Below are 72,089 nucleotides of genomic sequence, written 5' to 3'. Positions count from 1 at the left end.
ACTCTAAGTGATTACTATATTTACTTATCGATTTATTTAGTCTCTTTAAGAAAAATAATAAAGACAGGGAGTGAAGAACATGAAGATGGAGGCCAAGTGTGCATTTATTCCTCATGCCCCCTGCCTCTCAGGAGCCAGGTGAGAAAATTTGCCAGCACCTCTATTGAAGGGGTGCTTCATTCATTTCTAAAAAAGAAAACTTTCTAGATGTTACCTTTAAGGGAAAAGGAATACTGTAGAAATTTAAGGTCATCTTTCAAATTGAATGATTTTGTAGTCCCAGTAGAAAACAAGTCTTCCAGAGAGTCCGCTTTACACAAGTGAATGGGAAGGACACACTTTCAATTGCATTTCAGAATGGTATTGTTTTTGACCTTTAAGTGATTTTCTTAAGCATTTAACACTTATGAAAAGACATCAAATTGGGAGTTGATTGACAACATAAAAGGGATTAACTATACTCTAGCCCCGTGGAGTCTGACTCATAGGAAGCCAATCGACCAAAAAAAAAAAAAAAAATCAGAGTGGAGGTCAATTATGCAAGAATGTACTCAGAATGATAAAAACTAGAGCAAACCCTTGTCAAGTTCACTGCTACCCTCCTGGAAATCAGGATAAATGACAGCCAACCTTTTTACTTAGGTAATCCTAAAACTTCATAAAAATTGTGCAAGTTTCTTACATGATTATTATAAGAATTTACACCTCAAATTTTATCAGTAATATTGTCTGTATTTACCTTATAAAATATAAATGTCTCTCTGCTCTGTTTGGAACAAAGTATGCTTGATGCTTGCACTTTTTCCTAAACCCTGAAACTGTAGAAAATAACTTATTTAAATGTAACACATGTCACAATGTATTAAATCAAGAAATTTTTATTTAAGCTGGTTAACCTTCAGATGCCCATTACGAGCACAAATAGATAGGAAGTTATGGTTTCTGTATTTCTGTATTTTAGTATTTTATATAACACTAAAATCTTGAATTGGTGAGGCACAAATTACAGTTGTATATATGCATTAAAGGGAAGCAGACATACACCAAGGAAATCATTGAAAGGAAAATTTGGCTGTTTTTTAGACTCAGCTTGATTTACTAGACGGTGCATATTTGCTCCAATGTGCCACAGTTGTGCCTAATCTACTCTATGTTTAGGGTTGCAAATATTCAACAAGAGTCTGACTTTAAGGCTAATTAAAATTGTGGGAGCATATTCTATTTCACTTAAATAAACAGCATTTCCAGAAGCAAGCTTCTATTAAAATGGATCTGTGGCTCACGCCTATAATCCTAGCCCTCTGGGAGGCCAAGGCAGGTGGATCACTCGAGGTCAGGAGTTCGAGACCAGCCTGAGCGAGACTCTGTCTCTACTAAAAAAATAGAAATAAATTATCTGGACAACTAAAAATATACATAGAAAAAATTAGCCGGGCATGGTGGCGCATGCCTGTAGTCCCAGCTACTCAGGAGGCTGAGGCAGGAGGATCGCTTGAGCCCAGGAGTTTGAGGTTGCTGTGAGCTAGGCTGAAGCCACGGCACTCACTGTAGCCCAGGCAACAGAGCGAGACTGTCTCAAACAAACAAACAAAAAAAAATGGATCTGTACAATTCACTTCTACTTGCATTTTCATGCACTATGTTTTTCCTACCCTTCTGTTTTATATTAAACTTCTGTCATTTTGCATTTTGCTTTACCACTTCTCCCACAGTGACTATGAGCACCTACCTGATTCATAGACCTTGTCAAATACAATGTATAGGAGACGATTGTTTTGAACTGAGCTCCTGCTCTAGACCCCAATAGACCAGATCAAATCAGAACGGAGTCACTTGTGCTAGATGCCCTGTAATTAAAGTAAACATAGAAACCAAAAAACAAGAAATTTACAGCAACCAATCCAAAGGAGTCCAGTCAACATTAGCTGGCATGATAAGGAAGTCCCCACTGCTTTAATCAGTACAAAGAAAGTAACCAGAAGTAACATGATGTTAATCAATCCGCTCTTTGCACTATGCTATTTCCTTGTCCCTGCTCAAGCGACCTTACAAAAACCAAAAGTTTGGCCACACACAGCAGAATTCTTGCTATTTTTTACATTGATGCTGCCCCTTTCATGAGTCATTGATAAAAGCTAATTGGATCTGTAAAACTAAATTTGTTGAAATTTTGTTCTTTGACAACCTCAATATGTCTTTGTTTCTTTTTTAATTTTTATTTCAGAATATTATGGAGGTACAATCATTTTGGTTTCATGATTTGCTTTCATGAAGTTTGAGTCAAAGTCATAAGTGTGCCCATCTCCCATGTAGCATGCATTACACCCATAGGTGTGAATTTACCTATCCCCTCCTCCTCCTCTCTCCCATCTGTTTAGTTTCCATTGAGTTTTACTGCCATGTGTGCACATGGGTGTTGATCAATTAGCTCCAATTTAATAGTGAGTACATGTGCTGTTTGTTTTTCCATTCTTGCAGTACTTCACTAACAAGAATTATCTCCAGTTCCATCCAAGTTGTTATAAAAAGAAAAAAAAAGTCATTTTATCAAAAAGACACATGTACTTGAATGTTTATTACACCACAATTTGCAATTCCAAAGATGTGGAATCAACCCAAGTGCCCATCAATACATGAGTGGATTAATAAAATGTGGAATAGTATACTATGGAATACTACTCAGCCATTAAAAAGGGTCAACATGTCTTTGTTTTCAGACATTTCTTCTGTGAATTGGAACCATAAGAATGTTGTTCTCCCACCAATCTCATTGCTGCATTCCATGGGTTCAAGATTAGCAAATTGTTTTAGAGGAAATGTAATAAGTAAATTTCTGTTGGCAATGAATGCATCAGTAAAATATCATAATGCAAATGAAATAAAGCTGTCAGGGAGTTAGAATGATATTTATCTTCCTATATCTTTTCTGTTCACATTACTTTTAAGAATCTTGGAAGCTGTGTTTTAATTGAAGCATAAATTAATTTCTTTCCACTTAACAGTTAAGTTCTCTTATTTTCTCAATATAGTGTAAAGTAAAAGTCATTGAGGAGTTTTAATTTCTTGAAATGGCAGAATCCACAGGTCAGCAAAATGTCTCTCAAAAATTCAAGACTAAAAGTGGATAAAATTGTGTTAAACAACTATTTTGGGGCTTTGGAGATTCAACAAAGGTAAACAACAAATTGTGGAATGTTTATTCATAAAAATATATGTATTTTAATATATAGTATATATATGTGTGTGTGTGTATATATTTAGGTAAGAACAGCTGTGGTCTGTGGCCTTCATGACTGAAGCTCCTGAACTCCCCTTCACTCTCAATTCCTCTAGGTGGATTGGTGAGAACAGTAGTTTTTCTCACTTTAATGTTGACTGGGAATACCAACAACTTTGCAGACAGAGGATTTTGGGAGAAGGGTGAAAACTTGATGTCGTTGTCATTATAAGTAGTGAACTTGGTAGCAAATAAACAAAATGTCTCTGCTCAGAAAGCCTGTTATTTTGGTCTCAGGGTGAAAAATAAATGGGCAGATCATAAATATGACGGAACATCAGCAGGGCAGGATAAGCTTTCCACACATCTCTGTCAAACTGAAAAATTATGCACATATGCAGGGGAGACCAGAGAAAACCCAGAGAAAAATCAAAGCTGAAATAGACAAGAGAACTGGCTGAACATTGAATGTGTTCTCCAAACTACCCACAAAAGATCAGCAGAGGGCGGAAGCCTTAGTGGCCTGAGGTATTTGAGCATATCCTCTCTTCAAATCCTTGGCTAATCATTAAACCAAGCAGAAACTGTGGCAACCCTAGGAAACCAACCTTAAAAAATAGTTTTAAAAATGTTAAAAGAAGAAAACTAATGATAAAAAAAAATCTTAGCAGAATAAACAGCAGCTGTATACCACTGAGAGACAAATTTTATAGCTTAAATCTAGGCATATTACAAAACGTGAAACAACAACTATTGCAAAAATCTAAGGAAGGAAATAAGAATGTTGAGTTGCCATAAGCTATTAAAATATTACATTTTGACAAGATATGAAAGGTATGAAAAGAAATAAAAATGTGTTACACTGTTGCCTATCACAATGCTTCACCTGTCACTTGCAACTCATCATAATTAATGTCAGGCAATAGGCATAGTAATTATTATGATACTCCATGTCAGGACTTAGCACAACCTCATTGACCACCAGTAATTAAGTCCTTATTGCCATCAGATTGATGAGAACTCTTGCCCCAGTCTGGTCTTAGGGCCACTGCTAGCACAGGTGCTAAGTGGGGTCTCTCATTACCATTAATAGGCAACCTAAGGATGGGGGGCACAAGGTGAAACCCTAATGTGAGGCAATATCAGTTTTCTCTTGTGTAAAGTTCACCAGAGCCCTTACAAACCTGAAACGTGAGGCAACAGGGATTGGAAGTGGTGCAAAAGAGGTGCCTGATTCAATTACCATTTGAAAAATAATATTATCTCACCAGTGTGTGTAAGGAGGGATATTTCATATTATAATGCCAACTGAGTAAAAACATATATAAAATTCTATATACATTTGATATATGGTGAATGTATTAACTGTATTTTTCTTTTAACCACAATGACCTCATTGTAGCATCATTACCACCATTTTTTGACCTTATTCTTTCATTGATTTTGAAACATTCAGTGACTCAAAAGATAATATAATCTTTAGAGACATAGCAGAATCGATGAGTTTTGATAACTGAAATTTTTGAATTGGTATCATGAGTATTTTGAAACTGAATGCATCTAAAATTTGGAGGAAGCCAAATGTAAATTTGAAGTGTTGGAAGAATACCAGATCTTCATCTCAAACTTGATCAAGTTTTCTTGAGGCAGGAGAAAAGCTCTGGAATGATAGAATGAGGCAAAACCACGAGAATATGCAAAGAAGATATATAGCTAGAATTATTGGTGTGACTCCACATGGAAGACATCTATTGAAAGTGGAATGGGCAAATTTTTAAGTTTTGTGACCAAAAAGAAGGTAGCTGGCAATTCAATCTAGAACTCTAGGGGGCAGAACACCTGAGGATATTGTCTACATGTGGCATATTCCACCTGGAGTTAAAAGAGGGCATTGATTACTAGCAACATCTCCATATTACCATAATAAGGCAGAGTACAGTAGACAGAGCTTACTAAGGTACCATTTTTATGTACCAGGGGCCATCTCATGGAGAGTCCCTTCAATTGGGAGAAGCAATGTGTTGTTTTTCCCATTTAGTTTAAAATTGCATCGGTATGATTGTGAGATATTGCAAATTTAAAAGGGCCTTTGCCATGAAACAAGACCTGAGACAGAAGAATTTATATCTTATCAATTACCAAGGGAAGTTATGAACCACTCCTCTGTTCCAACCAATGCCCAGATAGTTTGGAGGGCCAAGGGAAGTTAGATGTTATCCTAATGAGAAAAAAAAAAGAACCCTACATTGACTTAGCTTACCCAAAAGATAACAAGTATAAATGTTAAATAACTACATTAAATTTTTTGTCATTAGGCAGAACAGAAGCCAGAGTTAGAAGTAAAAGTCTATTATAAAGAAATAAAGAAAGCTACAATTATTTCACACTTGAGTTCATGCGAATATAAAATTCATATTTGTTACATTTAGTAAGATGTCAACTGTAAAGAAACACATGCATATTAAGATATACGATAAACTACAATTAAAATCAAGAGGTTGCATTTATTTTCCAAAATTCCTAATGCAATATATTAGTTTTATTATCAGAAAAAAGGCTTTGTAAAGAACTTTGAGCACGATTTTATTATTTTTCTCTGAAATGTTAAAACACCTGAAGTATTCAAAATAGTTATAGACTTTACTAGTTATTTTGGTGCTCCATAAAATATCAAACATTTGAGGGAACAAATACGTTTAACTTTACACAATTTCAACACATAAAAGTCATGCAAAATTTACTAAGCAAGGCCATGGAAGTCCCCATTGGCATGATGGATTTTTATAATGATATAATCCTTAATGAATTATACTCAAAGTTAACAAAGTTTTAATAAGGAATTTCTTTTGCCTACATCGTTATTAATTCTCTCATCTGAATTGCCTTGGGCATGTCTGCCATAAAATTGTTCAACATAATATTTCTTTCTCTGTCAATCATATAGTACATGCAAATCTCCCAGCCATGAATAAGACAAACTTCATTTTCTTTAAAACACATACCCGGCTTTCAGAAGATATTTAGGTTGAAAATTATGATGTGCTGAAATAAAACTATGACTCATGTTTTATGGAATCATAGAGTTTTGACCACTGAATGCATTATCATATTGAACCACACAATTAGTTGTACATCCTTACTTATACATGTGTATGTGATTTACTTACACTATTATCCTTTCATGAAATGCTCATGTTTTTCTTTGCCCAGCTAACTTCTCAGATATCCATCCTATAAATATTTATTTGGCACTTATTATAGGTAAGATATTGTTCTAGTTCCTTTAGTTGCTGTGTGTCTTCATGACAACCATTAAAAAATAAACAACACCTGGAACATAGGTGGCAGTTGATAAATATTTTTAAATGCATGAACAGGAATGAAATTATAATAAGAGCTATGGGTATCAGTGAAGAGTGTCTTGGGGAAGTGACATCTAAATTGAGAACTGAGAGTTGAATAGAAATTCATAGGTGAAAAGGAGTGTGACGGACAGGAAGAAGTTTCAGAGAGAAAGCACGTTTGAAGAGCCAGGAAAATAAATTAACAACAATTATATGTTCAAGAAATTGAAAGAAAATCAATGAGGCCAGAGCAAAAAAACCAAGAGGACAGTGACACTAGATATATCCAAAGATGTAGAAATGCATCAGATCACACAAAATTTGTGGTCCATGAAATGTGTCTATTACCTCAACCTGAAAGCAATGAAAAATCATTCAAGATGTTTAAATAGGAAAATGTACTTGATCAAGTTTGATTTTTCAAACCAGTTTTCTTTAGCCATGGAAAAAGTGAGATCTATGAGCAAACTATTATATTATAGATAGGGCTAGAGATCTAGAGTCAAGTGTCAGCCGTGGTAGATGAGTGAGGTAGGCAGAATCAACGCCTGTTTGACAGAAACAAACAAGAGCTGTTTTTGACTGGATATTGGGAATGAGAAAAGGGATGATCAAATAGGTTTGGGGACAGAGAAGCTATTAATCCAGTTGTGAACATTCTCAGTTTGTGGGAAACAGCTATGGAATATGTAGAAGAGACAAGTGGAGCTACTGGCTGAAGCTCTGACAAAAGCTCAGAGCTACTGATACATTAATAAATTGGATGCCATAAACTTATTCACAGGGAGAAAGAAGTTTCCTGTAACAACAAAATCAAGGGTGGCCTAATAAGTGTAGTACATAACATGGAGGAAAGGGGAGAGAGAAATTCTACTAGTTTTTCAGAATCTCTTTTGCTAATGAAAGGATAAGCAGTCTTAGAGTCTTAGAGATCGTTGGAGATGTTTTAGTTTTATCCAGATGGAACTCTAGAGTCATTTGTACTAATGGAGTCATGTAGAAAGATAAAACTGAGCTAAAGTTGAAACTTTCAAAACATTTCAATTAATTACTGTTAATCCCTATATTGATTTCTTACTCTAAATTCTACATATCACAGTAAAGAGTTTTAAACACTGTATTTTTATCATTAGCTGTTACTATAGTAATTGTCACTCTTTAATCTAATTAGTCCTTATTAAGGTTATATTCTCCAAGACTCTGTGAGGTCGGGGGCTTTTTTCTTTGCATGCCTAGAATTCAGACAAATGCTTGGCACATGATAAGCATCTATTAAACTAATTAATTTTAGCTAGTGATGTCTGTATATTCTCAATGGAAATAGAATCAGGCAGCCATCACCATCCACGTGTCTTAAGATACTCATTTATTTGCCCTCTGAAGTTTTTCCTTTTGAGCTTATATTTAATTTATACCAGTGTTACCATTTCCTAAATCTTTAAGGAGAAACTTTTTTCCATGTAATCCTTGGGTTCTTTGATTCCCTAGGCCTACAGTTTTTCTCAGTTAATATAAATCATTCCAGGAGGAAAGATAATATACATCAGTAGCAAGGGACTGGTAAATTACATTTTTATGATCAAGGTGAGGTAGCATCAAGATGAAGGAGAACAAATAAAGAGGAGGGAAATCCCCAAGGCAGAAGGGATAGCTTCTCTCCTCAAGCCTGCGGGGAGGATAAAAACACTCAATCTAACAGGATAAGGGGAAGCTTTCATTCAATTGTACACAGACACAGGAAGTCCAATCACAGAAGTCACTACTGGCCAGCAGAATGTACCCAAAGAACTGGGTTGTCAGTATAAAGCACTAGAGAGTATTCTCTTGGAAATATCAAAAAGCCCCAAAGTCCAAAGGATCTCAGCGTAAGGAAACCAGATAACCCAAAGCGAATGGATTTGGGAAGCTGCCAGAGAAGGCTGTGGCAGGAGGAAAGGTTTAAAGTGTAAGTTCTGTAGCCCAAACACACCTGTGTTGAATCATGACTGTCACTCTTACCAGATTAATTTCTCTAAACCTCAGTGTCCACTTTTGTAAAATGGTGCTGACAACATAAAGTACTGTTATGGAGCATAAATAAGATAATGCTTAAAATCACCAAGACATAGTAAGCACGCAATAAATGTTAGCTACTATTAGCAATATTAATATTATCACTATCACTTATATTAATATGATGGCAAAAGAGAGCATTCTGTTGCTGACCTTTTATTTCAGCCACCAAGGTTAGAGTCATGGAAAAATAATTTCAAATTCCATTTGCTAATATGAAGAGAAGTTATGACAGTCTACTGAATTGTGTTCCCATGAAATTTTGTCTGGTAAAGGGTCCTTTGTTGATGCTTGTATGATCGTCACCAGGGGCTGCGAGGATGTCAGCATTGCCAAAGTAACAGAGATTGCAAGGCCACTACCTTCACCACCTCACTAATGCCCTTGTTAATACGCAAAATATCTGCACACAAGATCAAAGCAGCCTCATTTACATTAGTGGCAACTTGAAGCAACTTGAAGGTTTTTTTCCTGCTGTAAAGGCACTTGTAACTAATCACATTTCACTTTCAGCTTATTTTACTTGCTTTTATTTATTCATCAGCAAACACCATTTTATCCTGTTTGTTTATGGCTCCTTTTCCAAATTTTTGAAGTATTCTGAATTCTAATATGATGCTGTCATCCAAGGTGTTACTCATTTCACCTACCTTGATGGAATCAACACTTTGTAAGCATACGCTTTTTATGAAATCTTGTTACACCGAAAAAGAAAGTGAGAAAACTGAAAAAGGTTCCTGAATTTCAGGCAAATCTGTGATCATAAAGTGTACTAAAATTCTGCAACACTGTCTTAAAAAAATCAGTTTCTTATAGACTAGTAAAACATTAAGCACCCGTGTGGCATTGTGAGATATCTAGTTTTGTCCAAGCAAAGCAGGTATATAATCAAGTAAACACCAGGACTTAGCTGCAAATATTTAAATAATTGGTTTAAAGTATTTCTCAACATTTAAAAATTCAACATATATTTCAGATCAGCATATAATTATTTCCTCATAATCACGTACCTATTTTATAATATATATGTTTTAATTCAACATTTAAAGACTAAATAATTTTTTTTTTTTTTTTTTTTTGAGACAGAGTCTTGCTTTGTCATCCAGCTAGAGTACAGAGGTGTCATCATAGCTCACTGCAACCTCAAACTCCCAGGCTCAAGTGATGCCTCAGCCTCCCACCCAAGGAGCTGGAAATACAGGTGTGTGCCACCATGCCCAGCTAATTTTTTCTATTTTTAGTAGAGATGGAGGTCTCGCTATTGCTCAGGCTGGTCTTGAACTCTTGACCTCAAGCTATCCTTCCACCTCGGCTTCCCAGAGTGCTGGGCTTACAGGCGTTGAGTCACCACCACTTTAGGAACTATTTATTTTTTAATTTTTAATTTTTTTATTTGTATGAATTTAAGGGGTGCAAGTGCAGTATTGTTACATGAATATATAGCTTAGTGGTGAAGTCTGGGCTTTTAATACAACCATCACTCAAATTCTAGCCTCTAAGAATCCCCAAAGCTAAAATATTCATCTCCTTCATATCCTCTTCCTATCACTCTTTGGATTAGTTTCACCACACAGAAGCAGAAAAATAAATGGGAGAACACACTGACTTTGCATTCCAACATTCCTGACTTCAAATACTGGCTTTGGCACTTACTAGCTGAGTGACCTTTATCAAATTACTTAACCTCGCTTATCTTCAGTTTCCTCATCCACAATGTAGGAATACTTTTTCATGGGATTGTCAGAAAAATTAATTAGATAGTCTATCCACAGTGCCTGGCACATAATAGGTACTTAGTACATAGGAACTGTAATTATTATTAGAAAAAAGATTTCTGGTGAATTTGCATAGGCATGCCATTTGCCAACACTACGATTTTATGGTCTTAAAGAATTGATCACAACATTTACTCATTAAGACAAAAACCAAGTCAAATCTAGTCAGTCAATTTCCTACAACACTTTATTCAAAATGAAGAAAATAGAGAAATGTCTAAAATTGGAATACAATAGTTTTTCTGGTTTTTTTCACCATAAATAATCATTATTTTTGATTAGTTAGTACATACAGTAAGTGATTGTCATTATGGTGTTATTGCAGGTACAAAAATATTACTCCTTCCTGTCTAAGGAGCTTTTCTTCTTCTACCTACAATTTTCTTCCATGGTATCATGGGGATTAAGAATTACCTCAGATGAAGTTTACTATGTGAAATAAGTAAAACAATAATTAGCCAGGATCCACAACAATATTAGCATTAAAAGTAGGGGAGAATGATCAACTGCATGTTCCAAATGATGAATTAGCCATGTGGCTTAAAACAAGCCCTAACAATGTAGATTGTACCCTTCATCTCCATGTATATAAACTCTCCAGATGACCCTGTTAACTATAAAGATAATTATAAGAACATATATAAGCTTTCAATTATGCCAACAAACCAAAACCATATATCATATTGACAGAACAATGGATTAGGTACTTTGGGCTACATAAATCGTTAAAAAAAATGGAGTAAAACATGGAATTTCAAACATGAAAATAAAATTTACATAAAAGGCAACAAAGAAATAAAACTATTGACCTAATGACCAAGGAACTCAGCCTGAATAGCTTATGAATAAATGCAACTGGAATATACTATGTTCTAATATATAATAAGTTAGTAGATAACCAAGATCCTGTAACTTTGACTGATTTGAGATGGCAGTTTTTTAAGTCTGTTTGGATTACTGAATTCTTAGGATGAAGATAATTTAATAAATTATAGTTGCATTGTTAGGACAAGCTTGGAAAGACATAAGTAAGAATTAATATTAGAATTCTAATTCTAATATTGGAATATTAGATTGCTAACATTATAATAATTATTAGATATGAGATAAATAATATCTAATATTATTTGATATTATAATTTAAATTAGATTTAGATCCAGGGTGATGGCCCTTTTAAAAGTGATTTCAATATAAATGCAGAAATACATTTTAAATTAGAATAATAATTAGCCAGGTATTGTGGCACCCACGTGTAGTCCCAGCTATTCAGGGGGCTGAGACAGGAGAATTGCCTTAGCCCAGGAGTTCCAGGCTGCATTGAGCTGTGAGCACATCACTGCACTCCAGCAAAACCCTGTCTCAAAAATTTAAAAAAATAATAAAAATAAAAAAATTAGAATAATATTATATCTCTATTTAGATTATAATTTATTTTTAAGGTTTCTAAAATGTTGATTATTTAGTAATACTTAAATGTTAATAAATTATACTATTAACAATGTATAAAAATAATTGAACATTCCTATTCTTATCAAAAGACACCTGGAAATTGTTATAAATAATAATATGAAAAAGCTATTTGTGCAAAATCTCTATTCTTTGGATTATTTTAGAATTTTATAGAATTTATTTTAGAATTTCATAGAATAAAATTATCAATAGTAGAATTGTGGGTCAATATTGAGCTTCTTGTTTTATGGTGCAAAATAACTCAAACGTTTATGTATATTCTCTATGTATGGGTTTACCTGCCATTTATATTTAACTCATTCTTGATCTTACAAGAGCTTGCTTTATTAAACTTTTTAGTTATTTTTTGCTTTCTATATCTTTCATCTTTGTCTATCTCCTCGACCCTTTCTCTGTTAATACCTTGAATCTTCCCATCATAAAAGGAAGCTCTCTTTGAGACCTTCTGGGGTGCTATGGCTTGAATGTGTCCCCCAAAGTTCATGTGTTAGAAATTTAATCCTCAGTGTTGAAAATTTTTAAGGGGTAATATTTTTACTTGAAATGTTATCTTGCCTATGCTCCATGATTTTTTTTCGAAATATTAAGGGGATAAAAATGTTTTTATTACATGGATACTGTGTATAATGCGTAAGCTGGGGCTTTTAGTATACCCATCACCAGCATAGTGTCCATTGTACCCAATAGGTAAGTTTTACCCCTCACCCCCCTACCCCTCACCCCCTCTCACCCTCCCCGATTCTTGGATTCCAATGACCTTTACATCTCTTTGTGCCTGTGTGTCTGTCATTTAGTTCCCAATTATTAGAGAACACATGTGGTGTTTGTTTTTCCATTCCTGAGATATGGCACTTAGGATAATGGTTTCCAGTTCCATCCAAGTTGCTACAAAAGACATTATTTCATTTCTTTTGTGATTTCTTTTTCCTCCTAGTTTAAGAAGTAATGAGCGGGGCACATTTGTCAAAATTTTGAAAAGTTTTACTTTTTAAAATTAAATTTTGAGCTTCACCTACAGATATTTAATACCTATCACCCTGTTAATTGAAATACTAAATATCCAACTGTTTATAAATAGATGATTTGCAAATAATATATGCTGAAATGCTACAATGCCAATGTTCCTCAAATTGTGTGCTGTACAGAAAACTTATAATCCATGCTATAGCAAATGTCTTATACAGGTCTCTGTTACCAAATAAGTTTATGGAATGCTGTTTTTAAAAAGTATAAGCAAATTTCTTTTCCTTCAGGATTGAGCTGAGACTTTAATATGCAAACATCCAATTTACTATTCAGCTTTTCTTCCCCCAAAGTAATTTGAAAGTGCAACCCTTATTGCATGAAACTCATTGTAATTATCTAGTTAGTAATGACCCAGGAAACCAAGTTTTACAAACATTGATCTAGAATAAAGAAGAAATTGTGGATACATGGATTCATATCCCAACCTAGTCTGTTTTTCTGCCTTTCTGGTGGAAATTATACATAACGCCTTAAAGTTTCAAATTAGTTATCCCCAAAGGAAAGCTAACAAGGGATAGCTTAAAAGACTGTTATGAGTGTTAAATTTGTTAATACGCTGGGAAGTGAAGTGCAAAATATAAATCTCTCTCCCTCTTTCTCCAATACAATCTATGAAACTGAAAATATTTAAAAATAAACATTTTGTTAGTTAGATAGTTAGGACCTCTGGCTCTTCCAGGGACAAGGGTGCCCTGCTTTGGTGCTGTTGCAAGCCAATTGCTCCACCTGCGAAGAAGGCTAAGCACGGGCACTTCATTTTGGTGTTGCCCCACCCTTAATCCTATCCTCAACAACTGCTACACCGGGGGAAGGAGGGAATGCTTTATCAATCTGGAAGTTCCCCAGCTGAGGCATGATAGGATTTAGAAAGTGACCTGGAGTAACCTAAGGGTAATTATTATACCTATTATACCATTGGCTTGAATCTGCATTGTGGTTCACCCTCTAGGTGGGCTTTCAGAGAGGGTGCTCATATACATACGCAGATGGAATTTTGAGGACACCCATTGACCATTGATAACATCCCACACCTCCTGGGAGCCCTCCCCTGGATTGGGATAATAAAAGGAAACAATGAGAGACAGTAAGTGGGAAGGGTGGGTCAGTGTCTCTCTCTACTCCCAGAGACAGACCTGTTTTATTCTACAATAAGAGCCGCTCCTGTGAAACTGCTTCCTGCCTGGGGTTACTCCATCGTATTGGTCCTGCTGGTGACTTTTCCAAGCAAGGAGTTGGAGGACCAAGACACCTGCAATTGCGTGGCCAGCCATGATAAGGAACGCACCACCTCCTACACAAGCATCATCCAAGTCAGAGCATTTTCATGGAAAAAAGCAAGCTGGTTTACCTAAACAGCGAAATCTGAGTCACAACACTAAAAATGTCAGGCTGGCAGTCTGGACTGGGTTCTTGGTGTGCTCTTGGCCAAAGAATGACCAGACACACCGGAGTGTCAAGTCCAGGCTATTTTCCTGGTCCTCTGTCTCCTTGCTTGGAAAAATCACCAGCAGGGCCAATACGATGGAGCAACCCCAGACAGGAAGCAGTTTCACACAAGCAGCTCTTTATTGTAGAATAAAACAGATCTGTCTCCTGAAGTAGAAAGAGACAGACTGACTCACTCACTGTCTCAGATTGTTTCTTTTTATTGGCTCAGTCCAGGGGAGGGCACTCAGGAAGTATAGGATGTTAGCAAATGAACAACAGGTGTCCTCAAATTTCCATCTGGGTATATTTATATATATATATATATATGAGCTCCCTTTCTGAAAGCCCACCTAGGGGGTGAACCACAATGCAGATTCAAGCCAGTGGCATAATAATTACCCTTACGTTACTCTAGGTCACTTTCTAAATCCTATCACGCCTCAGCTGGGGAACTCCCAGATTGATAAATCATGCCCTCCTTCCCCAGGTGTACCAGTTGTTGAGAACAGGATTAAGGGTAGGACAACACCAAAATGGAGTGCCCACCCTTATCCTACTTCCCAGGTGGAGCAATTGCTCTAGACAGCACCAGTGCGGGGCACCCTTGACCCTAGAAGTCAGAGATCCTATCTACCTAACAATTTGAAGAATTTAATAAAGAAATAACTCAATTTTATATTTTCTTTTTCCTCTTTCTAAGATACTTCATATCTGCTCCTTAAAGAAAGAATAATATAATTTATATGTCAGGATGAATTTCTAACAATGTAATAATCATCCTTTTTCAAGGATGATGAACAACTACGTTTGAATTATTAAAACATCTCTTTTGTGTAAGACTTTTGGTAGACACCAAGAAAAGTAAGAAAAAAAATTAGGGGCCAGATGTCGTGGCTCACACCTGTAATCCTAGCACTCTGGGAATCCAAGGCAGGAGGATTACTTCAGCTAAGGAGTTCGAGGCCAGCCTGAGCAAGAGTGAGACCCAGTCTCTACTTAGAAAAATTTGCCTGGCATCATGATATGTACCTGTAGTCCCAGCTACTCAGGAGGCTGAGGTAGGAGGATGCCTTGAGCCCAGGAGTTTGAAGTTGCAGTGAGCTATGATGATGTCGCTGCACTCGACCTGGGGTTGACAGAGTGAGACTCTGTCTCAAAAACAGTCCTCACAAGTCTTAGGCCTAATGATCAAATACATATATCAAAATATCAATTCCCTGTAAAAGAATAATAAGTAGTATTATAGGATCACAGAGCACATGTGATTCATTTTTCCTGGCTATTTTAGTGAAGGATTATGTATCTGGGAGAGGAAAAAAGAAAGAAATGGAGAAATACATGGACTACCACCATTTTCATAGCTAGCTGTGCTCCCCCCAATCTCCAAGGTCATCATTTTCAACACTGCCTTCTGAACTGCAGAATTTCATATTGAAAATCTTCTTACTACCTGCATGGGAAATGTCGATCTAATTAAAACAAGGATGGAATTCCTACATAGATAGCTATGCCCACTTGCCTTGCCAGTTTGAAATATAATGGCCCAAAGAATCAAAGTAACACTCCACAGTATTCATAATCTTTCTGCAGTCTACACATTTAGATTTTCTCCACACACCAGCCCCTTTTCCCTTGTAGCTTTTTAAAAACAGCTGTATTAAAGTATAAATGACATACAATAAACTACACATATTTTAAGTACAGATGGTTCCTGACTTACAACGTTTCAACTTAATGGTTTTTCAGCTTTAAGATGGTGCAAAAGTCATATGCATTCAGTAGAAACCATGCTTTGAACTTTGAATTTTGATGTTTTCCCAGGATAGCAATATGTAATGCCATACTGTCCTGTGATGGTGGGCAGCAGCAGGGAGCCCAAATCTTTCAGCGCCATGATCAGAAAGGTGATCTACTCAACATGTTCATTCTTTCCTCTAGCTTCTACAAAATGTGAAATAGTTACAAATGAGTTAATGTCCTTGCTACTAATCCTATCATCTATGTCAGTTCTGGGTAGGTATCAATCAATTGATTTTTTTTTTCCTCCTCATAGATAATATTTTTCTTCTAATTTGTATACCTCCTATTTTATTAATTGGATGCTAGTAATTTTGATTTTACCTTATTTTTTCACTGGACTTTTTTTTATTCATATATATATATATACATATATATATATATTCTTGACGTTTGCTCTGGGATGTGATCAAATTACTTAGAAACAATTTGATCCTTTTGAGTCTTACTTTAAACTTCAATAGCCAGAAGAACAGGCTTTGGTCTACGATTAATTTTCCACACAACTTAAACAATATAATATTGATTATTCTACCCGTCACCCCAAGAATTATGAGGCTTCCACTCTGGCTAGAGAGAACAGGCACTTTATTCCCAGTTCTGTGTGAGTGCCAGAGATTGCAACCTCTAAACACCTCTAAAGAGTATTTGTTTCCCCCCAGCCTCAGACCATTTCCTCACATTCACATGGTGATAGTACTGTGATGAATCCCCAAAGGGAAAGTCTCAGTATTTCTCTAAGGATGCAGCTCTCTTCTGTGGTACTCTGCGCTGAGAACCCTGGTCTCTTTGGTCTCACCCGTCTCTCAGCTCCATCTCCTCTGTTCATGGAGCCAGAGCATATGTACCACCTGGGTTGCTCCTTCCTGCCACTCAGCAATCACAGATCTCACCAGATTTATTTGTGTCTCTCTGGCTTCAGTGTCCTTTGTTGTTTCATGTCTAGCGCCCAAAGAACTTCTTTTTCTTCATATATTTTGTCTGGTTTTTTATATTTCATCAGGCTAGAAAATAATTTCTGTCACTGTAAATCCATTTTGTCCAGAAGTGTGGGTCTCCCTGATACTTTAAGATCTAGTCAAAAGAAACTCCTAGTCCATTTTTAAAAAAATACACTATGCTCCTTGCAGTTCTCTTTGTTTTGTATATGTCCTTGTTCCTGGCTCTACCTGATCAATTCCAACTTAATTTCCAAACTACACTCACTGATTAGTTTTTTAAATGCTCTCATGCAGCTATTCTTTTCTTTTTGTTGTTCTTGCTCACACAGCACTTTAACTATTACTTTATTGTCCCAAAACAGATTAATAGTTATTTAGGATTTTTTTAAATTCAACTAAACGATGTCCTACTATCTTGCATATTCAGAATATAGCACAATCCCCTGGCTCATTATAAAAACCCAGTAAAATTTGTTGACTGAGTAATATCCTAAGCATTGTCGTCCAAAGCATTGTCTCTGTGATCAGAAGCACAAATAGGTAGCATAATAAGTGGCAACTGAATTGAGATAGATGCATATGTAATGGTGAATAACATTTTTTAAAAAGTCTTTTTAATTTTTAATTTGCAATGAAAGATTCACCTTGTAAATACTAGTCAAATATATTTACCTATTGTCTAGAAAAAAACGATAATTGTTCACTTCGGTTTTTTAAAAAAAAAACTTTGTCCTATTTTCATATATTTTTGGATTTCTAGTACAGAGAAAATTTGCATAATTTATATAACTATGAGTATAATATATTCTTGTGATTTCTCAAAGCTATCTTAGACTCAACTATAAAGGTACTACCATGCTGCGTCATATTAGACAACAGTAAGTGTTTGATTAACAAATAAAGATGAATTAGAGAAATATATTTATTGACAGATGAAAATTAAAGGGCATGATATATTCACCACCAAGACAAAATAAGGGGGGAGGAGACATCTGATGGAGCTCTCATAAAAAACAAAATTAGCAAATGCATCGTGACCCATTTTTCTACTTTGTCTGATCAATACTGCATCACTGAGCTAATCGTGTCAAGTTACTAAGATTGCTATTCATATTTATCTATAATTCTGAACTGTAAGCTATCTGTAGATTTTTGCTATTTATCAAGTATTTGTTCTGTGATTTACATCTACTTGCCAATAATTTCAGATTAAAAATACAGAGACATCTGGTTCTCTCCTGCCCTATCCCATTTGGATTTAGTGAGTCTGTTTAGGGATTCAAGAACCTGTTTTTGAAACTGCCCTGTTCAATAAAGGGCTGCAAGGTAAGAATTGTGGTAAGGTCCTAAAACTCTGCAAAGGCACAGGATTAGCTAAAGGTATTAATAATAATTAGCCATCATCCTCCCATGATCTTCTCTATAATTGCTATTCTAGCGTCACATAGTTGGAGGTCATAAAAATTCTTAACTTTCTCTGTAGATAACATCACCTTTTAGAAACCTAAAGGCAGTTTCTGAGCTATCTTCCCAGTCCCACATTCCAGTGGATTGGGTGCCACACACAGACCAGTGGCCCATTTCAAGAAACTGACTCAATTGGAATTGTGACCCTAACCAAGAACAAATTCAACACAAGATTTTGCCCCGATTGCCTAATCCTTTGCCCACCAAACTTTCTTTAAAAACCTTGTCTCCTGAATTCTTGGGTAAATGGATTTGAGGAACTCCTCCTGTCTCCCTGCTTAGCACTCTGTGGAATTAAACCCTTTCTCTACTGTAACACCTGCTGTCTCAGTGTATTGGCTTCCTCTTGGGTAGTGAGTGGGCAATGAACCTGGTTGGGTGGCAACATTTTCAAAAACCCTATGACAATTCTGATGTAGCCACACAGGAAATAAGTACGGGGAAACACTACCTAAGGTCAGTACTTTTATAAGTAAGTAGTATGTAAGGACATACAACAATATTATGGGAACTTAAGAAGAAGACAGAATGGGTTCTTGGTTTCCCTGTTAACTCTAAATTAAGCTACTTCTCATTTGTGCATTCCTTCTAACTCATGTCTACAGCAGTGTATACTTTGTTATATGTGGGGTTTATTGATACCTGTAATCAAGGAGTATTTCCAGTTTGAGGACTTTCTAGATACAAGGCAGATGACATGTATATGTGAGGAAAAATATTAATGTTTCATCTTTAAAGATGATATCCTCTATGAATTTTGTGTCTCAGTCATGGAAATAAATGCAAGATTAGGAAAGGAGAAGTCCTAACATATAAAATTTAAACATTGTAATAACCGATTTAAAGTTGCTATAATAACTTGCTCAAGTTTAACTAATCCTTACCTGTAAAATTCAAGAGCAAACCTCTACAATAAAGTGATAGAGTGGGCAGCTTTTATGCTGACAGATGTATGGTTTTACTATAGATATTTTCTCCTGAAAAAAGTTTTTATCTTTCTGCTGAAATCTTCGTATTCTGACCTCGTGATGCTTTATCTCCATGTCTGTCATGAAAAAAGATTTAGACAGTAAGGAAGATTCTGTTACTTTTATCTTATTTAAATTCCCCGATATTAGTCAAGTATATGGCAACTTGGATTCCTAAGTGCTTAGATAGATTTGACCAAAAGACTAATTTCTGGTGAAGTGGAAATATTGTGCAAATTTTATATAAATTCTGTTTGGATATAGTAGTTGAAGCTCCAGCAGGTATTTTGGACCTTGCAGAAAATGACCATGACTGGAATTGTGGAAGTAAATGTTGGAATGAGCTGAGTTTCTTATAACTTTGTGACAGTTATATAAGCCCTGGATTTCTGATCTCTGACCATATTATACCAGAAAAAATCTTGTGTGTTTAGGCCACTGCTAACTTGAGTTTATTCTTGCCTGTAGCTGAACCCAATCCTAACTGATGTCCTAGATTACTACCAATTTGCATTTTGTCAGTTCTTAGATCTTTATAAGGAATGATAGTTTAGCGTACGAACCTTTGGACTGTCAAATAATTGGTGATTATTGTGATGAGTTTGGTTATGGCTATTAGAATTACTATGACTGTTAGCATTACTGGAGTTGACTTCAGCTACCTTCATTAATATAATTATATACATATATTCATATAGAGATTACTATCCACTGTATTTCCAGGCAGAGATGTGCAGAGTAGGGGTGAGTCTCAGATAAGCAAATAGAAGAAGAGGAATGCGAGCTCAGCAAAATATTCTCCTAACACAAGAGTAGGGGACAAGGGAGTGTAGAGTGTAATTCCCATTTGCTACGAGAAAATAAAGACCCAAATGGAAAATTAAACAGTTATAAGGCAAAAAGCTTATCTGATGACTCACTAGATTTTTGATATCTAGTATGTCCTCCTAGGTTAAAGAAAATTCTAGACATGGGAGTTAGGATGGGGGTTTTCAAGACCTTTTATGACAAAGAGGCTAGAGCTGGAGGTGGGTCTGCGGTGTCAGATCTTATAGAAGCTTTCTCTAGAATCCTAAGGTCTTGCACACAGTGAAATTCCTAGTTGGTCTTACATTTATATCTGGAGCACTAATTGTTGCTACAGATGTGGCTAATGACACAACATTCAGTACTTGGACCCAGCATGTCGCCCAGGATACAGGTGTTGCATGTCAGTGTAGAAAGGGAAGAACTCGAAGCCTTGAGATGGTGTTTGTGCACATGCTGAGCCTGCAGTGACCAGGGGTCATATACCGACACTTGACCATAGTTGTGATCTATTTAACAATGTATGATCAAGGAAAAGAACTTTGTGCTAGAAAGTAAGGTACTATGCTCTAGTATTTTTTCTGTCATTATCTCATGGCAGAACTTTAAAATACCTGAACATTTCCAGGGATTGCTTTCCTCATCTGCAGCCTCAGTGTTTCACACTAGATTATAAGGCCCATGTCCTCTCTAAAACTGAATTTCTGGTACAATGAGTTTAGATAAGAATTTGGTTTCTGCTTCTGTGTCCACACTGGAAAACACAAGTAGTTAAATTCAGTACAAGGCCGGGCACGGTGGCTCACGCCTGTAATCCTAGCTCTGGGAGGCCGAGGCGGGTGGATCGCTCGAGGTCAGGAGTTCGAGACCAGCCTGAGCAAGAGTGAGACCCCGTCTCTACTAAAAATAGAAAGAAATTATCTGGCCAACTAAAAATATATATACAAAAAAATTAGCCGGGCATGGTGGCTCATGCCTGTAGTCCCAGCTACTCGGGAGGCTGAGGCAGTAGGATTGCTTAAGCCCAGGAGTCTGAGGTTGCTGTGAGCTAGGCTGATGCCATGGCACTCACTCTAGCCCGGGCAACAAAGTGAGACTCTGTCTCAAAAAAAATAAATAAATAAAAAAAAAATAAATTCAGTACAAACAGCCAAATCTTGTATACAGAGCTGGAATGTGATGTCCATTCCAGAAATACAATTTGATAAGCTTGGCATGAGTATTCTATATAATGATAGTTCAAAGCTTCAAATTAAAGTGCTCAGATGAGAAGATGTGACTATCATAAATCACATATATTTTGGCCTTATGAGAGGAAGAGGTTGAAAAATAAACTAAACTGACTAACAGGTCAGGAGGCATTACTGAGTCATTTTCTGCAATGGGCCATCAAAAATTACTGGTCAGATTTCCCATTGTTCTTGAACACAATTTACAGAATAATGTCTAGAGATTTAAAATGCAAACAGACCAGTTATTATAAATGATAATATATGAGATATCACCTTACCTCAGTTAGAATGGTATTTATCAACAAGTACAAAAACAATGGATGCTTGGATGCTAGCGTGAATGCAGAGAGAAAGGGACACTTATACACTGTTAATGGGACTGCAAATTAGTACAACCTTTATGGAAAACAGTATGGAGATTCTTCAAAGAGCTTACCATTCAATCCAGCAATCCCACTATTGGTATTTACCCAAAGGAAAAAAAGACTTTTCATCAAAAAGACACCCGCATTTGAATGTTTGTTGCAGCACAAGTCACAATTGCAAAAATGTGGAATCAACCCAAGTGCCCATCAATTCACAAGTAGATTAATAAAATGTAGTATATGTATACCACGGAGTAGTATTCACCCAGCAAAAAAGATGAATTAATATCTTTTGCAACAATCTGGATGGAACTAGAGACCATTCTCCAAAGTGAAGCATCACAAGAATGGAAAAACAAATACCACATGTACTCACTATTAAACTGGAACTAACTGATGAGCACATATGTGCACAGAGGAAAGTAAAACTCAGTGGAAATCAATCAGGGGAGTGGGATGAGAGAAAGTGCAAAAACCTACCTAACAGGTACTACGAACACTATTTGGGTGACGGGCACACCTTTAGCCAGGACTAAAGCATTACAAAAGTGATCCATGTAACCTAAAACATTTGTACCCCCTTAATATTTTGAAAGAAAAAATAAATAAAAATAAATGAGTAGCAGCTATACCAAAATAATTGACACATTTTTCTTAAACAGTTGGTAGGAATAGTCATCAATATTGATTTTATTTGTCTTAAAATGCTTTCTGCCTTACTTTTTATTATTAGCTAGTACTCACAAAGTAGGTTAAATGTCATAGGCAACTGGAAGTCATTTATATCTGTTATATATCTCAATGGCAGGAATGTTAACATCCTTGATTTCTTCCCTGAGCTTATGGGGCAACACCCATTTGATTCATTCAAAGATACCTGCATATTTTTCTTTTCTTAAGCAACCTACAAGCAGCAGGTAGGTCTCATAATCACTTCCAAGATTCCATTGCATTTTATCCCCTACCTCAGTTAATACCATGGAAAAATCTAATAATAGAAAAGATCCCAGAAATTAGATAAATATTCTCAAAATACAGCTCTTGGCTTCCCCAGGCTGCGGGTAATAAATGGGTGGCACAGGCAGGAGATTGGTGACAAAACTTGGGTGGAGAGGTTTTAGCTATAAGTTTTGGGATTTACTACAGGATTTTATCTGTCTAGGTAAAAGTTTATTGCTCTAGTGATATTTGTTTCTTTGCTTATATATTTATTTATTTTGGTTCTGCTCCAGAGAGTTCCATGACATAAAATCTCCAGTCTAGTTTTTCAAACTGAGTGTAGAGTTATTAGTCTTTTTCATTAGAATCCTTTATGTTACCTATATTTAATATTATCATCAAAGTAGAACAAAAGTTTTCTTTTATTTTAGATTTCTAGTTTGGATCTTTCTTTGGCTTTTCTGGAGATTCAGTCAGCTCATGTCTTATGAATCCAAAGCAACATGGTGAGAAATCAAACAATAGACAGTTTTTCCTCAAGCACTTGGAAATATATATGTGTGTGTGTGTGTGTGTATAATCTGTCTCTGTAATATATATTATAATAATTTCACAAATATATTGGGGAAAAGAGACATTGGTAAAAATTTATTTTTCAGAATTCCATCATTTACTAGTTGTATGAGCATGAGACAGTTACTATTTCTAAATTTTCCCTTCTGTAAAATGGGAATTCTGTCAGTATATATGTCATGGGAAGGTTGGGAAGATTAAATAAGTAAAAAATATGAATATTACAATTGTTCTCTGTCAATTACAGTCATTATACATAACGTATATTTCAGATGCGAGGAATATGAGTTAAAAGTATAGCACTAATATGCTTAGATTAGCCTTGGGAGGAATCATGGAGGAAGCATACTCAGGTTTGGATTCTCAACGTACAGATACTGTTTCAGTTAGTATGCATGACAATAATGAAAAAAAAATAAGCAGAGGCCAAAGGGGCAATTTATAATCACTATAACTGCATTGTGAGTAACTACCTAAGACATATGATATTGACTCTCGGGTGACCATTGAAAAGCTCCCTTGGAGTAATAAGCATACCCCAAACTCTCATCACATCTCCAGGATCCCATAGTTCCTCCAGGGTCAGTAGGACTCAAACCCTAATTTCTTCACAAATCACATCATTCCCAGCTTAACAGACATTGACATGATCCAAATACACATCTCTGTTAACTCCTGTCTTTTAAGACATCCTCTCCTGCAGGAAGCCTAACCAAGCCTTTCCTCTCCCTCCCTGGCTCAAGTAAGCCAGCTCCCTTTGTGTTTATTATGTGATTCAGTAGCAACGTGGTCTTCCATAGTGCTTATCATAGTATGCTGAATTTTTCAACTTACATTTTGTTTCTCCAATAAACTATAATCTCCTTGACGTCAAGGATAATAGTTTGTCACCATAGGGCAATGCTTAGCATATAGTTAATTCTTCCTATTTGTGTAAAAAAAAAAAAAATGACGTCTCTGCTTTCTCATCACTTGAAATAGAGATTACATTACTCTGTGAATGCTAAGATCCCTTAATGTTAACATTCTAATGAGATACTAGTCACATTCATAATAATACCTTGAATTAATATAGACATTCTTTTGGTTTTGCTTTTCAAAACACTATCACAGCTTAAAATCTGTGTCCTCACAACACTGCTTAGTATAATGAAAAGTAGGGAAAAAACTGTAGACGGTTTAAAAAGATAAGGACAATTAGAAACTTTTAAATTGCTTTCTGGCTCAGATTCTAAGAACACTTATTTTATTTCTTTTACAATGCTGATATTTGAATGTAATTCCATAGATTATGAATCATATTCATGTCATCATTTTCTGTATTATCAACTGAAAACACAAAATATATCATAGTATCCAGAAGCAGACTAAAGGAAATTACACTAATTATCCTAAAGGGTAAGCACTTGCTTCTCATTTACTGGGTTTGTTTTATGTCATATATGTTACATTTGGCATAATGGCATGGATCTTAACTTGAAGACATGTCTGTGATTGATACAAAAGTAGAAGTTCATATTAGCCTTCAGAAAGTGTTTAAGCTTTATTACATACAGAAGGGAATCATGTCTTGCCTATATATGTAATAAGTACATTCTAATATTTCAGAAATAGGAGGTACTCAGTGAATATTCAAGTTTATTTCAACCCTCCAAAACAACAGAAATATAACATAGGTCACAAATAATTTTAAATTTTCTAGTAGCCACATATTAAGATGTAAAAATAATCAGATGAAATTAATTTTAGTAATATATTTTATAGTAAAGCCCATATTTCCAATGAAATTGTTAATGAGATAGTTTGCATTTCTTTTTTTCATACCTACTCAACGGAATCCAGTGTGTATTTTATCCTTACAGTACTTCTGAATTCAGAAAAACCACATTTCAAGAGTTCAATAACCACATGCAGCTAGTGGTTACCATATTGGATCATGTAGCTCTAGAGCACATGATATATATATCTACACATTAGCAGTTATCTATCTACCTACTATAAACAGTGGAATCATTAAAAGTGACATTACAAAACAATATTTTCAGAAGAAAGTGTTATAAATTACATCCAGTTTCAAATTTTCTAAGAGTATTTATACTTTACAACATCATACAAGTTAAACAACTGCACACTCATTATTAAACATTAAGATTATAAGACTTAAAATTAAGGTTATAAGATAATAAGACTTATAATCTGGGTCCCTTGCTACACCAGCATTTTTTACCAATTATCAAACACTTCTAGAACTTATGAAATTCACACTAGATGGGCCTTTAGAAAATATGTCATCCAGATCCACTGACCACCTATAATCCCATTGACAGGGTTAGAAAAGTTATCATTCTCTTCCTCTCTCATTTGCTCAAGGGGAAATGAACTTGTTTAAGGGGAAAATCTTTCCCAGATAAAATAGAAAATATTTTTACTCAAGGACATTACAGTAAATGTTGATAAACGATAACAATATGTTTCTTAAAGTATTTAAATATATTACAAAATTTGGACAAGCTGCTGGCCCAATGCCAATGACAATACTTGATTCACATGCCATTAAACACACTTAATCTATAAACACTGAAATTATCTTTTGTGTCATTGAACTGTACTGTCCAGTTCAGTAGCCATTGAATACATGTAGCTGAAGTGATTGAGAATTGATTTTTTAAAATTTAATTTAATTAAATAGTATGAATTTAAATTTTAAAACTAATCTTCTATTCAGTTCAGGGGCTGGAAAACTTTTAAAAATCTGTAGAACAACTTCAGTATATGAATCTACTTTTTCAATTTTAAACTCTATGAAGTCTAAGTATACATGTCAATCTTTCCTATGAAAATGTCATGTACAAATTAAGATGTGTTATAAGAGAAAATATACACATAGTATAATAAAAAATAATTTAACAGCTCATTAATATTTTTATATTCATTACATGTTGAAATGATAATATTTTCAATATATTGGGTCCATTAAAATGTATTATTAAAATTAATTTCCTTTATTTACTTTGAAATGGCTTATAGAATATTTAAAATAATATATGTAGCTCACATTATACTTCTATTGGATAGTATCAGCATAGAGCATTATCATTCTTTCCCTCTATATTCATTTTCTCAACAAACTATGGTAATCTTTGTGGAGAAGTGTTGATTTTTCTGAAAGAAATGTCTTCAAAGAGTGCTAATTCAGAGTAACTCCATTCTCAACTTTCGCCATTTAGGATTTCATACATGTTAATATGGAATATATGTTTGAAAGGAGGAAATATTTCATTTCTTATAGAATTTAATTTATTTACTTTTGTATCCAACCTCTGTCCAAACATTATCTCATTACCTATGCCTTAACACAGTAATTTTCATATGGTTTTACTTTTTTTTTTTTTATCCTTTTGCTTTTGTTTTACTTGTAGGTTTTTTATTTTTGTTTTTTGTTTTGAGATACATCCTCAGGAGTGGCCACTTTAGAATGAATAGATGATGGAAAAGCAAGAAGATCCTAGCCAGATTGTTTACAGACTTCCATTTCCAGTTCAACCAAAGTTGCTCTCATTTATCGAACTCATAAATTAAATTTGATGAAAGATTCATTTGAAGGTGTGTAAGTGCTAAAGTTTAAATAGAACCTCTCCCAGCTTGATCTGAATTTTGTATATTTAATAAATACTTAATATTGGTTTTTACTTCCTTAAGTGGAAACAGCAAGATGTCAAACCTGTTAGGTCTGCCTTGATGTTCCCTGGTCCTCAGTTCCCAGTGTCAGGAATGAGTACTGGTAACTAGTGGAGCTGATGATGGAGTGATCACAAATATTAACACAAGGCAATGCCCCCCCCCTACAGCGTTTATTGCAAAGTGAAAGCATGTCTCGGAGGGAAAGACGGGTCATTCTCCTCCAATGGAGAAGACCCCAAAGTCTTAGCACACACTGTCTTCTATATGCACACTAGTTTATCTTGCCTCACTCCTGGCTGGGATTGGTCGCCATTTCCCGCCTTTGAGTATTTACAGGTTGGGGTTATGTAACAGTTTTCTTTCTATGCATGCATCTTCCCAGAGTCCTTCACGAAAAACCTATGGGGGGGGGGGTGTCAAAACCATAATGCTAATTAGGTGGTAAAGCGCCCCAGGTCAGTTAAAGTCACTAGGAGCTCTTCACGGCCCATGCTCCGTCCAGGGGGAGCGTCTCTAGCCACAAATACCTGATAGTGCGGTTTCTTTTCTGCATGCTGATTGGTTCCTGCTCTCCACCTTTAGCCACTTCATCTAGCTGCCTTGCCACCTGTTTACCCTCCACCCAGACCTAAAAAACCTAGAAATATAAAATTTAGTTCTATTGTTATTTGATTCACGGAAGAATATACATTTTATTTATTGTTTTATGGCCTGAAAATGTTTTCATTATTGAGATAAAATTGTACCTGTAAGTGATACATAATGTACAACCAGAAGAAATCGTTCTCCATGTTTTAAAGCAGTAAAATAAATAGTTTCATTGATCTTTGATAAAATTTTCAAAGCTATCTGTTATTTTTTCTTAGATGGCAGTGTCTGTAAAACAATGCCAAAAATCAAAGTTAAAGATAGGAAAAATGACAATTAATTGAACCAAATCCAAATTAAATATACTGACTAAATTTAGAAATACATAAAGCAATTGATGCTTTTGGATTTTTCCCCATCATCTTTGATGAATGCATCTAGATTTTACTTTTGAACTAAAAAGTTTTATGAGAATTTTGATCCATTTAGAAATCCACATAGTCTGTTAACTGGAAACTAATGAGCATACGTCCTCATGAATATGACCTTATATGTGGACACAATGCATATATATTAATAACTCCTAGTTATGTTATTACAAAAATATCAGAGGTCATACAATAGCACTTTGGTATTGTAGAGATTTCAACCCTCAGCAGCCACATTAAGTAGAAGATCAAGAGCAACACAAAGAAGAAAAAAGGAAATAAACTATCGAATTATTTAGGAGAATAAGACGAAGCAGAATTACTGATGGTTCTTTGTTTTGTGGTGTATGTGGATCAAGTGTCTAATGTGGAAACTTTCTGTTCTTTTATTCAAGAGATATTAATAACTTGCCAATCTTCATCTGATCCACTGTTTGCTGTTCAAAGTCAATGCCTGATAATGGAGCAATTTATTTCTAGTTATCTGCAACAGAGAATCAGGCACCATAAAGTAAAATAAAACAAAACAAAACAGAACACGTGGAATGCTACAGATACTTGGAATTAGAGCCTCTGACCATGGAACACCAAATGAGCAGTGAGCATGTGGCTGACCTGGCCGACATGAGGTGGCTTCTGTCAAGCTCACCAAGGCAAGACATGGTTGAGTGGGTCAGCAGAAATCATCACTAAAAGAAAACAAGCAAACATGACACATAAATGTAGGTAAAATATTCAGTTATAGTTCTAATTCAAGAAATATTATTTAAAAGAATGTTGCAATAATATGATATTCTTTTAGATTAGTGAAATTCACAATATTACCAAGTATTAGCATGGATATGAAAAATTAGGCAATCAGAATACACTATTGTTGATTATTAATAAATTTGTAATAATTTCTGACATATGACAATTGGTAATAAAATTTAAAAAAGAAACAATATTGCAATTTCATTTCTTGGAATGCATCCCAAGGAAACTGAAAAAAAAAAGGCTTAAATACATGAGTACAAAAATGTTCATTGCCGCTCACATTTGCTGGTAAAATACTATATACTTATACATGGACACAATACATATATAACTCCTAGTTATGTTATTACAAAAATATCAGAAGTTATACAATAGCACTTTGGTATTGTATGAAAAACACTATATACAACTTAAAGTTCCTACAAAAGAGTCAGAATTTGGAGCAACTTATTTATTTATTTTTTTGGTGAAAATATTCTTCCTAAATGTTCTATGATTCTCATATATTACTTCTGCAATTATTTTCTTTTCTTTACTTCTCATTCTGTATTCAACCCACTCTAATATGACTTCTGGTTTCACAATTTCCCCAAAACAGTCCCACCAATGCCTCCATTGATAACTATTTTTGATCACCTAACTGCTTTACACCAGCATGGCTTGTATATTCTGACCCCTACTTTTCTCTCCAGCCTCATCTCGGACATTTCAGTCAGCATTATCTCAGTTTGACTCTACACCCCACTGCCCACTTTGGCAATGTTTTTAAGAAGTTGCTTTTATATCCATGCATGTTTGTGTCTAACATTGAATCGCATGGCTCTAACACTCCTAACATTTTCCCATAGCTTCTCACTGGACTTTAGATACAGAACAAGGTCCTTAAGCTGACTGCCAAGGCCCTACGCAGTCTGGTCCTTTCCAGCTTCTCCAGGATCATCTCGTGCCTTTTTCTCCCCCACACTGGCTTTCCTTCCGTTCCTGGAAGATGCTCCTTTCATCAACATGGGGCTTTGGCACACACTAGCTCCTTCTTGAGCAGGTTTATTTTAGTACATTCACTTGTTTAATTAACTCCTTCTTTTACTTTACGTAGCAGCTAAATTACGATGTACTTTGGACACCTTTCTTGATCCTCCAAACTAGGTCATTTTTCTCAGTTATACTTTTTAGTAGGATCATGATTCCTGTTTCCCCCTGCCACACATTTTCTAGAAAGTAGCTCAGTTAATAATTACACAAGTCATGCCATCATTTTATTAACATCTGTCTAAATTAAACTTTTATTCATATTATTTGATTAATCTAACTAAACTGTAATTCCTATAACAGCTGATAATTTGTTCAGCATTTTATTCTTAGCACCAAACACATAATAAGGTCACAAAAATTCTTTTTGATCATTGCTGCTTTAGTTAAAAAGTATGAACTTTGTCCGACAAACTATCATTAGCAACTACTCAAAATACTTTCTTTTGTTAAATTGGAATATGCTCAGTTTTAGACAGAAGAATCATTGTCATTTATTGTGACAATTATAGCTGGTGCATTAGAAGAAAAATCTACAAACTGATGAGAGGATTGATAATTTTGTGATTTTTCTCCAATTTTCCAAGTTCTAATCGAACCTAATTTGGTTATGTTGGAACTTAATTTCAACATAAAGTCATTCCTTAGCTAAGAAAAAATAAACTTTACCAAACCTTTACAGTATTCTGCCATACCAATGGTATTAAAATTTCCTAAAGAAATAAAAAGCTAATAATTTTAAATATATACCCCAAGTGTTCACTAGTGTTAGTGTGTGCAAGTCTGTGTGCAAATACTAGTGCATAAATTTTACTTCATTTAATTTCTCTTTGTCTTAATACTGCTTTCTGGAATAGAACGTTTTATAAAAGTCATCCCCCCCTCTTTTTTTTAAATTTTTGTTATCTTTTACTTTCAAGGTGCAATTAAACGAACTATATAACTAGGAAAAAATACTTTAGTGCTATAAAGAGCTGCTAAACAAGAGAGAGAGAAACAGAAAACTGATTTGTTTTCATGAGTTTCAAATGGTTGGAGGATATGATAAAAGTGCAGGGTTGATAGACTATACATTTACAGATCATTTAAAAGTATGTTCACATTAACAGCATTAACTTTTGTCAGAGTTTTAGTGCTTAGGGCTTGCTTTGATTTTCTGAATTTTAACAAGCATAAATTATATTTCCATTTGATCACTATCATAGCCACAAAGTTTTAAAGCAAGTCTTTGTGGACATCATCACTTTCAGAAATTTTGAATCTGCTCTTGGGTAAAACTGAGTATCCCGTCTACAATCCCCACATGCAAGCATTCATTGTTGCTCAACGTGTCAAAAATATTTAATGAAACCTTTTAGAAATAGCTAACCACATATGTAAGGAGAATCTGAAAACGCTTCGCACTTGTAACATCTGAATGTTTATGGATATAAAAAAATATCTCCTAGGAAATATGTTGCCTACGTAGGGAGGTTTTAACTTCAGCAGTTAGACTTTATAAACAGATGGAATCACAGTCGTTTCTGTTTCAGGACACCGTGTCATTCTCAATGTGCCACCATGCTACAGCAGTTTCTTCTACTAGCCCACTCACATCAGTCATTCACCTTCTGGTACATCAAGTTTTCAGGAGCTCATAGCTGCCTGACCTTGTGTTGGGTGCAAGTCGACAGGTAGTTCATAACCCTTTGCTGTTAGAATTAGCATTCATGCTACTACTTAAACCGTGCTGCCAATTTAGAGTTCGTTATTAAACGGAGCATATGTTACTACACTTATAACTGATTCAGTCTAGTTATTTTTAGTTTGACCTTTTCTGTATTCATCAAATCAGTTTTGAAATAGACATTGAGGTACCCTTTACAGTTCGTTATAAAAATTTCTGTGGCTGATATTTTATATGGAGTTTTCTAGATTCTCAGTAGTTCCACGATAAATGTTAGATTTCAGTGTTAGTTTAAACAAAAGTGAAGTAAGCATGGGTCCCCAGGATATTAATGATCTTTTTTTTTTCAACCCTGCAACAGCTTCACTCTCCAAATATAACTGAATTTGAAAGAATACACCTTCCCTTAGGTATCAAAAGTGACAAAAGTAGAACTAGAAGAACAATGTATATTATGGATTATTTTAAATTATTAATTTCTTACTGACACTTTCTACCCTTCCCTCATTAATCTGGCACTGAAAAAATATCAAACCTCAAAAGATAGATAATATTCAACACAAGATATTATAAATTTTTTCCTAAATACAGCTAAAACACATCTTAATATTTCAATTAGAAATTTCAGGAACATGATTTTTAGAAATTACTATTGGAGTAAGAAAATAGTACTGCAAGGAACTTTGTTTCATCAAGAGTAGGGCTAAAAGCCATAAGAATAAAAGCTAATGAAAAGGGAGAAGAGGGCACTTAAGGACACAGTATAGGAGAAAAACACTTCAATTTAATAAAGATAAAAGCAGGAGATGCAAATCTTAAAGGATACTTTTGATCTTCCCTCACACTTAGCAGAATTCACTGCTGATGTTATGAGGAAAGTATAGAATTTTGAACTGATTCCTTACTTTGAAAATTTCACAGATTTACACGTGTTCAATAGCAGAGGATATTCAATAGAAGATCTATGCATCTATTGATCTTATTACTTCTTTTCTTCTTTTACTATGATTCCACAGCAATTTTAATACTATGATGTAGACGGTATGCTTATTACCAAATGAACACAAAGGTAATGTTTGTAGCTCAGGGAAGTTCAGAAAGGAAGATTTTTTTTTTTTTTTTTTTAGATGCTATAGGTGAATTCATTAAGAAATAAGCAAATGGAGAAAATATTTTAAAAGGCAACTTTTCTTGTCATACCATGGTGACTCCATGTCAATGCTGGCTTACTGAAGTAGGATCACAATAGAAATGTTACCATAAAAGGTCAATATCATGCCTTTGCTGTTTTCTCTACCTACAAAGTCACCAGTCGGTGACATATTATATGATTTCAAACTTGCAAGATTTTCTAGCATTTCTGATAATGCATTGTCCATTAGGTTGTTCATAAATACAGAGGAAGAATTTATTAATGCATGTATGATATTGAAGAGATAACTACTGAATTAAGAAATTTGGTTTTGCTAATCCTCTCTTGATATGTTTTTGTGGTCCTGATTAAATCTTCAAAACACCTGTCAGGCCTGTACGTTTTTACTAGGAATTGACAAATTTTGGTATTTTGTCACACTGAACCTAGGGCAGCTATAGCATTGGAATATCTTTAAATGGAGGAACCAATATTATAATACCAAAAACTGCAACTGGATAGGTAACTAAATTTCATATGTTATCACAGATACAGTGAGCTTGTCTTGCTATATATAACTGTAAGTGTAAAAATTACCTTGATGCTTTAAAAGATATTGAGATTGAAGAAAGTAGCAACAAGACAATAAAATAGCAAGAACTGAGCTGCTCCTGCAAACTCAATTTGAGAGGGTTAAAGGGTAATCATAGAAGTGATTTAAATGCTTCTGTGTTTAAGGGCATTTATATTTTTTCACTGGTCAATTCTCCATTTTCATTTCTCTTTGTAGTGTTCACTGTCTAATATTTCTTTTTGTATTATACTTCCTATGAGTTCATCATGCAAATTTCCATACACCCACAAGTACTTAAATCTAAGACAAGTCCATGCCTCAGAAGGCTGTACATTTACAATTGCTGTATTTACTTACCCTCTTGGGAAGCTTGTGTTCACTCCAGGCTTTTAGTACCTTTTTGGCATCCATCTGGACAAAAAATGATGTTTTGATATAACATAAGAATTTAAGAAAGTGCACTGAGAATTGGTTTACCTTTCTCATAGCCTTTTTACTCTCACTTTGCAAGAGGTTCAAAAGCAATTTGTTTTTTTTAACATTTAATAAATATTTATTAAAAATGAAAAGCACATTTTTAATGTTGTCAAGAAAATATGGCTATAGATAATAGACGATGGTATGGTAGATTACCAACAATCTGAGAAATAAAGTATATGATGTTTTCATTAAATAAAACAAAATTTTAAATATTCACTCACTGTTAAATTTTCTTTTAGTGTTTTGAGTTCATAAAAGAAAATCATGATTTATATTATCATCATCTGCACAGGAACTGATAAATAATAAGTGTTTGATAACCAATTATTGACCTAAATAATCTGTAAATAGATGAGTGTATTTTCTTTTCATTAGTTATTCCTCAATTATAACTTAATGTGTGTTAGGGCTTAATATTATTTTTTATTTCAGAATTTTATAGGGGTACATATGTTTTGGCTACACATAATTTGCTTTTGTGCAGTTTGAGTCAAAGTTATAAGTGTGCCCTTCAGTCTGTTAGGTGTGAATTTACCTATCCCCTTCTCCCCCCTCCCACCTACTTGATTTCCTGTGAATTTTATTTCCATATGTGCACAAAAGTATTGATCGATTAGTTCCAATACAGTATTGAGTACATGTGGTGTTTGTTTTTCCATTCTTGGGACACTTCACTAAGAAGAATGGCCTCCAGTTCCATCCAGGTTGTTAGAAAAGATACTAGATCACCATTTTTTATGGCTGAGTAGTACTCCATGGTATACATATACCACATCTTATTAATCCACTCATGAATTGATGGGCACTTGGGTTGATTCCACATCTTTGCAATTGAGACTTGTTCTGCTATAAACATTTGAGTGCAAGTGTCTTTTTTATAAAAATGTCTTTTTTTCTTTTGGGTAAATACCTAGTAATGGGATTGCTGGATCAAATGGTAGTTCTACTTTCAGTTCATTGAGGTATTTCCATACTACTTTCCATAGAGGTTGTGCTAGTTGGCAGTCCCACCAGCAGTGTCTGAGCATTCCTATCTCTGCTCATCCACACCAGCATTTGTTGTTTTGGGACTTTTTGATATAAGCCATTCTCACTGGAGTTAGAGGATATCTCATTGTGGTTTTGATTTGCATTTCCTTTATGATTAGAAATGTCGAGTGTTTTTTCATGTTTGCTGGCTATTAGTCTATCTTCTTTTGAAAAGTTTCTGTTCATGTGCTTTGCCCACTTTTTGAAGGGGCTGTTTGATTTTTTTTTATCTTGCTGATTTGCTTGAGTTATTTGTAGATTCTGATTATCAGGCCTTTATCAGATGTACAGCATGCAAATATTTTCTCCCATTCTGTAGGTTGTCTGTTTGCTCTATTTATTGTATACTTAGCTGTGCAGAAGGTTTTAAATTTGATCAGGTCCCATTTATTTATTTTTGTTGTTGCACTGATTGCTTTTGAGGTCTTTTTCATAAAATCAAATGCTCTACATTAAAATTGAATAATTATTTAACTAAGAAAAGAGGAATCATAGACTCTAATTCTTAAGATATACCTTTCTTACAGAAATTGTTGCTAAGTTAAGAGTTTTTGTGAGTCAAGAGCAAGCTGTATGTGAAATTGTAATTATGTCCATGAATTTGTTTACTATGTCATTAAGTCTAATAATTACAGTCCCATTTACTATTATTATATAATTATTTAATAATGCTAAATATTATCATTAATACTGCTAACAATGTAATATAATGGGATTTGTGATGCAGCCCCTTGCCCATCTGAAACAGATTTGGGAATGCTAAGGATTTTGGAACCGAAAGAGCCTGGGGCATTGAAGGCATACTCAGGCTACTAGATCCTTCCTAGAATTCCCACTCCTAGGCTACTTGTAACATAAGAAAATACAAAGGCACTTCTATAATTTTCATGGTAAACTATACTTTGCTTTGGTATTTCATGTCCCAAAAGTATTTACCTCTACTTCATTAGTCAAAATTCCTTTTCAGAATTAAAAGCTGCGTATCACATGGCTGTAGCCAAAAAGTACCCTTACATTCAATGACTTCTCAAAAACTCAAATATCGTTACCCAACTGCAGATTGGTGGGCATTTGGTTGATCTGGCCTAGCCAGTCTGGGTGGCTCTGATGATTTTGGCTAAACTCACTCTTGTCACTGGAGGTTGGCTCATGCAGGGTGTCCTCAACTGACTTGTCCATGTTCTTCCTATGGAGATGACAGAGGCTGAAAAAGAGCAAGTCCAATTGAATAAGCACAGTTCAAATATCCTCTTGTGGCTACTTAAGTCTATTAATATCCCATTTGTGTCAAAGAAAGTAGTAAAGCTTAATCCATCATCAAAGGAGTGAGAAAGTTTTATCTCCCATGGAATTGAGGGGAAGAAAGCAACCATTTCTTGATAACAATCTAATCCTTCTTCAGAGTCTTTACATTAATCTGAAAAGTGGGTAAATTTGTAACTTGTATACAATAAAGAGAAACTCAGAGCTCTGGGTATTTTTAATAAAACTTCTGTTCTGGATTCCATAAATCTAGGAGTAAAAAGAAGGCTGAAACTCCTATGTGACTTTAGTAAAAACCCTTTAACACTCACTGAACTTCTCCAATAGTTAATTTTCTTGCTATAACAATCTGATTGAAAACACAAGGATTAATTTTATTTTGTCCTTTTTTTTAGCAAGAATCTCCATGGATCTCTTGCATTTCTACATGTCATATGAGCAGAGACACTGACAGCATTTGTTAATCATGAGTGGACATCAGTGGACATGAGTGGACATTAGTGGATGTGAGTGGATGAGAGTGGACGTGAGTGGATGTGAGTGGATATGGGTGGATGTGAGTGGACATAAGTGAATGTGGGTGGACATGAGAGGACATTATTGGACATGAACGGACATGTGTGGACATGAGTGGACACGAGTGGACATGAGTGGACGAGGCTGGACATTAGTGGATGTGAGTGGACAAAAACAGCCTTGAATCTTATGTCACCAAATAAAACAAACTGCTACCCCTCCTTTTGCAAACCACTTTAGTTATCATTTTAAAATAATTTAATGAAGGTATAATTTTCACAGCATAAAATTTATCTATTTTAAGAATACAATTATGTGATTTTTAGTAATCATTCAGTAAATTTGATGTATTGTGCAGCCATCACATATCCTAGTTTTAGAGCATTTTCATCATCCCAGTAAGATTCCTCATGCTTGTTGACAATTGATTTCCTTTCCTATCCCAGATTCAGTCAACCACTAATCTATTTTTTTGTCTCTATATATTTGCTTTTTCTGGCCATTTTCTGGAAATGTAATGATAAAATGAATGACCTTTTCTGTCAGTCTTCTTGCAATTAGCATAATGTTCTTCAGGTTTACACATGTTGTAGCATGCATCAGTATTTCATTTCTTTTCATGGATGAATAGTCTTCTATTGTTTTCATTTCTCTTGAGCACAAGGAGTGAAATTTCTTGATAATAGGGTAAAATTTATGTTGACTATTTTAAGGTTTTGCTAAACTGTTTTGCAAAGTGGCTGTATCACTTTACATTTTCACAAGCAATTTGTGAAGTTTCATTTCTTCACATAGACATCAACATTATCTTTTTTATTATGGCCATTCTTGTGAATGTGAAATTGTATCTCATTGTGGTTTTAGCTACCTCTCCTTTTTGCAGTCAATCTCTCTGATCCAGCTCACTTTCTCTTAATCTTCGTAGATTTCAGTTCCTTACTTATTATAATTTTATTGAAAACTCTTTCTGTCACAATTCTTAGTGTTTACAAAAATGCATAGATTTTTTTTCAATAATACATCTTTCAGTAACTAAACCTCATTTTCTATAACAACTTCATAAATTTGATTTTATGAAGCTGACTTTTTACACTTCTTATCTATCCAACTTACCCATATAGGGTTCTAACCTGTTTTCAACTCCACTGAAGTTTTTAGCCTTTGAATTCCCCTCATCTCCCTCATGTCCTCATTTCCCTCCTTAACTAGCTTTGATTCCATAGTGCATATTTTTAATTTGTCTTTTGCAGTATCTATTCCTTTATCATAGCCACACTTTCCTTTACATTTATACAATGAATTAGTCTTAATTTTTGTTGCCTTATTTGCAGTATTTTTTTTATTTCAGCATATTACAGGGGTACAAATGTTTAAGTTACATGTAATGCTTTGCCCCGCCCAAGTCAGAGCTTCAAGCGTGTCCATCCCCTAGTTGGTGCGCACCACACCCATTAAGTGTGAATATACCCATTCCTTCCTCCCTGCTCCCACCTGCCTGACCTCCAATGAATGTTACTACTATATGTGTACATAAGTGTTGATCAGTTAATACTAATTTGATGGTGAGTACATGTGGTGCTTGTTTTTCCATTCTTGTTGCCACTAATCATTCAGTGTTTCCCAATTCAACATTATGTTTCTGAAATACCAATGTCTTCTGATATTACTCATGTGTTGTGGTTTACTCCTCAGTCTCTTTTGTGGAACATGTTCATACCCTTGACCTCTGGATGTTGATCCCCATTGATGCACTCTTATCTATTTTTCCTTTTCATTTACACTTTCACTTGAAGATTTCATTTAGGCCTTTGAATAGAAATACCCTCTATACACACATAAATATTCTGTTTAGATTTTCCTAAAAAATTCTGAACTCATATGTCAATTTTTTCTATTCAGTATCTTCACCTGGATATTCAAAACTAAATATGTCCAACAATAAACTCTAGGCATTATTTCCCCAAACCTGCTCTAGCTACAATGTTTTCCATTCTTCCAGTTACTTTATCCAAATGCCTAGGTATCACTTTTTACTTCTTTCTTTTTCTCATAGTATATTCTGTTACTTCCATGCCCACATCAGCAAATCCTGCCATTTTCAGGTTCAAAAATATAATCAGAATCTACTGCCTCTCACCATCTTCACTATAAACAACTTGCTCCAAGTCATCATATTTCACGCAGGTTATTTCCATTTGTCTTCTGGTGTCAACATTTCCACTCTTTCCTCTAAACTATATTCTCAAAACAGAAACTGAAAACCAAAGTGTTCTTTTTGAATAGCGTATCCCACATTACCACTGTTTTGCTGAAGTCTTTACAATGTCTTTGCAACTCCCTCAAAGTTCAGTCTTTTCACTGCCCTATGCATTTCTATGTGGACAGCTCCCTCAGCCTTGATAACCTCCTTTTCCACCATGCTCGCCTTCGCTCATTCAGCCCCAATCACACTGGCACCTTGCTGCTCAAAGCATGCTCGTATTGTAGGGCCTGAAACATTTTTCCCTATATATCCACATGATTCACCCATTCACTTCCTTTAAATGTTTGTTAAATGTCAAACTCTCGTTGATACATTTCCTCATTACAATTTAAAATTGCCACACATCCCCCCCAGCACTAGCACTTGTCACTTTCTGATATAGTATACAAACACTCATGCATATATATGTGTGTGTCTGTGTGTGTGTGTGTGTGTCTGTGTGTGTGTGTATAATACCTGTATGATCCTACTGGAATATATTTTGTTTACTGATGTACCCTAAGCATCTAGAAAAATATCTAAACATAATATAAGAATTTAGAAAAACTTTGTTGAAGGAATGAAAAATAACTATGTTGCACTTATTGAGAATTACCAATGTTTGAACACTGTGATAAGTGTTGTAATTATGCTATCTCTTATGACTTTCACAAATAAAGGACCTAGGGCACAAGACTGGGATTTAATTTTAGTTCTACCTACCTACCCACAAGCATGTTATAAAAATGTGGTGCCTTCCGTAACTTCTTATGTTAGCTTATTCACCAGTCATAGGAAATTTGTTTATGTGTGTGTATGACTGTTTTCTTTTCTTGCGTATCCTGCAATCATTTCAAATATATGTTTTTGTTCTGGGTCTAATAAGCCAGACTATTAGATTAGATTGTCAGATATTCAAATTGTTTGATTTTTATCAAATTAAATGTGTTCTCCCAAAAAAATTCCCCTGCACAAAGCAAGACTATGTTCTACTTTGGACTCAGTGAAGCAGAAACTTAATATTTCAACACCAACACATTGTTTGGGATTCATAGATCCAGATACCATAGAAATGGTGATATTTGACTACACTTCACATCTTATAATTCAGAAGCCTCTTCCAAAGATCTTTCAATGTAAAGATTGGAAAACTTTACATTATGTCCTCGTCTGCCATAGAATGATTTCTTTCTGAAAGGATAAATCAGAAGATAATTTTTATTTTCATTTGTATTTAATTGGTAGATCATGCTTTCATTAGCTTTTCTTTGTATATGTTGGGAGAAGAGCATGTTGAGAGCAGATAATGTTCAAGTTTACATTTCCTACAGCTACACGGAAATAGTTGACCTTATGATCTATCATTGTTTAAAAGCTGTGCTTCCTTGAATATAAGGTTAAACAAAGTTTAATGGAAAATATAGATTACTGTTATTTTCATGGCTCAAAAGTTACTGTTTTTAATTATAATCATTTATACTATTGGAGAAAAATATGGTTTAATAAAAAAACAAAGTTTTGTTCTGTTTGTTTTTTAACCACAGGTCTTCCAGGAGCCTCTGTTATTTTCTGGAAGCAAAATAGGTCCTTAGAGAAGTGAATTGATTCTTTCAGGCTTCTAAGATACAACTTTGTAACACTGTTGAGCATTCTATTTAACAGGCCAGATAAGGACACTGATCTACAGAAACAGGGAAAGTTAATATGGAGAATTTAGAGATGGTAGCATAGCAGAATGTATGAATATAAGAAAAGAAATTATGAATGATATATAGGATTGGGGGAATGCATCTTTTGCGGCGTATTTCTTTTTAACCCTCTCCCTTTTTGAATTTATCTTTTTCTTTTTTCCTCATACATAGCTTGTGGCCATAATGGGATGGTACAAAATATGTTTCTAGAGAAACTGGCATTAACTAAACCATACTCTGCAAAACCCAAGCTAAAGATAAGGACAACAACATATGGACTTTTACAACAGATGAGCTTGCACAATGTCGTTTTTTTTTTTTTTTTTTTTTTTTTTTTTTTACATTCTATAGCAGTGAATAGATAAAAACCAGAAAAACTTGTTGACATTGATGGTATCAAAGGAGGTAATATAAAATGGAATAGATAATGATGGATGTGACTGAAAGAAAATGGGGTAAATTAAACATGAGTTCCCAGATTGCAACTTGGAAGAGAAAAAAAGAATGACTTATTGAAATCTTGCAATTTGTCAAATGTTAGTTAGTCTGCAAGTCAATATTTTATTTAATTTTGAAAATTAAACTAATTCTTACCTACTAATATACTATAATGTAAATTGATTTTAATTATATTTGATTGATTCATTGATTCATCCTCCATACATACATTCACTCATTATTAGTTTAATTAATTAAAAATGTACTTTTATTTTTTATATTATTACATTTTATCATAATGGATATGGGGAGATATCAGTAGACAAAGCAGACTAGGTCCCTTATGTAAAGAAATAAATAAATGATTTCAGATAGCCATTAAATTTATGAAGAAATAAAATTATGTGTTGTGATAGGGAAAAATGGGGGAGGAGGTCGTAAGTATTGGATTTTTTTCTATCAACCTGTGCTATGGTCTAAATGTTTGTGTCCCCCAAAAATTCATATGTTAAATCCTAACCCCCAAGTTGATGGTATCAGGATGTAGCGTCTTTGGGAGATAATTAATCTATGAGGGTGGAGCCCTCAAGAATAGGATTAGTTCCCTTATAAAATAGGTCCCAGGAAGCTCATTTGCCCTTCTACCATGTGAGGATGCAGCTAGAAGAAAATGGGCCCTCACCAGTCACTAAATCTGCCAGCTCCTTGATCCTGAACTTCCCAGAACTGTGAGAAATAAATTTCTCTTATTTATAAACTACTCCAACTATGGTAATTTGTTATAGTTGGCTGAAGGGACTAAGACAACCTGCCTAAGCCAGGACCTGTGATTCCCAGTGTCCCTGTTCCTTACTAGTTAAGGAGTCATCCAATCAAGGAATTTGGATAAGACAGAGGGAAGCACCAGCCAGTATTCTCTAAATGCTGACATGGTCGGACACAGTGGGAGGCAGATACAAAGGTTCCTGGAGGATTACAGTTTGAGATGGTAGCTACACAGAAGCTATAGCTGCCTATAGACTCCACCATGAGTTTCCCTGCACAGTCCATTGTAGCAGGTGCATGTGCTTGGCTTCTCAAATTTCCTTGCGAGCAAGCTCTGACTTGTGTAGTCATGATCAGCACTTTAGGGGAACCAATTAGTGACTATTTCTTTGATCTCATGAGACCTCCTTCCAGTTTATTTCTCCAGCTGCTCCCACATTTCTGTAAGATATAATTTCTATAATTAAAGTCTTTATTTCCATAATACCCAGAGTGCCTCTGTTTCCAGACTGCTATAGCATTTCTAAGAAGATGCCATTTAAACCGAACCTGTCAAAAGAAATGAAAATCCAGGTATAAAGAAAATTAAAAAGAAAACAGGACATCACATTCCAGGAGCCAGAGAAATTAAAAGCTTGTGAAGAACATCTTTTTTTGGAGGGATGAGGGGATGAGATAAAAGATTATTCAACAAAGCCCCAAGTATGACAAGAAGATAACATGGGGGATACAGTTTTTCCTTTCTAGACTTGATTTAATTGGAGAATATTTGGCATTATGTCATTGTTGAAGCTTCCTGAAATAAATACGAAAGTTTGAAACTTTGTTGAACATCATAAACTGTCTAAGCAACTGTGCTGGGCTTTCCATGTTTTTCCTTCCTTCTCTTGGCCCCAGAAGACTGACCTAAGTGGACCATATCAATGGGTTTCCTTGTTCTCTAGCTTCTAGTTGGATTTGACCAGTAACAATCTGTGACAATAGGTCTGAGGGAAGGAGGAGAGTGAAGTTTGGTTCCTTCCTTGCAGGGTCACTGTGTCCTATGACTAAAAGTCACAACTGCTAGTAGATGCCCCTCACAACACTGATCTCTATCACCTTTGGGAGGTATAGGCAACTATTTTTTCCTTGCTTGGGAATTTCACTTTCCTCATGTGGCTTTTCTTTGACCTTTATGTTAAAAAGGTTAAATATAAGCCTTTCTCAAATTACTCAATCTGAGTGGTTGCTAGGATCCTAACTGATATAGTCAGAGATACTGAAAAAATTTTGTAACTAAATCACAGATGTGTACAGTTTGGATGTCTAAAGTAATAAGTAATCTTAGCAATAATTATACATCTGAATTAATGCAGGGAACTTCCTTATTTTGTTTATCCAATCCCAGGTTACAGACAGCATGGTTTAACTTCTATGCTGAAAAATCTTAGTATACATCAAAGTGAATTTTGCATGGCCAGAATATACATATATCAAAAAACAAAAGAAAAAAACAAATGTGCAGTATCCAGTGCCAGTGAACAATCCAATATCCACAACAGTAGAAATATAAATGATAAATGTAAATGAGCCAAAAAAGACAAAAATAAGAAAACCAACTGAGCTCAACATGAATCCAAATGTAACAATTTTTCATTCACCACTTAAAATTTGGATGAAGAAAATTGGCTACCTGTCTTCAAGCCACCTGTGACAACTATGCAAAATTATTTAATTAAAGATTTATGCAGCATGAACTCACGATAAGCTTTTATATTGTATCATGTCTATGATTTTCACTTAGAACCCTCATTATAAAGAAAATGTGGGTCTTTTTTTTTTGTTGTTACTTGGATTCTGGTATATTCCTAATACTATATGTTTTTAAATCCCAGAAATTCCCAAAAGGGGAAGTTTGCAAGGATATGTATAATTTCTAAAATGTGAAGACATTTAAAAATGACAAATGTAAACTGAGCTGAAGAAGGGACAAATGAGGGAGGCATCTTTATATTACATTTTTATGTTTTAGGTTAATAAGAAAAATTAATTTTATAAGTGGGGAGAATTTTGCATCAACCTTTGTGATACATTTATAATGCCACCCAGGCCTTAGTCAGAATTAAAAAATCAATCTAGCTACCATAAAGCTGACTTTCCAAGTCTGCCCAGCTTAAAATATACCAGATTATTATTATTGTTGTTATTATTACTACTTTAACCTTCCTCTTCTTTTAAAATCTAGCTTAAGAATACTCTGTCTAAATGTATTCTTTCAATTCAGCCTACTAGAGTCTTGTCTTCCTTTTCATAGCTATATTTCACATTTTAATTCACATAAATATTATCTATGTGCTCTCTGATTTTGAATTTGCTGAATTTTTGGATTACTTACTATACCTCTATGTAAAGCCCCAAGCTTTCCTTATTGTTCGTGGCAAAAATTTTGTTACTATTGCTGATAGTGTTGATGATGGAAATAAAATTCCACAGGTAAATGTTAAACCATGACAAAGAAAAGAAATGGGAGAGAGAGTGTTTAATAATTCTAGGGTGTCTGTTGTTCAGATAAGCAATAAGTGTTCCTGTCACTCATTTATTAGGATTTATTTATGAGGATGAGCGAGTCCTTTTTTGTCCTTCATAGAAACTGAAAGAATAAGAAAGAAGGAACCGGTTACGAAAAGTTGCAGCTTTGACTTGCTACAGATGGTTCTTGTCTGAATTAGAAAAGATTTCGTAAAAGGTATACAGGCAGAGACACAGCAATGTATTTTTTTTCTTGTAATATTTTTACACATTTTTAATTAAAAAAAATTTCGAACATTTGGGTGCATTGTGAGTAATTGGCTATTGCTAGAGATGGGCAACAGATGGTCAGAATAGGATGAAGTATCTATATGCCAGAGGAGCTGGTTTGTGGTGAGATCAAATTTCTACTTTAAAAGGAAGAAATGAATAAAAATCCAAGGTTAAACTTGGAGAGGAGCGGGATACTAGTGTTAACAAGAGAGATTCCCAAATAAAACTTTTTACATAAGTGAGATCTGAATTTCTCTTTAGGTTTTGAAAAATACCCAGAGATATAAACAGATCTTTACAGATTTGTGTTTTTTGTGTGTTTTGCTTTTTTTCCCCTCTCTCTTTTTCTCTCATTATTCCTCCTTTTTTCATGCTTTTCTTTATGATGTTGGTAATGCAGAACCAAAATGGACTACATACATTTCTTGAGCATGTCAAGTTACAATAAAAACACTCACTTTTCTAGTGTTGGTTTTGTTTTCTGTAGAAGGGAAAATCAGTGCAAACAGGACACTGAGGTTATGTTTCATAGGAGGAACACAATTTAAATCAATATTGATAGTTTGTATAGTGGCGTTGGGTGCTTTAAATTCTACTTTCCTATATCCTGCCTTTGCAAGTATGCTTTTCCTTTTAAGAAATGACTAGATCTAAAGCAGTCCTGTATCCATTTGGAGATAGATCTATATGTATCCCTGAGGGCTGAACTGAGGTCTCTAGAAATCACACCTTCAACCCAAGGTATGATACCTTTTGTGACAGGTTCTTTGAAGTCTTCCTTCAATCTTTCTTTAAAGGGAAAAAAAAAATAGTTCAAACACACTTGTTCTATTCAGAGCTGAGTTTAAAAGTTTGCCTGATCATAAGATGGGGGGAAGGAAGAAAATTATTTTTTTTTTCTAATGACATTGGCTTTTCTTTGAAGTCCAGCTTCTAGACAAGTCACATCAATATCAAAGAATTCATAAGCAGATTCAGAAAAGCTCAAATTGGAAATACAGGGATAAGTCAGCTTTCTATCTCTGAGCTTGTAAAACTTTACAAAATCCTGAAGGCACTTAGTATTTTAATTAATAATAGCTGAATCATATTTTTATGCTAACATGGTTAAATAAATATTTTGTAGATGAAAATATTTGGCTGGGAAAAATAACAGATTATCACATAAATTAAAGCCTTTGATCCTTGACTTTTCCTATTCTTACTAAAGCCTGCTAATGTGAGGTCAAACCTTTCCACTTCCAGAAAACATGGAATCTGGTTGCAAAATTCATCATTTTCCTAGGATTCCAATGCCAAATTGTTCTATCATCTTTTAGTATTACTCAGTTTATTTATATTTGAAAAATCATAAACAAAATTTCAATTTACTAAAATATATTATTGAATGTTTGGAAGAATCTTTTGCAACATATTATTAGCTCCATTACACATGAGAAAATCTACATGCATCAATAATAAGAAAGAAAATTTCAAGGTCTTTGAGTTAATAATTGGAATTTATTCAAAGACAGCTTAATTGAAATGTTTATGCTGTTTCCACAATATAATGACTTTCTCAAGAAATTTTAGTTTTATCACTGTGAGTATTCTTCCAGTTTCCCCAATCCAATTTACTGGTATTTTCCTCATATTGTTAGAATATAGCAAAAAGCATTAAAGTTGTATTCAAAAATAAAGTTAAAATATGGGCAGTAAGCACTGCAAGAATGGTGAAATGAGGACCCATGAATGTCTGCATCTTCATAAATGCTATAGCAACGTTGGCAAGATATATGAAAATTAACTTTCTTTGGAACGCACGGCTACTGAATCAAAAGTTTACAACACTTGGTAGAGCACCTATTCAAGGAAAACAGCTAAATCTGGGTAAGCAATTAAGCATTGTGTCATTTTTGCTTTCCATATGCCCATCCTCCTCTCAAAGTCTCTGAGGTGGCCTTGAAAACTAGCAGCCCAGGAAACATAGCAGCTGTTAAAACCAGCAACCTAACAGCCCCTGGATGTTTTTGGAGTTCTCCCAAAAGACTAATCCCCTGAAATTTGTCACTATCTGATCTGTCTGTTCTTTGGAAAAGACTTTTCTTAGGAATTGTCTCTTTGACCTGACTCAGAGCTCACTAAGTGAAGAAAGCTCTATCTGCAAGACATTTGTTCAAAAATGATCAGCAGAAGTTGTTTAGCTTGAGTAGCTGAAGCAGCACTGCCAGTTAGAACAACCACAAGGTGGTCAAAAGTCATAAAAGAAAACCCTGGGCTTTGAAAAACTCCAACAAGGACATAGAAAGCCATGCATATGTGTAGTGCTGTACACATGGCCAGGAAAAACCTGAAAATGCCCTAATCTCTCTTACCTCTGACCAAACTTTGACCTATGTAAGAAGGAAGTAAAGGCTAAGGCAGAGTTGAATATTGCCTTCTTGAGCATTAAATATATGATCTAACACATGCACAGGGCCCCTTGGCAAACAATGGCAGACTTACTGATTCTATAAATTTATAAAAAGCTATATCCAATCATTAATGAATCAGCAAACTAACCAAGCAGAGATTTTATCGGCTACACTCAAAAGAGAATACACTTTATATAATTAGCCCCAGAAAACAATGAACACACTAGCAAATAACAACAACAACAAATAGAAAAATAGCTAACCCTGGGTTAGTGGTAAAATCTGATTTCCTGAATTGTCATATTACAATACTTCAAATGTTCAATTTTCAACAGCAAAAACTTATGAGAACTTTTAAAAGGAAGGGTAAATTAAGACACTTAAAGGTAAATCAAACAACAAAGAATTTGTCACTAGTAGAACTGTGTTACAAGAAATAACAAAGGAAGTCCTTCAGACTGAACTGAAAGGACACAAGTCAATGGCTCAAATCCACACGAAGAAATAAAAAGCATGAGTAAAGGTAATTACATAGGCAAATATAAAATTTGTACTTATATTGCTTTTCTTCTCCCATTTAATTTAAGAGAGATGCTTAAAGAAATATTTATAAAACTATTTTGATGGGCTTGTATAATATACAAAGATATAATTTTATGTTAATCACAGCACAAAGGCAGAGAAGAAAACAGAACTGTATTGGAGCAAAGTTTATTATAATATTAAAATTAAGGTATTATTAATTCACTATATTGTTGTAAGGCATGATATTGTTTGTAATTCCAAGGGCAACTTCTAAACAAACAAAACAAAACAACAAAACAAATCTCCAAAGACTATATTTAAAGAAACAACAAAGGTCCTAAAATGATATACCGGAAAATATATATTTAACAAAAAACAGAGCAGTAACAGAAGAAATGAGGAACAGTGAGAAGAAAAAACATATTTCAAAAAAAAATAGAAGGCTGGGCACAGTAGTTCATGCCTGTAATCCTAGCATTCTGGGAGGCTGAGGCAGGAGAATCGCTTGAACTCAGGAGTTGGAGATCAGCCTGAGCAAGAGTGAAACCTCATCTGTACTAAAAATATAAAAATTATCTGGATGTTGTGGTGTGTGCCTGTAGTCCCAGCTACTCGGGAGGCTGAGGCAGAAGGATTGCTTGAGCCCAGGAGTTTGAGGTTGCTGTGAGCTAGGCTGACGCTGTGGCACTCTACTCAAGGCAACAGAGTAAGACTCTGTTTCAAAAAAAAAAAATAGAAAAATGGCAGATTTTAGCCCTACCTATCAAAAATTACATTAAACATAAAAAGGATGTAAAATTACAATTAAAAAATTAAATAATATCTAAACAAGTGAAAAGGCATTATTTTTTCAAAAATCAAAAGACTTCAGGTAATGCTACATAATTGACCTACAGATTCAACAAAATTTTTTTCAAAATCCCAGTTTCTTTCTTTCAGAAACTGATTAAATTATTCTAAAATCCGTATAGATGCTGGTATGCGTGCAGAGAGAAAGGAACACTTCTACACTGTTGGTAGGACTACAGATTAATACAACCTCTATGGAAAACAGTATGGAGATTGCTTAAAGAATTAAAAGTAGACCTACATTTGATCCAGCAATCCCACTAGTGGGTATCTACCCAAAGGAAAAGAAGTCATTTTATCAAAAAGACAGCTGCAGTTGAATGTTTATTGTAGCACAATTCACAATTGCAAAGATGTGGAATCAACCCAAGTATCCATCAATTCATGAGTGGATTAATAAAATGTGGTGTATGTATACCATGGAATACTACTGAGCCACAAATAAGGATGAATTAAGTCTTTTTCCAACAATTTGGATAGAACCTTTACCCTTATCCTAAGTGAAGAAGCTAAAGAATGGAAAAACAAACACCACATGTACTCGCTATTAAAGTGGAACTAATCGATGAGCATACATGCACACAGAGGGAAATAAAACTCAGTGGAAATCAAACATGGGGAAGGGGGAGGAGGGAAATGGGTGAAAACCTATCTAATGGGTACAATGAGCACTATCTGGGTGATGGGCACACTTATAACCCTGACTCAAGCATAACAAAATCAACACATGTATCCAAAAACATTTGTACTCCTGTAATATTTTGAACTTAAAAAAAAAATGTAAAGCAAAACTGGACTTCCTAAGGACTATACAGAAGCACAAAATGTTCTTTCCAAGTGTGCTATGAAATGTTGAATGCATACATATGTCTGCATGCGTATGTGGATGTGTGTGTGTATATATATATGTATATATTTGTTTGCTCTTGCACACACATACATTTATAGAACAATAAAATACCTGCTATTCTGTTCAAAATGCTTATATATTTGGTCTAAGGAAGGAGTTTAGGAAATTTCACCCTGACATATGATTCCTTGGTATTTTGAACTAAAGGCCCTTAGAGATCAATAGGCCTTGGAAGGGGCTTTCTCTCTATCTGCATAAAAGCCAGACCTATAAAAAAGAACAATCAACTTCCCTTCCCCTCCCTCTTATCTCAGTATATTACAGGAAGAAGATCAAGAATGCAACTAGACCTGGCCCAAATCATTTTAAATACAATACTCATCTTTCAGGTTAATTTAGCTTCCAAAGAGAATCATATACAAGTCAATCTGCTTCCCTTCATCCATTTATTCTCCCAAGTATCTGTTCATCCTCCCTAGTAACCATTTATTGCCCCTAAACGGGCTTACTTATGTTCCTTATCTCCCCCTTCCCCCTAAAATGAGGGTATATAAATTTCTGGACCCCACTGGGATATTGGATAAATACTCTGTGATTCTCCCTGTGTGCATGGTAAATAAATCTCTTTCTCTTAATAATCTACCTTTTTGTGAGTTGATCTTTCACTGAACATTCTGGGGTGCAGGGCAAGTTTCCCTTCACTCCCACATTATCTTAAAAAGTTAAAGTTCTTAAAATTAATATTTAAGAACTCCTCTTATGGGGAAAGTATATAAAGAGCCATTTTATGATTTCTTAAAATTCCTTATTTTCTATCCATTAGATTGTCAAGACAAGGAAACATTCAACAATGCTAAATATCGACAATGAAATGGAGCACTGAAGAATCATAAACTCTATTGGTAAGCATACAATTTTGCACACCTATTTTTGTCATGATTCAGTCCAGGGCTGAACTTTGAAGTGTTGACCCAGTTCTTGGGCGCCTGGCTTGGAGAATCACAAGTTGTGGCCTATCAGATAGAGAGAGAGATGACAGACACTCAGCAAGTCTGCGTGAAGAATTTCTCGTAAGCAAAGTTTAAGGGTGCAAAGCAAAAGTACATTTCCGAAGGGGAAATGCGACTGTCTCCAGGAGTGGAAAAGACACGTTTTACTTCTATGTTTCTCTTTTTATATGCTTTATGTTTAAGTAAAGGTTAGTTATAACTATTCATAACTATACGTCACTGCTTTGGGGACTGAATCCTTCCAGGTAGGGACATGACTTAAGGTTATGTTCCAGCAGCAGTTTAGAGTGTTCTTCCTTTCCCTGCTGCTCAGTGTTCCATAGCCTAATTACCCCACTGTTTACGACTTAAATAACGATTGCCTCTTTTTATTTTTCTGCAACAATTTCCTCCTTTTCGTTTTTATGCCCCTAACATTCCATTAACTCTCGCTTGTTTTTCTGTCCCTAACACTTTCAAAATTAATTTTGCTTTATGTGTTAAACTTCCTGATTCATATCCTATGATCCTGAAAACCTATTTCTTGGTATATACCCTGTAGAAACACTTCATATCAACACAAATTTGTTTCTATGGTTTAACTGAGTCCACCAAAAGTTCATGTGTTGAAAACTTGCTCCCTAATGCAGCAGTGTTGAGAAGTGGGATATTTGGGAGGTGACTGGGTTATAAGTGCTCTGCTCTCATGAGTGGATTAATACATGTATGGATTAATGGATTAATAGGTTATTGAAGGATTGGGTTAGTTATCATGGGAGTGGGTTTTTACAGAAGCCAATTTTTCCCATAATCCAAGCACCCATTCTTTGTAAACTTCTGTACCTCATTGATGGGTTGGGACCTGTATTTTGAAGGCTCCTATGTATAAACCTGAAATAAATTTGTATGCCTTTTCTCCTAATAATAAATCTGCCTTATGTCAGTGATTTTTCAGCAAACCTTTAAAGGGTCAAGGGCCTTGGTCCTACAGTGTCTTCTAAGAAGTAGCCTGATATAGGAGGTTGTTAATAATTGTTCCTTCTATAGTCATCTCCTCTGTGTTAACTACATTCAAGTCTCTTATTCTCCTGTCAAGAAGTAGTTAAGAAGATAAAGTAGGGGAGGGGCTTGAAAGGTGATGAGCAGGTAGAATGCTGGATATATGGAAGTAAATCTCAGGCATTTATCTGAACAGAAAGTTACAGTAACAGTGGATCAACAATTGCTATAGTCCCAATGAAACCACCTTTCAATCATGGGGTGCAAGGTGAGAACTGTGATAAGGGCCTAGCTAAAAACAATGTACAGGCCTAGCTAAAAATAATGATAATAATTAGTAACTGTCCCCCCATAATTGCCACTCCAGAACCACCCAGCTGGTGGTCATAAAGATTCTTAACTTCTCTCCGTAACTGGTGTCCGTAAAGGTTCTTCACTTTCTCCGCAGATAACATCACCTTTTTGAAACCTAAAGGTAGTTTTTAAGATATCTTCCAGGCCCCACATTCCGGAGGATTGATTGACCCACCTAGACCAGCGGCCTATACCAAGAAACCAACTCAACTGGAATTGTGACCCCAGGGACTGAAACAACAGAAGAAAATGATTTCTACATCCCTATAATATTGCCCCAATTAACAAACCTAATTGCCTGCCAAACTATCTTTAAAACCAAGAAAGGGTTTTAAAGATAGTTTGGCAGGCAATTAGGTTTGTTAATTGGGGCAATATCCGAATTCTTGGGGAGGTGGATTAGAGTTTAGCGCTTTGCAGAATAAAGACTCTCTCTGCCTTAAAACCTGCTGACTCAGCATGTCGGCTTCATTTGGGGCAGTGGGCAAATGAACCTGCTTGGGTGGCAACACTGTGTCTAGACTTCTGTATTTCCATACTCCTGATCTTTCTTCAGTGCCTTTAGAGAATCCCAATTTCTTACTGAGACTTTGGCTCAAAGTTAATTTAATTAGAAGTGTTGAATTAAGTTTTATTTAAGCAGGGTTCATTTATTCCTAAATCCCACTCATCAGAAGAATAAGTTCTTTATTTATCCAACTAATTTATTGTTGATCTCAAAAGCAGTACAACATTCTTAAAAACATAGGTGTGAAAACTTCAAATTTCTTCCATGTAATAACTCAAAAGGACATTTACTGAATATATTTTGCTTAATATTGACAATAAAAAGGACACCTCTCCCACGCACTGCTGCAGACATCTCAACTGCATTACCCAGGATAATTATTCTGTAACTATTTGTTAATTGTTTATTTGAATAATATTTATAATAATACTGAGGCCCTGAACAATGCTCCTGCTTTTGAGGTATACAACTTACTCCGTCTGAACATGGGTGAGGCTACTGCCATTGAAAATTCTTTAAATTATTTTATAAAAGTATGTAGAATTTTTAAAATGTGAAAATAAAAAAGAAACTAAACTATTTTTTTTTTACCAAAGAATATATGTATAAAGTATTTCCTTAAAGTCAAATGAATAAAGAGGTTTTCAAGAAGAGATTTTTGTTTTTTTGTTTTGTCTGACTTTTCAGGGTCTTTTATGTGAGGTTACTTTGAAATAATACAATCCTTAACCTCATTTGCTGTTCCCACCTTTTTTCATAAATACACCTGACTATATGAGTCTCCTTGTCCCATACCATGTCTGCATAGATGTGACATTCTTTAATCTCTTTGTCCCACAGTGAATTTTAGAGATTAAAGAAATAAATGAGATGCAGTTTAGAGATTATTCTATTGTGATTGTATGCACACCCTCTACACTTTAGAAAAGCAGAAGAGTGCATTTTTAAGCCTTCTTTGAGCTACCTGTCAAACTTAGTTTGTGTCAATTATATTGTTGTTGATATACACTTTCAAGGTGGGGAATCATAAAGCACATTTTAGTTTTTCAGGACTCTTTTTTCTTCAAGAAAATATATTTTCTAGCTTTTTTTTTTAACTATTGAAAGTTGTTATACCTTCATCCATAATACCACGTAAATGCAAATACATCTTTATAACATATAATTACTTCCCAGCACCTTTATTTTGTAGCCTCTCTCTGTCCGAAGGATACAGTGCTCAAAACGTTTTTTTTCTCAGCATAACATCACTAAATCTGAGAAGAAGCACAATTTTTCAGAAGCATGAGATACCACCCTCTATGAAGAATACTTGATAAGAACTTCTCACACTTGAGATTGGGAAAAGAAAAAATGTATATTATTTTTGGTCTGAAGTATCACCCATTCACAACATGTCAAAAGAGACCACTGCTGTCTGCATTAGTCAATTTTTTGGAGCCATCTGCCCACACTGTGGGATATAGTACAGCCAGAATGAGCACTGCAGGTACCTGAGAAAATGCCAGAAATGGCCTTAGTCAAAATAATTCATTGGCTGGTAGAGAGAGAATTTCCTGGTTTACAGGAGATAGAAACTGAAAACTAAGAAAAGTTGTCCTTTAAAAAAGTGTCCTGTTTCCCAGAGTTCTCATACATGTCTTTCGGCTCGTAGAATTTGCATCTCTCTTTCTCTTCAAAGTGTCAGGAATGCGCTCTATTTTGCTATCTCCCTTAGGTAGCAAAATTATTCTATTTGATGGAAAGAACTAAGTATCTTGCTGCAAATGAACACCCTATGTATCTCCGACTAAACTGACTACATAATACGAGCAAAGTAAATGGTGAGAAAAAGCACATCATATCTCCTTTAGGCTTGTTGCCTGATTTTACTAATTGCAATATGTTTCCTTTTAGTTTTTCAACATATGTATTTATTTCTAGAACTGCTTATGGAAACATCTATGTCACCTAATCCAAAATATTATTAGCAAAAAACTCCTATATTTTGGTTATCTTGATAAATAATTTCAATTTAGCCCTTGATTCTTAGTTATACAACATTTCTAAGAGGGAATATATGCTAACATGTTTAAATAATTTTCACCCTAATTAATTATTTTGTATTCTTTAATAGCTTAGAAGAGTATCTTAGTTTCATTAACATTTACATTAAATTAGTTCAACAAGTAATAAGCATCATGTCAATCTGAGACATATGCATTATTACCTTGAAATTAGAAGTGGTTCTGACCTCAGTTGAAATATAGTACATTATATACTCTTAAGTATACATTTGTCAATTGATCCACTCCTTTTCTGGCACTTTTAAGAATAAGAGTTTTGTTGTTTATTTTTCTTTAATAATTGCTATATCTCTGTAGTGCTTGGGGAGCTAAAAGGGATCCATGTATAAAATATAGACACTATTCTCTAGATCTTACTGATCACTGCAGTGGAATACTCTAGAATAATACACTGAAAATATTAAAGAAGTTTATAAGAAACATGTATGTGTTTAATATTATATATTTATACTATGAGTTATAATTTCTACATGAGAAAAGGAAGATCATTCAGGGATAATTTTCTTGGTAGATGTACAATTGCTTTGAATCTTCCAATAAAATAATGTATATTTAATATTAAAGGCTTGCTAGGGTTTTTTAATAATAAATTACTCAAGATGCTTGGTATTAGTTAAAAGGTTATGTTGCCATCCAACCAGGTTCATTTACCCCCTGCCCAAGAGTAAGCCAATAGGCTGAGACAACAGGGTTTATGGCAGTGAAAGAGTTTATTCTTCATAATGCCAAGTGGGGAGATGAGAGAAATTTCTCAAATCTGCCTCTTGGAGAATTTGGGAGACAAGGTTTTAAAGACAGTTTGCCATAGGCAATTGAGTCTGCTAATTGGGGGGGTTCAGGGAAGAACCACAGAGTTGTGGAAATTGTCTTCTTTCCTGACCAGGATCTTAGGTAAGGATCACAAGATCAGTTGAGTCAGTTCCTCAGTATGGGCCACTGATCTGGGTGGGTCAGCTCTTCCACTGGAATGCAGAACCTGGAAAATATCTCAGAAAATACCCCTAGGTTTCAGAAGGGTGATGTTATCTATGGAGAAAGCTAAGAATCTTTATGACCACCAGCTATGTGACTCCAGAGTGGCAATTATAGAGAAGCAAACAGGGGGACAGTGGCTAATTGTTATCATTATTTTTAGCTAGACCTTTATCATAGTTCTCGCCTTGCACCCCATTATTGGTTTGTGAAAAGGGTGGTTTCAGTTATATAAATTAGCAGAGATTGTATATTTTAAAAATGTTTGATAAATGGGTTTAATTTACATATACATATTATATATTCTATATTACACATCATAATTATATTATATAAGTGCATGTGTGGGTGCATGCAACTACTATTTAGGAACATCATTTGCAAAGGATGTTGGTAATTTGTCCCAGTTGATAAGTGTTGGCAGGAAAAAGATACGTCATTTAAAGAAGATATCTCAATGTACTTCACTACTGAAAACATTTCAGTAGATCTTGAATCAAAAGTAAGATTTCAATAGTCTATTCAATTGTATCAGACTGATCTATTTCAGATCAGGAGTAAGTAAACTTACTTCTAAGAAAAATTGTGTGACCTCACACAATTACTATACTTAATAAAACTGACAAGATATTGTCTCCAAGGATTGAATATCATTTTCTTATAAATGTCCTAACAGGGTTCTGGCAGAAGTCACGGCACCCCAATCTTGACAATAAGTAATATCTACACATGGGGAGAGAATTCTTTTTTTCAAATTTGATACTAAAAAACAGTTTTTATTAAAACAATAGTAAAGATGTTAGGTGGGTATAAGTGACTTTATTGGGTTGAATAACATTTCTCTAAAATTCTTATCTACCCAGAGCTATGAAATGTGACCTTATTTGTAAATAAGGTGTTTGCAGATGTAGTTAAGGTAAGGATAAAGATAAAATAATATTGGATTAAGGTGAATCCTAAATTTAATGTGAGTTTTCTTATAATAAGCAGAAAAGGACAGAGACACACAGAAAGTTCTAGAACACATATGGTTTTAGCAATTGTTTCTTTGCTTTCACTAAATTCTCCTACCTACTGGACCAGTTACCTTAACTCTAATATATCTTAAGAAGAAAAAGAAAGCCCTAATTCCATCTCTTGACTTCCCATTGCCCTCCACCTACCATTTCTTCTCTCTGTTCCTTTTACATAACATTTTTTCTATATTCACTATCTGCAATTTGATTCTTCTCATTTTCTCTCGAGCTACTCTGGACACATTTTGTCCCCATTTTTCCACAAAAACAACTAATCACCACATTATCAAATTCACTCAGTTCTTATCTTTTGCCCTCTCAAGGCCCTTTCTTAATAAGTTTGAATGTCATTTGAAATGCATTCTTTGTTAGAAGGAACCACTCTATCCATTTTCCTTTAACTTCACTGTCTTCCCACTGTCTTGAACTCTTCTTTTATGACCTTTAGATGGTGTAGTGCCTCAAACTGCAGTCTCATACCTCTTTTTTTTCCCCATTATCTATCCTTTTTCATGATAATCTCTTTCAGTCTCAATTCTTTAAAATATCCTTCACATGCCTATAGCTCTAGAATTTAAGTATCTAGCCTAAACTAGAACTGACTATAAATAAATAACGAAATAAGTAATAAATGAGTTCTTGGGGTATCACTTATTTAAATATTTGCAATTAATATTGAGACTACAAATTCAGGTTGTGAACTAGTACGTACATAAACAGATGCCTGGCCATAATTTGTCAAATTTCTATACTTACTCATGGAGTTTGTATTAAGAGGAGAAATGGAAGATAGCTCTGGGATTCCACAGGTCTTACAGAATTTACTTAATTGAGGCAAAAAACACTGGATTTGTTTATTTCTGAAACTGCCTTTACAAATCATTAAAAAGGGATGCAAGGCAAGAACTGTGGTAAGGACCTAGCTGAAAATAAGGCTCAGACCTAGCTAAAAATAATGATAATCATTAGCCACTGTCCCCCTCTTTGCTTCTCTATAATTGCCACTCTGGAGCCACAGATCTGGTGGTCATAAAGATTCTTAGCTTTCTATATAGATAACATCACCTTTTAGAAACTTAGTGGTATTTTCTGAGACATCTTCCAGGTTTTGCCTTCCAGTGGAAAAACTGACCCACCCAGATCAGTGGCCCATACTGAGGAACTGACTCAACTGATCTTGTGATCCTTACCCAAGATCCTGGTCAGCGAAGAAGACAATTTCCACAACCCTATGGTTCTTCCCTGAACCGCCCCCCCCCCAATTAGCAGACTCAATTGCCTATGACAAACTGTCTTTAAAAACCCTGTCTCCCAAATTCTCCAAGAGGCAGATTTGAGAAATTTCTCCCATCTCCCCACTTGGGACTTTGCAGAACAAACTCTTTCACTGCCATAAACCCTGCCGTCCTTGGCTTCCTCTTGGGCAGCAAGCAAATGAACGTAGTTGGGCAGCAACATTTCTACTCTACTAGTGAGAAAACCTTAATTTTTTTTATGGTTGTAATACAAACTGTTATAGAAGCACATTTCTCAATCTCCTGGAGAGTAGAAATTGTAGGAATGAAGGAAAAACTTTCCCTTTGCCCTTGGAAGGTTTGCTGAAAAATCAACTAATGATAAAGCAGATTGATAAAAGAAAAGCTATTAAAGTTATTTAACATGTATACACAGGTGCCCCCCAAAAATGAGGATTCCATTCCCTAAGGGGTTCAGGAGCTTATATGCCTTTCCGGTAAAATGGGATATGGGAGAGGAAGGAAGGAATTCTATAGAGGGTCAATAAAGGATTACTAGAGAAGAAGAATGGATGGGGAACAAAGATTACCTGGCAAATAGTTCCCTTTGGAATTTAAATGATTCGAGAGACTGGATATTGTCTTCTTAAAGAGTGTGTTCCAGTATGATCCTGGTCATACAGGGAGGGGAAGAAAAGAACAATTGTTCTCCTCTCAGGCTGAGAAAGAATCTTTCAAGCTTTTGGGAGATTCCATGGTGGTGGATTATAGTGATGGTGGGAGGAAGGTCAAAGAGAATCAGTCACTCCAGAATGTCAAAATGTCATATTTTAGGTCAAAAATGTTTCTAATTTCCTTCAGCCTGACATGTAACTAAGAGGGCCAATGACATACAGCAAAACGGTGTGCAAAGGAAAGAATAATGCTTCCTCCTTCCTTTCTCATTTCAGGTGCCTTGAATATAGATACAATGCCTCAAGCACCAGAAGCTATTTCTTAGCCCAGGAGGTAGGCTTGAGGATGAAGGTCATGATGCCTCACCAAAAAGAGGGAAGGAATCTGTGTTACTGTTGACCTCATGAAGCTAAAATATCAGCCTTAAAATATTTTCCTTCCTGGTATATTTCTGTTACAGTTTTTAAGTCTCCATTACTCTAATCCAAACTTATTCTTAACTGGTATTTTATTTTGTATCTGAAAGTAAAGTGCTTAAAGTAACAGAACTTAAAAGTTGAGCTTAGATAAATAAAGGATTTGAAACATTAAAGGCAGCAATGACCAATTTTGTAGGCTGAGAAGCCTTACTAATTTGTGATACGTTGTTTTACAGGTAACTTGTTATGCTTTGGAAGTCTTCTTCCATATCTATCATTAAGAGTAATAATAGAATAAATTATATTCACGTATATTTGTGTTTCTTTATCAGTAAAGGCCTATGAGACTGATAAGATGAGATTAAAGCCAGAAAGTCTTACAACAGAGATGGATAAATTAGGAGAATTCTACTCATAGCATAGAAATTAAGTTGACTGACTATAGTGCAATTTGGAATTCTGAAGTCTCAAAAAGTCATCTGTTTCTTCTGTTCCTTCAATTAAAGATGTTATAACTGATGGAGGTGAAATTACAGCTTTAGGAAATGTGAGTGACATTCAATCATAAAATGGTCATAAGTCTTTTGAGACAAAAAATAGATATGTTGGATCTTCATTCAAATCTATTGTTTTAAACAGTCTTATAATTAATTTGAGGGCTAGATTGATAAGCAGAATATACAGGCAAGTAATACAAAATCATAATGTTCATGCTTAAATTATGTGGATTTATAGATAAAATGTTTTATGATCCTGCACAGTTAGGGCTATTGGAGAAAATTTTACTGAAACTTAGCACCTAGGTTCCCTGGACATTAATTTATGACAGATTAGCTAATGGGAACTCCAGAAAGATTTACTTCCTGGGAAGAATATTTCAAGGGTGGATAAAATTTGAGACCATGAGAAGTATGGGCTATAAAGCTGGAGAAACAGGTCTTATCTTTACTCAGGGGAGAGTTATTTAAATTCCAAAGGATTAGAGCAACAATTTAAGATTCTTCCCGTTCTGTTTCCAAGGAGACTCTCAGATAGGGAGTGAGGACAACTGAGTTTTTCTTTTATATAAATACCAAGATTGGTTTTATTGAGGTTTTTCTCCCTACAATATAGAATCTGTACAGGGAGTGTGACAGCTGACTTTTATTTCCTCATTATGTAAGAATTGGGTCACAGGGAAACAACAGTTATTATTTGTAGGAAGTAATAATAATCATCTCCTCTACTCTAGAAACCTTGTGAATACATTCAGGATAATATCAATACATAAAAATATTAAAAATTTAACACTAATATCTTACAAAAGGTTTAACTGTCAAATATGTCTGCGGAATTTATAAAAAGGAAACAATAGAAACAGGTTGGATATTGATGAAATTATAATGTCAAAGGAATGTCAACCTAGCTAAATAAAGGGCACCAGTGTCTGTCTATGTTAGTTAGATAGGGATTCTGGCTCTCCTAGGAACAAAGATGGACATCCATCTTGGTGCTGCCCCAACTTAATCCTGCCTCCAGTAAGAGCAACTGCCACACCTGGGAAGAAGGAGGAACACCGTGCTGATCTGCAAAAGAATACAGGTAATTCTTCAGCCCTCAGGCCAGCCAGCCCAGGCACAACAGGATTTGGACAAGTGACCCAGAGTAATCTAAGACCAATTATCATGTAGTTAACTGTCCATCAAAGTGCTTCAGTGGTGACATCTGAACCATGAGGAGGGCCCAACTCAGACCATTACCAGAGTCCTTTTATTAAGACAGGGGGTCTGTTCGTTGTCTGTAGTGAACATATCTTGCTCTTGCTCTGTAAACCTATATCTTGCTCTTGCTCTTTAAACCTACTTTGCCCTTCCTCGATAAACTTCTTTTCACGCTTGCCTTGCTTTTGTTGTGTCTGGTTATTTTTTGGCCAAGGGCACATCAAGAACTGAGAACAGACAACTACAACCCACACTCCCTCACTCTGATCAATAAGATGTTTGCTGCTAAAACAGTGAAACCCTCAAGAAGTGTGTATTCTCCAATGGCCATCTCAGATATGAGTACAGAGAATAGAAAACAATCAAGTCCTTCCCAGTGAACAGAAAAAGAGGCTGCAAAAATGACCCAAAAACTTATCTTATTCCCCTTCCAGTTCATGGAATTTCTTCTACTCCTACCCAGAAACTTAATTTGTCGGGATTTTTGGATTTCCAGTTTTCTCTCCCCACATGGGCGTTTTCCCTATGGTTATTCTTTTTGTTTTCCTCTATTGTGTGAGGTGTAAGTTAATTAGCGTTTAGGTCATAGATTCTGTATCATGAATAGCCACACAAAGACCTCGTGTATAAATCCTTACGCCATTTAGAAATTCTAGAATTTGAGCTAGATGCAGTAATTTGTTAATTTTTTTTCTTTCAAGGAAGATTTCTTTCATGTGCTATTAGAAATGTTGTTAGTTGTCTCTGTATCTGTTATTGTTTCCTTTTTATTAAAATAAAATTATTTGTGTTTTGGTCAGAACTAAGGATTATTTTTCCAGCTTTCTTTAAAGATAAGTATATTTTTATAACTAAATACTGATCAGTAATAAATAAGCAATATTGTTTTGTGTAGTTCTGTGAAGGCTACTTAATAGGAAGGAATAAGCTCTTCTTTTTCCTTTCTTCATTAATGAGATAAAGAAATGATAATCGGAGTGAAGATTTGGTAGAAGGAAAATATCAAGGGCTTAAAAATGCATTTGAAGATCTTTAGTTGGTTCAGGTTAGGAAGAATGTTTGGGAAGAGATCATGTGGGATTGACAAATAAATGTAAATGGCCAGAAGCAAGATCATGCTAAAACCGTATATTTTACCCTAAACTAAGTAAACACCAACTTAGAAGTTTATAGTAGAAAAAGGAACATGACTCAAATTCTATTTTAAAAAGGTCAGTTCAGTGGCAATATAAATGTTGGCATTGAGACTTTTGAAAGGTTATGTGAAAACAAATAGAAATGAATTGAAGATGAAATGGGAGAACAGTTAAAGACAGGAACATAGTATAGGACAATGATAAAGAAGATTTGAAATTATGAGATATTCTAAGGAGAAAATGACAGAATTTGTTGACAAATTTGATGTTTCAGTTGGAGAACTTGAAAAAATAAAGAAAAATATCCCAGTTTGTAGCTTGTATCCTTCTCCAATAGAAAGAATCAAAGAGAAAGAAGGAATTTGAAGAGAAAAATGTTGCTTGGTTTGAAATTATTGTTTGAGCATAGAAATCTAGGGTATTGTAGAATGCTAGGCTTAGAATTCAAAATTATGAAGGTTGATAAAACCACAGGAGTAAATGAAGTTACCCACTAAGGGTATCAAAGAGAATTACCAAAAATAGAACCTTATTATATGTCCAATAAATGCATGAAAGAAGAAAATAAAACTTTCCTCTTACAAACACAGAATTTTAAAAGAGGGGCTGGTGAAATAACAGGAAAGGAACATGTATTGTCATAAAAGCAACTCTAAACAAGGAATTTTCAACAATGTTAAATATTAATGTTTCCAGTTATGCCATCCTGAACATTGCAGTAGTTAAAGAAGAATTAATGGAAAAGGTAGGACTTGAATGGGATAAGAATATGGATAAATAAAAAAAAAAAAACAGTGTTAAGAGAGTTTAGCTTAGCAACAATATATATTGCATTTTTCAATGGACATGAGTCATGTAATTGTTTTCAACAGAGGTTGCATGGATAATTTTAAGAAATTGATTTAGAACAAGTAAATGGAAAGAAAAGGAAAATTTTATTTATTTTAAGTTGTTCTGTGATAGTTGTTGGGGCACTCAAGTTATATATGTATATTATTTTAATAATAAATCCAAAAGCTTTTATTTTCTGTTTCCAATATATTTTCTATATTGTAAGCAAAATGATACTTTTAAAATTGATTCTGATCTTGCTCTTCCCCTGCTTAATGATATTCAATGGCATGCAGTTGCACTTAGGTTAATCTTTAGATTGTTACTGAGAATTATTAAGACTTTCAGATTTCATATTAATATGGTTACTGGCTGCTACTACTCTTTATCCTCACTTCTGAACCGTACTTTTTTGTGTTTATATACTGTAGCAAGATTTAACTTTCTTTCCATTTCTAAACACATTCTTGTGTTTTTCTTGATTCATTTCACAAAATACTTTTTTTTTTCTCTTTAATACTCTTTCCCTCCCATTTGTTGAGTTAACTTCTACACATTTTTCAACATCAGTTTAGATTTTATTTACTCTGGATAAGCTTTTCTGACACCTAAGCAAAAATAATGTGTTACTGTTTGCATATACTATAGTAATTGCCTGTCTATTCTTCACTTGATTTTATACGAACATACATTGCTTAAGGATGGGGATATGTTCTGATAAATGCATTGTTAGTTAATTTTGTCATTGTGTGAACATCACTGAGTGTACTTACACAAACCTAGATAGTGTAGTCTACTACATACATAAGCTATATGGTATAGCCTATTGCTCTTAAGCTACAGACCTGTATGGCATGTTACTGCACTGAATACTGTAGGCAATTGTAACACAATGGTATTTGTGTATCTCAACATATCTAAATATAAAAAAGGTACAGTAAAAATAAAGTATAAAAGATTAAAAAATGGTACCTCTGTGTGAGGCACTTAATAGGAGCAGGGCTTGCAGGACTGGAAGTTGCTCTGGGTGAGTGTGTGAATAGTGAGTGAGTGTGAAGGCCTAGGACATTACACTGATGTAGAATTTATAAACTCTGTACACTTAGGCTACACTAAATTTATAAAAAAAAGTCTCTCTATTCAATAACAATCTTAGCTTGCTATAATTTTTTAGTTTATAAACTTTTAAATTCTTTTTAACTTCTTAACTCTTTGGTAATAACACTTAGCTTAAACACACTGTAGAGTTGTACAAAAAATATTTTTCTTTATATCCTTGTTCTATAAGCTCTTTTCCATTGTTAATTTTTTTTAACTTTTTAAACTTTTTGTTAAAAATTAAGAAACAAAAACACATTAGTCCCAGCCTGCACAGAGTCAGGATCATGAATATCATGTTCTTCCACCTCACGTTTTGTCACACTGGTAGGTCTTCAGGAGCAATAACACTCATAGAGCTGTCATCTCCTGTGATAATAATGCCTTCTTCTGAAATACCTCTTTTTTTTTATTATTTTGAGACAGAGTCTGACTCTATTGCCTGGGCTAGAGTGAGTGCCGTGGCATCAGCCTAGCTCACAGCAACCTCTAACTCCTGGGCTCAAGTGATCCTCCTGCCTCAGCCTCCTGAGTAGCTGAGACTACAGGCATGCGCCACCATGCCCAGCTAATTTTTTCTATGTATTTTTAGTTGTCCAGCTAATTTCTTTCTATTTTTAGTAGAGACAGGAGCTTTCTCTTGCTCAGGCTGGTCTCAAACGCTGAAATACCTCTTGAAGGACCAGCCTGAGGCTGTTTTACAGTTAACTTTTTTTTTTTAAAATAAGTAGAAGGAGTATACTCTAAAATAACAATAAATATATATATGTTAAGTACATAAACCAGTAACATAGTAGTTTGAATAGAAATATATATATTTTCAAAAGGGCAGCCTGATAGTGGTTAAAGGGTTGACTAAAGACAAATGACAAGGGCATACCCAAGAGCAAAACAACAGCAAATGTAAGAGGTGCAGGGAACACATCAGCCAGAGCAAGGGATTGTTGCATCATGGGTGGTAAATCAAACTGTATTTATTGGCACTGTCATCCACAGATGTAAAATAGATGAAGAAAATGCAAAGCAGCACAGATTAGGGAGCAAGGATGACAGGAAAGGGATAGCAATATTAAACTCTTACAGTTATTTTGATGGGGTGCTATTTAATTAGAAAAAGTTGAATATGCACCTTACACCACAGAACAATGGAATACTGTTCTGTTGCTATCTTTGTTCATTTAAAGAGATTCTCATGCACAAAATGTCATAGAACAATTACATTATATTAGTATTTAATCTGGAAATTATAATTTACAGAAATATGTTTTCCATGTTAGAGAAAAATATAGGCATTAGGCTCTCCTTTTGAATGTGTACATATACCTATATATATTCTCACTTTTCCATTCAAACTTGGAATTTCATGATGGAAATTAGTCTTGGTTTTGTGGGCAAATAGTAAGTGTGCATTCAAATTTATATTTATAAACACATATAATATATACTTGTAAATGTAAGTTTTTTATGTGAGTATGCCTATAAATGTGTGTGGGTGAACATGTAAGTTTTGTTTAACAACACTGGAAATTGGTATATTCTTATTTTTCTTACAATATTCTCTCCAGTGGGATTCTTATTTGTATATCACTTCTTGTAGCTTGTACTAAATGAGAATATAAAATCACTAATTAATTTCTAACTGTTGTCACTAAGGGGCAACTGTAAATACAAAGGATATTTTCAAAGTTTAAAAGGTACTTTTTCCATAGTTTGTAAGACCTGTGTTACCTTACATCCTGTTGAAATTTTTACATCTTTCTTGTTTGAATAACAATTGAATATAGTGTAATTAAAAAGCTAATTCCTTATTTCCAATGGAAATCCAGTTTTAGTATAAAAAAGATAACACATCTTTACTTTTTAAAATATTAACGAGATTGTGATCATTAGTAATAATTTAATTAATTAATTTTTATTTCAGAATATTACAGGGTATAAATGTTTTGGTTACAGGGATTGCTCTTGTACTGCTTGAGTCAAAGTTATAAATGCGCCCATCACCCAGATAGTGCACATTGTACCAGTAAGGTGTGATCTCACCCATTCCTTCCTACCCCCTCCCACCTACATGATTTCCAGTGAGTTTTACTTCCATCTGTGCACATGAGAGCTGATAAGTTAGTTCCAATTTAATAGTGAGTGCATGTGGTATTTGTTTTTCCATTCTTGCAATACTTCATTTAGGAGAATGGTTTCAGTTCTACCCAGACTGCTGCAAAGGTCTGGTGTTTTTATGGCTGAGTAGTACTCCATGGTATGCATATACCACATTTTATTAAACCATTCATGAATTAATGGACACTTGAGTTGATTCCACATCTTTGCAATTGTGACTTGTTCTGCTATAAACATTGGAGTGCAAGTGTCTTTTTAATAAAATGACTTTTTTCTTTTGGGTAAATACCTAGTAGTGGGATTGATCAATCAAATGGTAGGTCTATTTCTAGTTCTTTTAGGTATCTCCATATTACTTTCCATAGAGGTTATACTACTTTGCAGTTCCATCAAGAGTGTATAAGTGTTCCTTTCTCTCCACGTCCACGTCAGCATCTGTTGTTTTGGGACTTTTTGATAAGAGCCATTCTCAGTGGGGTTAGGTGATATCTCATGGTGGTTTCGATTTGCATTTTCCTGATGGTTACTAACGTTGAACATTTTTTCATATGTTTATTGGTCATTAGTCTATCTTCTTTTGAGAAGCTTCTGTTCACATCTTTGCCCTCTTTTTAATGGGATTGTTTGACTTTTTTCTTGCTGACTTGCTTGCGTTCTTTGTAGATTCTGGTTATTAGCCATTTATTGAATGTATAGCATGCAAATATTTTCTCCGATTCTATAGGTTGTCTGTTTGCTCTATTGATTGTTTCCTTGGCTGTGCAGAGGATTTTTAATTTGATCAAGTCCCATTTATTTATTTTTGTTGTTGCCTTGATTGTCCTTGGGGCCTTCTTTATAAATTTTTTTCCTTGGCCCATATCTAGAAGAGTTTTTTCAACATTTTCTTCTAGAATTCTTATGGTTTCATTTCTTAGATTTAAGTCTGTTATCCATCTTGAATTAATTTTTGTGAGTGGTGAGAGATGTGGATCTTGTTTCAATCTTCTCCACATGGCTATCCAATTTTCTGAGCATCATTTATTGAATAGGGATTCTTTCCCCCAGTGTATATTGCTGTTTACTTTGTCAAAGATCAGAAGGCAATATGTGGATGGTTTAATATCTGGGTTCTCTGTTCTGTTCCATTGGTCTATGTCTCTATTTTTGTGCCAGTACCATGCCCTTTGGGTTACTATAGCCTTGTAGTATAGCTTAAAGTTGGGTAAACTGATGCCTCCAGATTTGTTCCTTTTGCTAAAGGTTGTTACAGCTATTTGGGCTCTTTTCTAGTTCGAAACAAAGCATATAATTATTTTTTCTAGATCTGCAAAAAATGACATTGGAATTTTGATGGGGATTGCATTGAATATGTAAATCACTTTGGGTAGAATGGACATTTTAATGATGTTGATTCTGTCAATCCATGAGCACGATATGGTTTTCCATTTGTTTACATCATCTGCAATTTCCTTCCTCAGTGATTCATAGTTCTCTTTGTAGAGATCTTTCACCTCCTTGCTTAAATATATCCCTAGGGTGCCAGAACCTTCAGGATACTCCATGGGAAGAAATAGTGAAGCAGAACAGGAAGGAGCAATGTATCAGCAGAGATCAATCCCCAAAAGGCTTGGAGTCTCCATTGAGAAGGGAGGTGGAGCAGTTTATTTCTCCCTCCTTCGCATCTCTGACATTTGGCGGTTTCCTGAGCTGCTGGAGAGACTTTATGTCCACATGAGCCCAGCTGCTACCACCAGTAAGCTGGAAGCTTCTTGTGGACAGAACACCAGGCTCCCATTCCCCCTGGGGCAACTCCCATCTCCACAAACCTGAGCCAGGATGGCAGGTGCCATATTACTTCTCTACCCACCATGTGCCTTTCCTCTCCCCAGGGGGCTTCAACTCCTTAGGTTTCATCTTGCTTGTTCCAGCACAGACATTTTCCAACTCTGGCCCAGACTGCAGGAGCCACAGGGGTCCAGTGGGTCCCAGGTGATCTGTGTGACTCTGGAGTCACAGTGAACATTCTGGGCAGGCAGCCTCTGGAGTGAGGGATGGACATGACCAGAATGTTTGCTTTCTTCCATTCAGACTGTTAGTCTCCCATTCCCCTCCCCGACCCATGGCTGCTGAGAAAGATAACTGATCCATCATACCAAGACCTCTCCTCTTGGGGTCTTGCAGTGGACTGAAGGGTGCTTGGACTGTGAGCTCCCATCCAACCAGCCTTCTTTGGTGCTGCTTGCCTGGCGACTCCCTCAGAGAAGGTCATGCCCTGAGGCAGATGGACACTGAACTTGCTTGTGCATCCTGTGGGCAACTTGGGACCAGCACGCTTCTCCCTGGCATGGTCAGGAACTGATCTTCAGGGATCTGAGGACAGGCCCACAGGCCAAATTCCATATGCCCAGGTTCTGATAGTGTTGCTTGGGGGCAAGGAGGGGAGATTTGTGAATTAGTCTCAGGAGGTAAGGGAGTCTACATGGGCAGATTGGGGCATGGGTAGGGAGAGTGCAGTGTGGGTCCTAGCTGCAGCATGCTTACAGGGCACCCCTCCTCCAACAAGAGCACAGTGCTGTCATCTCAGGCTGGGATCTTAGGTAGGGAACCTCCTGGCCTGCATCATAGTTGTGGGAGAGCTCAGCGGGCTTGAACTCCTGCCTGCTGGCAGTTGCCAGCAGGGAATCCACAGAGCAAGTGAGGGTGGAGAGGAGCAAGGCCTGCTCCAGACTGCCAGATTGTGAATCTCAGATGGCTCCCACCTGCACAAGCACACTTGCTGGTTGGGTGGGGCCACTTCATCACCTCCCTGGCACCTTTGTCCAGAAGCTGGGAGCAGATCTTTGACCCCTGCTGGAAAAGATACCTTGCCAGCTTTTGTGGAGCCTGAGGGCAAGTTCACCCAACTGTGCCCCACCCAGCCACACTTCCCAACCTGCCTTTGCTGTGCCAGAGAATAAGAACTCACCTGGAAGTTCCAGGGCCCCACCCACCACCTGGGGCCTTCAAATGCTTCTCCTGAGGGGCTAGAGCCAGTCATAAGACCCAAAAACTGCCTCAAAGATTAAACTGGGTGTGCCATTACAATTCACCCTGTTAAGAAGACCACAGGGATGGGGAAAGAGAAAGGATTTCAAAGACCTCATCCTCCCTCATCAAAGAGTGGCAGGGAATCTGACCACTCACACAGCTCACCACTCCTACAGCCTACAAACAACTAGCAACTGAGAAAACCACCACTCCAAGGATATCTATAAATAAGGCATCCATACAGAAACTAGTTTATTTAAAATACTATTTTAGAGTCAGATGTGTCAAAGAAAGCATAGGACTATTTACTAATATGTAAATCAAAATTACAGTAGCAAATTTGCTTTTTCATCATCCAATATTTCTTCTCCTAGGGAACCTAAGTGTGTCAGAGATTCAAAATTGGGATTCAGTCAACTTTCTGAAAAATCCCTATTATGCTAGCATAATGGAACAATAGCACTCAGTTGTTGAGCTCCATCTTAAATGGTACATCTATTATTACACTAATGATTGCAAACCATATGGTGTAACCAATAGGGCTGTCTTTAAATACACTAATTACATCAAGTGCAGGCAATAAAACAGGTGCTAAAACAATGTTCTCACACACTGTTTTTCATTTACAGCTCTATAGAAGACCTTTAGTGCAGAGATTGGAATTCCAATCTATTTCCATAGACTCTCATTTGACATTTAGAGATCCCACACAGCTATCCAGTCAAGTCCAATTTAAAGAACAAATATGCTATCTGTTATTAAACCCAGAAAATAGATTTTTTAAGTGAGGATAAATGGATGAAAGAAAAGCAATCTAAAGCAAATAATGTCAATGTTTATTGAGAGTTCTATAGCCAATTTCACCTATTATATGTTGTGCCATTTTGCATTTATAGATCATTTTATATTAGTAAACCTTGAATCAGACAGTTTGAGGTCAACTTCTGGTCTTGGCTTAATTTTTATTATATATAGATCTTTGATAATGTTTCTCAATATCTCTCTGACTCAGTTTCCTCACATATTTACTGGTTTAATTGATAATAACAAACTCATAAAACTGTTTTGAGCATTATGTGAGGAGAACTTTGTATCCTGTGTTAAACCCCTGCTTGGCACATGGTAAGTAACAAATAAATGCTAACTATTATTATAATAAAATATTTATATTATAAGCGCAAATACACTAAAAATATGTATGCCTATAAATATATGTCAAAGGAAATGAAAATATAAAGATAAAAATATGCTAGAATAGAGAAATTATAGATGACATGTTATCTTAAAAGAGAGTTAATATTACCCAATACCTTACACAAATCCAAAAAATGTAAAAAATACTTAAATCTATTTAAAATTCTTATTTTTCACTTGTCTAGTCCAGGTTGCAAAAAAAAAAAGTGTATTTTGAAGAATTAGCAAACAAATTGTCTATTTGCAAATTACTAGCTGTTAGTGACCTAAAATGAAAATTGGTTCTCAAATTACTAGTCTTTAATGAGATAACAACTTTAATGAGAGAGTAAGTAGTAAGCAGCATGTTGGGGAATAGGAAACACAGTTGGTCAAAAATCTCTATTAAAGGATGTTTCTGCTTTACTTAGGCTGAAATAACATGGTGAGGAGCAGGCTGTGGGGTTTCTGGCAAGGAGATAAAATTTCTAAGTCCATCTCCTCTCTAGTGCTCAAGGGTTTGCAGGCATCCCTGCGGGTTTTGCTTCTGGACATGATGATGCCTCCCTCCCACCACTGTTTCTCTCACAGCACAGCTTCAGCATCCCTCCTTTCAGACTTGTTTTGACATTGACCTCTTTACAATGAGAGATTTGGAAGTAATCACCATGTCAAAAAAAAAAAAAGAAAGAAATCATGGAGAATTCATTTAGCCGCAGCATTAAGTTGCTAAAATAAAGCTCCAGAATCACATGAGGATGTCAGAACCTGCTGCCAGGGTTTAGAAATTTCCAGTTGGTCAGATGTCAGTTAACATGAAGTAGCAGGTTCAGTGAACTTACAGAATGCCATGAAATTACTTCATGTGAGGCAGCAGCAGGAGACCCTTCATTATCTTTTAGCCATATTCTCAATCAGCAATTAATATCATCAGCACTATGGATACCTTTCTTCCTCCCTCCTTCCCCCCCTTGCTTCCTTCTTACCTTCCTTCTTTCTTTCCCTCCTTTCCTCCTCCCTATTTACCCAATCCACAACAATCTGTAACTATTGTTCTATTAGAAATAATATAGTTGGAAGAAGATAGAACCCAGATAATAGTGCGTTAAACTGCAGAGTTACTTAAGATGTATTCTTGGTAAAGGCAATCTGCAGCATTTCAGCAGCCCAATATTACCATTAAGGACCTAGTTGTTATTTTTGTTTTTCTCATCTGCTATCCCCCAGTACACTGTCTGTTCCTCAGATGTTTTGTGACTGGTCATGATATGGCTTCCAAACATCCAAGAACCATATCCACTTTTGAAGCAGGAGGAAGGGGAAAAAATCAACACTTCTTACATTTAAAAGGAAGCAAATATTTTTCCCAAGCCTCAGCTTGGACTTCCGTGGGGGTCTTCTTGACCAGAACTTTGTTACACAGCAATCCCTTATTGTAACGAAATCTAGAAAAATGAGTGGTATTTCTAGTCTCTTGCTTATTGTGGAAAAAATGCTTTATGCTGACTAACTGTATATAGATGGCAAATGAGCATGTAAGACAGTATTTATCATCACTAGTGATGATGAGTATTATAAATGAAAACTACAACAAAATTCCAATGCACAACTATTCGAATGACGAAAGTTAAAAATGCTACACAAAATCTACAACAGCCATGTAATAGAAAAAAATTAGCAGAATGGTAAAATAAGTTTAAAAATTAGTAAATTAATCTCTTAATTATAAAAGACCATCTGGAATACCTTTTTCCATAGCGAAAAAGAAAATAACTTTTCTCAAAAGGGCTTGTATGTGGGGGTTCTAGTTGATAGACAAATATATGATATTAAAGTATCAATTGTTTTGGACATTTCTAAGAATTTTTAGGCCAATTACTAAATTACATTAGCCAAACAAATTCAAGCTCAAAATTATTACTGTTTTCAACAGTGATGGTTAGTTGAACTCATTAATATTAACACACTACACCTTCTGTGCTCTTAAGTTTTGTTCAGGCTTCCTTTTTTCTACTTCTAGATATTATATTTTATACTCTTTTCAGTTATCTCATATGTATTCATCTTTGCCTAGCAACAATTTTGCTTCCTTGTGGAAGATTTTTTTTTTATCTTTTGTTCTTTTTATGCTCATAGGACACTATTAATCTCTGTCAATACCCGAAGAAACGATTGATTTAATTAATGAACATATCTGACATAAGACAGCATTTTAAAATTAAGTTTATATGTGAGCAATGGGTTTGAAAAGAATGTTTTTGTTATCTACAGAAACACTTGAAATGATGATATGAAAACTTTCTAAGGAATAAACATGTTTTATATTTCACATATTAACTTATCTACTAGATGGCATATGATAAACATCCTCAGACTTAAAATATTCTATATCCTTATGTGAAAATTAAACTTTAACCCATACCTCACACTGCACAAAAAATTGACAGAAGATGGATCATACACCTAAATGTAAAATATAAAATTTAAATCTTCTAAAAAATATACAGGAAAAACCTTTGTGACTTGGTATACAAAGATTTCTCAGATACTGTACCAATAACATAATTGTAAAAGAACAAATTGATAAATTGGACTTCTTTTACATGGATTTTTTTCAGTAAAACTCATACTGATTGCTCTTGCCGTTCCTTCCTCCCCTTCCGCTTTGCCTACCTCTTCCTTTTCTAATACCCTTGAGCCAGCAAAACCTACCCTT

This window comes from Lemur catta, chromosome 13 (assembly GCF_020740605.2).
Source record: "Lemur catta isolate mLemCat1 chromosome 13, mLemCat1.pri, whole genome shotgun sequence".
Lineage (NCBI taxonomy): Eukaryota > Metazoa > Chordata > Mammalia > Primates > Lemuridae > Lemur > Lemur catta.
Note: the sequence above shows the minus strand (reverse complement) of the source record.